Here is a 70,235-nt window from a genome sequence, read left to right as displayed (position 1 = left end):
CATTGAATGTTACAATTACAATTTTGGCTTGAAAATCTACAGTATGGCAAGACTTGGAAATGGCTGTCTGACAATGACCAACAACCATCTTGACAGATCTAGAATAATTTTAAGAATAATGTGCAAATTTCCAGGCGTGCAAAGCTCTGACTTACCCAGAAAGACTCAAACTGTAATCATTGCCAAAGGTGATTCTAACGTATTGACTCAGAGGTGTGAGTTCTTACGTAAATGAGATATTTCTGTATTTATTTATTTTTTGCAAAAATGCCTAAATACATGTTTTCACTTAGTCATTATGGGGTATTGTGTGTAGATGGGAGGGAAAAATGTATAAATGTAAACCCTTTTGAAATCTGGCTGTAACACAACAAAATGTGGCTTATGTCAAGGGGTATGAATACTTTCTGAAGGCACTGTACGTATAGCTCCCAACTAATTTCCTCCCTCCGGTGGATGGGCAAAGAGACACTTGAACCTACATTACTGATCTGATCCTGGGCTCGTCGTAGTCTCTGCAACTCAGGAGTGTCCAGCACAAATTTGAAGCCTCGTCCTTTGCTCTCCTCAAAGTCTTTCTTGTACTTCACCTGCAGATTAGGGAGAGCTTGAGCGGTTAGCTGTAAAATGTATGCAACCAAGCAGTATACAGTTACTATACTCTTGGATGGAAAGTCAATTATAAGGTATTCTATAAAACAATGACAGTGCAACACCCCTTGTCTCTAACTCCAGTATCCCAGTCCATAGGCACACTTGGTAACAAGTATTTTCCAAAATCTTTGGGTTAAACGCACTTCAGTAGATTGTAACAAGCCTAGGCAAAGGCCATTAATTATACTATTATTCAACCAAGCAGTCTCCAAAATCAATGCCGAGAGAGACTATGGCCGTAATTCAACCCGAACACGCTTTGTTGTCCTAAATCTAGAAAAGCACGAATACATGCTGTCCATTTACTGTAATTTACGTAGTCCTTTACACTCGTATACAGGTTGATAATGGCAGATTTGGGCACTGATAAGCACCTAAATTGGAACGCAGTGGCTGTCCTAAGTAACACCCTATAAATTACCTCAGAGCTCAGGCTCTGCCCTTCACAGCGCTGTATGGGTTTTGACTGACAGCTGTAAACAACAATAATGATCCTGTGATTGGCGGGGATGCAGGGTTGTTTTTCAAACTAAACAACTAGGCTAAAAGTTTGTTCCTGTAGTTCCTCAATGGCACAGCTAGGAGCTCCAAAAAGCACCTTATAAACTCAGCAAAAAAAGAAACGTCCCTTTTTCAGGACCCTGTCTTTCAAAGATAATTTGTAAAAATCCAAATAACTTAACAGATCTTCATTGTAAAGGGTTTAAACACTGTTTCCCATGCTTGTTCAATGAACCATAAACAATTAATGAACATGCACCTGTGGAATGGTTAAGACACTAACAGCTTACAGACGGTAGGCAATTAAGGTCACAGTTATGAAAACTTAGGACACTAAAGAGGCCTTTATACTGACTCTGAAAAACACCAAAAGAAAGATGCCCAGGGTCCCTGCTCATCTGCGTGAACGTGCCTTAGGCATGCTGCAAGGAGGCATGCAGATGTGGCCAGGGCAATAAATTGCAATGTCCGTAATGTGAGATGCCTAAGACAGCTCTACAGGGAGACAGGACGGACCAGTGATCGGAGGGCAATGAGAGGACGTTTCTTTTTTTAATGAGTTTAGTAGAAGACTCTTGTGCATTGAAATGGCTTAGGAACTGTGCACATTTTGGAGAGGTGTGTGGCCACTTTGAGATACCAGTTAGTCCTCTCACCCAAACCCTTGTCATTTTGTCTTATGCTGCACCCATATTCTTATCATGTTACAGAATGTAAACAGAGTATTTTCAGATTTTGTTATCAAAAACTACAGTAAATGTCAAATGCACATCAAATCAACATTGCCATTTTTGAATTCAGTCTTGTGTCAGGTGAACTGTTGTGTCCTCAACAATCTCCAAAGTGTTCCCTTTCAATTGCTAGCAAGCATTTCATATTTCTTCTGTAAACAAACATTTTAATTCAGCCCTAGGCCAATTCCCACAAGGGTAAAGGGTTGAATGGGAATTATATCAAAGTACATCTCCAGAGAAAGTGCTCCATCAGAGCATGCCTTCTCCCTACACAGCGCACCATGCCCCCCAGTACATGGAAACAAATGTCAAAACGGAAATGGGCATTTTTGGACTTTTAAATGAATTATATACTGAACAAAAATATAAAACGCAACATGTAGAGTGTTGGTCCCATGTTCCATGAGCTGAAATAAAACATCCCAGAAATGTTCCATGTCCACAGAAAGCTTATTTCTCAAAAAATGTTATGCACAAATTTGTTTACATCCATGTTAATGAGCGTTACACTCCTTTGCCAAGATAATCTATCCACTTGACAAGTGTGGCATAGCACGAAGCTGATAAATAGAATGATCATTATACAGATGCACCTTGTGCTGGAGACAATAAAAGCCTACTCTAAAATGTGCAGTTTTGTCACACAACATATTGCCACGTCTGAAGGTTTGAAGGAGTGTGCAATTGGCATGCTGACTGCAGGAATGTCCACCACTGCTGCTGCCAGTGAATTTAATGTTAAACTCTCTACCATAAGCAGCCCCCAAAGTCGTTTTATAAAATTTGGCAGTACGTTTAACTGGCCTCACAACCGCAGACCACCGTGTAACCACGCCAGCCCCGGACCTCCACATCCGGCTTCTTCGCCTGTGGGATGTCTGAGACCAGCCACCCAGACAGCTGATGAAATTTCTGTCTGTAATAAAGCCCCTTTGGGGGGAAAAAAAACTCATTGATTGGCTGGCTCCCCAGTGGATGGGCCTATGCCCATCGGCCCTGCCCAGCAATGTGAAATCCCTAGATTAGGGCCTAATGAATGTATTTCAATTGACTGATTTTCCTTATATGAACTGTAACTCAGTAAAATCGTTGACATTTTTGCGTTTATATTTTTGTTCAGTATACAGTGCATTCGGAAAGTATTCAGACCCCTAGACTTTTTCCACATTACAGCCGTACTCTAAAATTGATTAAATTGTTTTTTTCCTTATCAATCTACACACAATACCCCATAATGGCAAAGTAAAAACTTGTTTGTAAACAAATTTATAAAACTGAAACATCACATATACGTACGTATTCAAACCCTTTACTCAGTACTTTGTTGAAGCACCTTTGGCAGTGATTATGTTGACGCAACAAGCTTGGCACACCGGTATTTGGGGAGTTTCTCCCATTCTTCTCTACAGATCCTCTCAAACTCTGTCAGCCAGTAAAGTATGCTGAGAAGGATTATCACCACAGCAAGCAAGGTATTTGGAGTCAAACAGACAGGCTTGGATGGGATCTTTAAGGTCAGGGCCCTCAACAAGGCTCACAAAATTATTTTAGACCCAAGCCACCCCCTGTACCAGGACGTTGAACTACTCCCCTCTGGGTGCAGGTATAGGGCACCCCCGGCAGGAAAAACCGAACTAGACAATTTGTGTAAGGTGTGAAATCCCTCCTTAACAGCTCAGGCGAATGTTCCTATTGACCCAATAATAACAGCAGGCTCTTTCTATTGGTATGTAACTGTTATGAAATGTTGTATTGTCAATTTGTTTTCTGCTGTATTTAAACAGCACTTTAAATGTGTATATGATACTGCAACAAAATTTCCCCATCGGGACAATAAAGTAGGTAAGTAAGTAAGGTCGGATGGAGAGCGTCATGGCACAGCTATTTTCAGGTCTCTCCAGAGACGTTTGATTGGGTTCAAGTCCAGGCTCTGGCTGGGCCACTTAAGGACATTCGGAGACTTGTCCCGAAGCCACTCCTGCGTTGTCTTGGCTGTGCGCTTAGGGTCATTGTCCTGTTGAAAGGGGAACCTTTTCCCTAGTCTGAGGTCCTGAGCAGGTTTTCATCAAGGATCTCTCTGTAATTTGCTCCGTTCATCTTTCCCTCAATCCTGACTAGTCTCCCATTCCGTGCTGCTGAAAAACATCCCCACAGCATGATGTGCCATCACCTTGCTTCACCTTCGGGATGGTGCCAGGTTTTCTCTAGACGTGACGCTTGGCATTCAGGCCAAAGAGTTCAATTTTGGTTTCATCAGACCAGAGAATCTAGTTTCTCATGGTCTGAGAGTCTTTAGGTGCCTTTTGGTAAACTGTCATGTGTCTTTTACTGAGGAGTGGTTTCCGTCTGGCCACTCTACCATAAAGTCCTGATTGGTGGAGTGCTGCAGAGATGGTTGTCCTTCTGTAAGGTTCTCCCATGTCCACAGCGGAACTTTGGAGCTCTGGCAGAGTGACCATCGGGTTCTTGGTCACCTCCCCTGACCAAGACCCTTCTCCCCCGATTACTCAATTTGGCCAGGCGGCCAGCTCTAGGAGAGTCTTGGTGGTTCAAAATTTCTTCCATTTAATGATGGAGGTCACGGTGTTCTTGGAGACCTTCAATGCTCTGACCTCTACGACCTCATGGCCTGGTTTTTGCTCTGACATGCACTGTCAACTGTGGGACCTTACATAGACAGGTGTGTTCCTTTCCAAATTATATCCAGTCAATTAAATTTACCACAGGTGGACTCAAACTTGTAGAAACATCTTGAGCATGATCAATGGAAACAGGATGCACCTGAACTCAATTTCCAGTCTTATAGCAAGGGTCTGAATACTTATGCAAATACAGTATTACGTTTTTTTTCTTTTCTAAAAACCTGGTTTTCACATTGTCATTATGGGGTATTATGTGTAGTTTTAATCCATTTTAGAATAAGGCTGTAACATAACAAAATATGGAAAAATATAAGGGGTCTGAATACTTTCCCAATGCACTGTATATACCAATTTATTCTGGAAGAATATAACTTAAAAATGCCTCATGAGCTTAGTTGAATTATCATACCCCATCAAAACCCAAAAATATAAGCTTGTTTTAAGCCATTCTTTGAAAACAATGTATTTTTAAACAAATACTGTATAGCCTCAACACATTGTTAAAACTATAATGTTGATGTCATGGATGGTCAGTCTGAGCATCCATAGCTCTGTCTATACAAAAGAGTGGCAGATTGCGCCTTTAACCTGAGGGTATTTAAAGGGCATTGTCCCCTAGACAGATTCAATAGATACACAAGTCAACCTTATTGATTAAATGCTGTTAGTCAGAATCCAGCACCCAATGCTCTAAATATGTTTCTTGACACTGTTACATAAAGCGCTGTCTCCATAGAAGGGACGGGAAACCTTCCATGTAAAATATCTAGAGGTCAGCTTTTGTCAAGCATAGTGGAAGTGTGTCTTGAGTAGGGAATAGTGCCAGGAACCCTCAAGAGTGAGATGGCAGCACAAAGTGCATGGGCAGGTGGAGAAGCCAGGGGGATTCTTCAGCAGCCAGCAGAGTTGAGCGCTAGCTCATTCCCTCATCCTGGGCTGTTTTCAAATCGGAAGCAAACGGAACAGGACCTACCTGCATTTTTCCAGTAAGAAATGCTTGTTTACCTTTTCTTGCAACCCATTAAGCTACAGTGTGCACCAATGAATACACCCCCATAACGTCACACCTTGTTACATGTGCAGGCAAATTAAACTGCGTAGTTTCACTCCCCTCCATTCAATCCACTCCACGACTATATTGAATTAATATATTGATTGAAAAACAACTTTATGGTCATTGTTTTTGATCATATTTTTTGGCAAACAGATTTTAAATGTAAAAGGGAATAATGATGGTTCAAAAGGCAAAGGTGTGTATACTGCATACCTGACTCTGAAGCTCACTTTGCTGTCTCAATCGAAGGTTCTCAGGAGTATCTGCAACAATGGTGAATGACTGCTTTGGATAGTGCCTGCAAGGATGTTATAAATATGTTATGTTTACTATATCTTTAAATCTTATCCGAGTCGCCACAACTGAATTTACTTCAAAATTAAAGTGATTCTATTTTATTCTATAAGGACAGTGGGAATGAGTGAATCCGTGCACTGTTTTCGGCTCCCACACAAGTGATTTTTAGCCTAACAAAGCGACAGAGGAAGACCATGTTGGTTGAAACATCGTTTGCCATTTATCATTAAAAAGCTCTGTAAAGTTTCACTTGTGGGAGCAACAAACCGTTTGCAGACAACACTAGTTCCTTAATCTGGGTCTGGGAAACCGACTTTAGGGTAAACCAATTACACCTGTAATATTTACCAACAACATTATTCAAATGACCTGAATAGAACACACGTATTCAAACTACAATACAGCACAAAAGTACGTAGAGGGTTTCTCACAGACAGCAGTTGGTGAAAATTCAGTAGGGAAATACCATTTGGAGGCTAAGGGAACAACACGACTCACGAATTACAGTAGGGCTTCTTTTCATAGCCTTTGTAGTTCTTCATGTTGAGAGTCATCCTGCAGACCTCACAGTGGAAACATCCTTTGTGCCAATACTGCATAAGTGTGTCAATACAAAGACAAAACCATCAGATATCTCAAAACAATAAGACACCCATTAGTACGTTCATCAGAGGTAGTCCTAAAATGACAATCAACACAGACAGTTCAGTAGGTCTCACCTTATCCAGGCAGTTGACTTTCTCTGTGGCATAAACAATTTTCCCACAGCGCGCACAATGAGGATTCATATTCACCAAATTAGTCTGACTTCAAAACTCAAAAGATAAGGAGTACTAACACAGTAAACACAGGCTGTGTAGCAGTGTGGGTGTTGACTCTTGGAGGATTATCAAAGCACTGCCTCGGTAGGGAGGGAGGTGGACATAATAACATTTCCCCCCTGCCTAGACTACCTCTGAATCACACTTGAAACCTGCCCAATTTCATGATGTACAATGATTCAGGTCGGACTACATGCCTATTCATAAAAAATAAAAAAATATTAATAGTATACTGTAAAAATTTAAATACCCCAATAAAAATGGCCTATTCTGTACTTTCGCCTCCTTCATTAGGTACTTACTCAACCCCATATTCATATTTGCCTTCGAAAAATGTAAACATTTTCATATCTTACTTTTCGTTCAAACATAGTACATTGACGCATTGCACTAAAATGGGTCTCAAAGACATGTCATCCATGTAAATAAATAAAACAGTTTATTTCCTCATCTCAAAGAAGTTATATTCAGTACATGTGTGATTTCAAATGACAGCGCAAAGCAGAAGTCAAAACATATTGAAGTACAAAAAAAAGTAGACGTTTTTTGTTGGTGCTTTGAATCCTCACATAGCAGTTCAGAGGCTGGATGGCATGCTTTGGGTGGAGCTAAGGCACATGACAGACATGAGAGGATGGCCCTTCCCCCTGCTCCTCTCCCTGTCCTGTTCACAGATCTGAAGGAACTGGACAGGTAAAAGCAATATGGCCCAACAATATGCAATGTGGATTTTTTCACTATATTGCCTTCATCTATCCAGGCTTTTCAGATCACATTGAAGTGGATAGTAGCTAGGAAAAGGGACTAGGAGCCAGAAAGTGATTTCAAGATGGCCGTCCTTGGCGGAGTCAGCTCTTGGCCTGCTTCCTTTTCAGCACCAGCTCAGCCAAAAGTTTGTAACGTATCATACACTCCTCCTGAAAAATAAGTAGGGGAAAAGGTTATAGGTCCGTCACCATCCAAAATTATATCATGTTTACCATCTCAACTATTCATGACAATTTAAGTTTTGTTCTTTCCATGTTAATTCTACCTAACTACCGCTAACAAATTATCTCATCAAAATTCGTCTTGAAATTAGACATAACACCACAGACAATATAGATTATATAGATAGATAAACTGTACACACACGACAAAAACTGGGGTCGACCAAATGTTTTGACACACCCTGCAATATTGCATTGTGGGGGACCAGCTCTCACCTTGCTCTTCCCGGGCACCACCTTGGCAATCCTGTCCCAGCGTTCTGTGGTGCCTCGCGGGTACTGCTGCAGGGCCAGCTCCAGAAGCTTCTGCTGGTTCTGGGTCCAGACGTCGTCAGCCGCCGCGGCCTTCTCCTTGGAGGGTTGTGGGACCGAGGAGGTGGGCGGACTCTGCTCCTCCTCGCTGTCCTCGGTGGCAACTGTGGGGTCGAAGTCCCTCTGTCTGCGCCCCTTGGCTTTCTCCTCGCCCCCCACCCCTCCACCCCCAGTCTTTCTGCCTCTCCTCCTGACACCTCCTGCTTGGATGCCCTCTCCTTCATCCCCTCCTCCACTGGGCTCCATCCACTCTGCTGTGGCTGCTGCCAGAGGCTGGGGTTGCGGGTGTTCTCGCTGGGTCATGACGCTGTCGGGTACAGCTCCGGCCCCAGCTTTGGATCCCTTTCCTGAGAGTGCTGCGCTGCCCTGAGCCTTGAGCTCCGAGAGCTTCACCAGCCCTGCATCAGAGAGGTAGAAGTTAAAATGCTGCCCCTCTGGAGATAAAGTTGGTTACAGTATTTGGATAGTCCCATATACACTTGCTCTTTCCATGACAATCCGATCAGGTGAAAGCTATAATCCTTATTGATGTCAGTTGTTAAATCCACTTCAATCAGTGTAGATGAAGGGGAGGTGGTAGGGTAAAGAAGGATTTTAAGCCTGGAGACAATTGAGACATGGATTGTGTACCATTTAAACAGTAAATGGGCAAGACAAAAGATTTAAGTGCCTTTGAACAGGGTATGGTAGTAGGTGCCAGGCGCACCGGATTATGTTAAGAATTGCAGCGCTGCTGGGTTTTTCATGCTCAACAGTTTCCTGTGTATCAAGAATGGTCCATCACCCAAAGGCCATCCAGTCAACATGGCAAAACTGTAGAAAGCATTAGAGTCAACATCGGCCAGCATCCCTGTGGAACGCTTTCGATACCTTGTGGAGTCCACGCCCTGACGAATTAAGGCTGTTCAGAGGGCAAAAGGGGGGTGCAACTTAATATTAGGAAGTTGTTCTTAAAGTTTTATACATGTGTAGATGATCATACTAACAACAAACTATCTGTTGATAAGCAACTGCTTGGAATGATTAGGTTTAGAATTAAGGTTAGGATAATGCAAAGCGTCACATCTGGAGGAAATCTGGCACCATCTCTACGGTGAAGCATGGTTGTGACAGCATTGTGCTGTGGGGATGCATTTCAGCGGCATGGACCTGGAGACTTGTCAGGATCGAGGGAATGGACAGAGCAAATTACAGAGAGATCCTTGATGAAAATCTGCTCCAGAGCACTCAGGACCTCAGACTAGGGCAAAGGTTCAACTTCCAACAGGTCAACGACCCTAAGCACACAGTCAAGACAACGCAGTAGTGGCTTTCACTTTCACTCCAACAGAATCATGCGAGCAAATGGTATTTGGATAGTCCCATATACACCTGCTCTTTCCATGACAATCCGATCAGGTGATTAATTTGATGCATATTGAGAAGAATGTCCTTGAGTGGCCCAGGCAGGGCCCAGACTTGAATCCAATTGAACATCTCTAGAGAGACCTGAAAATGTTATTCAATTCAAAAGGGGTATTTGATTTGAAAATAGCTGTGCAGCGTCGCTCCCCATCCAACCTGACAGAGCTTGAGAGGATCTGCAGAGAAAAATGGGAGAAACTCCCCAAATACAGGTGTGCCAAGCTTATAGCATCATACTCAAGGCTGTAATCGCTGCCAAAAGGTTCTTCAACAAAGTACTGAGTAAAAGGTCTGAATACTTATGTAAATGTGATATTTCAGTTTAGAAAAATCTAAAAACCTGTTTTTGCTTTGTCATTATGGGGTATTTATTGTGTGTAGCTTGAGGGGAAAAAAACGATTTAATCCATTTTAGAATATGGCTGTAACATAACAAAATGTGGAAAAGGTCAAGGGGTATGAACACTTTCTGAATGCACTGTTTATACTGTGAAAAATCAAGTAAAAATAAGCTTATTTACCTGATGTGTTGGTTTGACCATCTTTAACTTGTTTGACTTTTGCAGTAACCTGCAAAGGATCACAATATTTAGCATATTTCATTGATACTCTATGATGAGCGCAAACTAGTAGTCTCCTAAATTTCCAAACACAAATGTTAATTTTGCCATATATTTGCCTAGGACTGACAAAACATTCACATCCATCTGAGTTCAGAGTTTTCCATGCACCACCCATTCCCAATGTAGACTGACATCTGTCACCGATCTTCCTAGTTCGTGTGCGATCTTCTCCCAGCGACCAGGTGTACCCCCAGGGAACTTGGCCATACTCCTTGTCAGAAGAGTGATGTCCTCTTCTGACCACTCAGGTGCCTGAGGAAACAACAAACAAGACTAGATCATATAAATTCCAAATAAGGCCATTGAGGCTTACGGTGGTCTAGGGCTGAAAAACTCCAGAAACTTTACCAAATTTCAGATTTTTCAGCGATCCCTGTTGGAGGAAACCCCATTTTTGTTGAACATTCTGCAACAATGACCATCTAAAATCTATTCCATTTGGCATGTTGCCTCATGCAATTTGCCTTACTTGATCATAGAACTAGAATCTATTTGACATATCAAACTATGGTAACTTCCCAGTTACACCTACAAATGGCAAATAAAACTTGAACTTTATAATCCATTTTGCCTGAATTAAAAGTGCAGAGCTTTAGTAATGTCGTGGAACAAATCCTTTCGCAGCAGGAAAATATTACGGACCCACCTTTTTCTTCTGAGACTTCTTATCCTCTAGCCAGTCATCCATCTGGTCTTCGATCTCCTCAATGGACGTTCCCTGGTCGTATACTGGTGAGTATGCACTGTCTGCGACCTTGAGCGAAGGCTCATAAACGGGGAACTCAAACTTCGGCTTCTTCACTTTGGGTCGTTTCTCTTCTGTGGGATGACAAGTGAGGAATGGGATAAGACGAGCACATCTACAAAACATGGCTAGGGGAAATGCAACTGATGTATTGTAGATCCTGAATGATTACAGGAAAATTATTTCGCTATAGAAATGAAATGTCATTATTTCCTATTTCATTTGATGCATCTAACCTTTATTTTACCAGGCAGGTTCATAAATGTAAAAAAACATTTTTTTCAATAAAGGCCAGGCAATAGTGAACAATTAAAGTCACAATTCAGCCAAAATGGTCTACTGGACGCAATAAAATACTACAAGTCCTTACTTATTGTTGTAGCTTCCTGTTCTTCCAGTGCCATGGCTTCCGCTTCCTCTTTCTCTCTGATTTTCATCTCCTTATAATCTTCGTAATACTGTTTGGCATCCTGTAACACAGACAAAATGGATGACAATTGTCACTGGGGATATGGATAAGATCTTATGAAATTGCATCATTTATTTTACATTAATAAAGTTATAGAAACTGTGCAAGGGAATACTTTCACTAGGCACTGTATATTTCAGGTCAAAATCAACATCCAGCTGGAGATTCCCATCTCCCACACAAGCTTTAAGAACCAGCTGTCAGAGCAGCTCACAGATCACCGCACCTGTTCATAGCCCATCTGTATACAGCCCGTCTATCTACCTCATTCCCATACTGTATTTATTTATTTTGCTCCTTTTGCACCACAGTATGTCTACTTGCACATCCATCTTTTGCACATCTACCATTCCAGTGTTTAATTGCCATATTGTAATTACTTCACCACCTTGGCCTATTTATTGCCTTAACTCCCTTATTTGACCTTATTTGCACTCACTGTATATAGACTTTTTTTCCTACTGTATTATTGACTATGTTTGGTTCATTCCATGTGTAACTGTGTTGTTGTATGTGTTGAACTGCTATGCTTTATCTTGGCCAAGTCGCAGTTGCAAATGAGAACTTGTTCAACTAGCTTACCTGGTTAAATAAAGGTGAAATTTAAAAAAAATTTAAAATCCAAAGGTTAAGTAGTTTGGGTGAATGAGTTGGAGGATTACCTGGATGACATGGGGCAGGGACTTGACAGAGAGATACAGCCAGATGCTCAGCTTGAGTGGCAGGATATCCTGCCAATGAGGTTTGTCATGTGACCTGACAGGAAATGGACATATTAGGAACTGTGACCATGTTTATTATTACATACAAACATATGAACAGGATAAATGACCAACATTCCAATGTGTTTTCCATGATATTTTCACATGTAAATAGCACTGGATTTCTACAATATTCAGTTCAGCCGTTTCAAAAGTCAGGCCTTCATTGGAACAGCAAATTATTCATCAATTTTCTATTTACTTGTGAAATTAGAAATGTGTAGTGACAAAAGCTCAACTCACTTCTCAATTTTATCCTGTCCAACAAACCGTGATTCTTCAGCACTCTTGCTACTCATCTTTTTTTTCTTCTCCTTTTTCTTCTTGCTCAGAAGTTCATCCTAGTAAGAGAAGCACCATATGGGATAAAGAGGTCAGGTTATTAGTAGCCTACTTTGCTCACTCAAACACTCAGTTTTGTTTTCAGTGTACTTGATTGAAGGAAACCATTTTACTGCAAATAACTTACATTTATTCTATGGCAGATAAAGAGAAATATGGAATAATTCACTAAGTTGCATTTTGGACTATTTAAATGAGCATTGTGAATAGGACAAATTAGTTCATGCAGTGGCCAAAGCTAAGAAACCCTGTCCTAAATTGCACCTGTACATTTCTACTTTCCTACACAGAAAAAGGCTTTTATTCCCAGCAATAACTGCCCCATGGGGGAAAAACAAGTTAAATGACTTGAATGAAAGCTGTGGAATGGATAACAACCACCTTTAATAACAGCTATTCAGTAAAGAACTAAGAGAAGGGTCAAGGGTCATGCACGGTCCCCTCACCAGCTGCTTCTCCAGGTAGATGGACCAGATGACTGCATAGTGGCACACAGTGAGGATGAGGAAGAGCAGGAAGCCCAGCTCCCCATTGCTCATCTTCCTCACCCGCCTGTAGTAAAACACTGGCTGCCTCCAGTCCGGTAGCCCGTTGACCAGGACATCATTATACCTGTGGTTGGGAGGACCCAAAGCAATAGGTGGTGATGAGTGGTTTGAGGATTTCCCTGATGGTACATTTTAGGGGTGGTGGACACTACCGTGCCGACCCAAACCATACATAGGAAATACATACAAAGTGGACTATGGGGAATAACATGGTGAGAATAATTAATGTTCTCAACAAAATTGTGTATGATAATATGAATTTGACAGACTCCTCCCACTTTCAGAAGAAATAAGTGCAAGGTCAACGGCAGGAACAACCCAAAGCAGGAAGAAGTTGTAAAACAGACCTCTCTCTCCTCTCTTCATCTTTCAGTACTTCATAGATGGCCACCAACTATGGGAGAAAATATGATCAGTAAGACAATAGACAAATTACAATCAACTAATCAATTAGTTTAAGATTGCAGTGTATGAAAAGGACTATACCTCACCAACTAATTTTACTGCCATGAAACACTGCATACAAGTGTTTCACTTAAATACCTTTTCTAATGGCAGAATCTCTCTGTAAGGTGTCCATAGCTTACTTGCAAGATGTAGATCAAACAAGTTAAAGTTGGGCTTAAACTCTAACGGATGAAACCGCACTCCATGGTTTAGGGTGTTTCTGATGACTACACCAGTGGAGTGGAGCACAGGCTTTGTGGAAACTAGCTCCGACTACATTGATTCTCCTGAGGTCAATACTTCAAAAGATGCAAATTATGAAACGCCTACCTTGTAACCATGTTATTCCTCTGTAGTTACGTGCCTTTGTTTGCTGTAATCCATACTTCAATAAACGTTAATCAAATACAACCACCAAGTGTGTCACTGTTGAGATTTAACTGGCACATGGCGCAGAGTTGCCATCTTAGAGCAAGAGCAATGAGTAAACAGTCGGTGGTAGTATTTGATTCAATTTAGTGAAGTATGGATTTCAACAAACAAAGGCATGCAACTACAGAGGACAAACATAGGTACACAATAGGCATTTCATAATTTCAATTTTTTGAAGTATTGACCTAGATTCCACAAAGCCTCGTCTCTGCTTCACTCCATTGGCGGAGTCTTCAGAAACTTCCTTCACCATGAAGTGGAGTTCAGTCCACCCCAAAAAACATGGGGGAGTAGGGAGTGTTAAAATGGTGAGTGAGTGGGCTGACCTGTCTGAATTGGGTTTCAGCATTCTCGTCTTTGTTCTTGTCGGGATGCAAAGTGAGCGACAGCCTGCGATAGGCCTTTCTGATGTCCACTGACGAGGCATCCTGGAGTCAGGAGAGATGAACAGTAAAACTACACGTTCATGACACCTTTCAGAGGGTATTGTGTGGTGAGATATCACACAATCACCGGTTTATGGCAATAAATCAGTATGTATGCTCTCATTCTGCCTCCAATGTGGTGACTGACAACCCCCACGGCACCAGGGTCTAAGCTTCCCAATCCTATCCAGTGGACAGTAACCACCCCCGGGGCTAACACTTCCCACAAGGACATGGCATTCTGATGGGTGGCCAACCCTCTGCCTCGAGAGATGCTGGGCATGCAGACTGTTGTTCCAGCCCTGCTACAACACACCTCTTTCAGCTAATCAAGGTGCTGATGCGCAGCTGAAACGGAGTAATTGAATCGGATATGTTAGAGTAGGGCTGGACCAAAAACATGTTCCAGTGCTGCACACTTTGGCTGGTGAAGCAACAGTGACCCTGTAAGTGTTCCTTGCAAGATGAAGAACTAACGATATTTACCCATTTTTAAATCAGTACCTCACTTGAGTGGAGGGAGGAATGGACAACTGAAAATGTGAAAAGAAACATGCAACCTGACACGTCATGGTTTGCTCCTCTCCCGGTACACGTAACTAGTAAACGTTAGCTAGTTAGCTATACAAATTTAAAAAACTACAGCAGGCCCCGATATCGAAACAGATCCCTGAATGTGGCACAATGGCAAGCCGGCAAGCTACCTACTTAGCCCTTCAGGTTAGACAAACATTTTCTAGCTAGCCAACGTTTATAGGTTACAAAATAACTAACTTAACGATGACTTAACGTTACCTGTTCAACAGACAGGAATTCGTAAAAGTTTTGTTGAATTTCCTCCACCAGGTCGAACAACTCAAGGTCTGAATCCCAGGCATGAGAGGGACTTGGGTTTGCAATAAAAATACTGACGGCAAGAATAAACGAGAGGCCCAATGAAGCTAGGGTCATTATGAGGCTTTGACAATGTTGTCGGTAATATTGCACCGCGAAATATATATAAATAAATTATTCTGTGATACAGCTAATGTGTCTAGCTACTACCCTTACAACTGGCTGCTGCATATGCTAACAATTTGCTACATTTCCCACAATTCTCTGTTCTTTACCTTTTCCGGTTTCCTTCTTCTATGGTATTATGGCGATCCGCAAACGTTCGTTAGAGGTCCACGCCGCTGTCTACTGTATGGGCTGTGTGCGCCTACGTTTCTGGGGTGTGAATTTCTCTTCACTAACCACGTTTCCATCCAAATTTATCATGCAGATGAATTACCTGACGCATGAAAAAAGTCACAACCGGGTTGATGGAAACATGAAATGACGTTACAACTTTATAAATGCCGACAGACAATTTGTTCTTTCAATATTGTGGGATTTTTTTGTGTCGGTAAATTTAATTGTGCGAGAAATTATTATGCAGCCCACTCACTCACCATGTTATGAGCAAATATTGATGTAATAACAATCATATCGAAGTAAACTTGGGAGTCACGCAAGTGGAGCAGGGTCTAACATGCTGACCAGACCGGACATGTCGCGTGCGTGAGCATAGCAAAATAAATTTAGAAATCCATGTTATTTAATTATTGCACTCACACTGCTGGTGCGCGTCTGCGATGCCAAGGGCTAAAATAGAAGTCGTTCCTATTTCTGACGCCGATCGCGTCCTGCCTCTCCCATCTCCTCATTGGTTTATAGAAGCAGGTACCCACTTGCCATCTCCTCATTGGTTATACCCACGTGGGTGATTGAAATACGAACTGTTTTGTCTGTCTTCATGGTAATACTATGAAAGTTTAGATGCCAATCACCATATAAGTTCAAAGATGAAAAGGTCTGGAAGAGAGATGACTAGAAACAATGGCGCACGCGCGCAGCCGGTTTGGGTTCCGGCTAAGGCACTGCATCACAGTGCTAGACGCATCACTACAGACCCTGGTTTGATCCCGGGCTGTATCACAACCGGCCGTGATCGGGAGTCCCATAGGGTGGTGCACAATTGGCCCAGCATCGGGTTAGGCCGGTGTAGGCATCATTGTAAATCTGAATTTGTTCTTAACTGACTTGCCTAGTTAAATAGAATATGTTGTGTGGTCCTCCCACTATGACTAGGGAAAGCATGCAGTTTATTAGGCTACAGATTAAATGTAATTATGAAATTTTTCTTGGGGGAGGGGGGTTTCTCAGATGGTTGAGGGGCAGCTCTTGGGGAACTGTGTGGGGGGTCTTAGAGGGCTGGTGGCCTGGCGGTTGGGGGCTGGTGGCTGATGGGTCGCTGGTTCGATTATCCGTTTTAGACCTTGTGGGAGATCTGTCAACGTGCCCTTGAGCGTTGCGATGACCCTGGTTGCTTCTGGGTGTTGCTCTGGATGGGAATCTGTTAGATGACTAATGTGATGTAGATGTTGAGCGGCTTCACTGCAAGTAGATTGTATGTTTTATATATTCAATAAAATAAAAAGCAATAGAAGAAGGATGTGGAAAGTGAAAGAAATTGCCCTATACCAACTAATTGGTATAGGGCAATTGGGGACCCCAATTGCGGAACGTTTTGTTTTTTTGCCTCACCACTACACAGCTGATTCAAAGAATGAACTTATCATCATGCTTTGATGATTTGAATTAGCGATGTAGTGCTAGGGAAAAAAACTAAACTTGCACCCTTTGGGGTCCCCAGGACCGAGTTTGGGAAACACTGCGCTACACCCATTAAAACCTCACCACTAGTCCACTACTTGGCCCTATCTGATCCTACACCAAGCCGGAAGCCAGGGAGGACGGGACATTATCATTCAACACAACTTGTAACTCTTCTGCCGTAAAATATCGTACACCCAAGTACTTCTCTGCAGCTGCCACCACAACATCTATTTTCTGTGATTTATGTTCCACTTCTGAACGAACCCTTACTGAAGCACATGTTATTCCTATCATTCTCTATTGGCCTTGGTCTACTCACAAGGGAACCTCTTAGGATCCCTTGCCCTGGACCCATCTTCCAGTACTCTGTCTTCACTGCCTCAGACAACACCATCTGTACTACTCTGACCCTGGCAACCTCGAACTGCCTTTCTCTCACTGGACACTTGTGATCTCCAACATCATGGGTACCCCTACAGTTAACACACACAGCTTTTTCCACAGATACTACACATACTCTCATGTCCTCCTGCACACTTCTCTCATCTAAGGAATCTCCCTCCTACACACTGCTGCAACATGACCATCAGCTTGGCACCTAAAACACCATAATGGATCCGGATAAAAGCTCTCATGGGATAACTGACACATCCTAACAGGACTTTGTCGGGTAAAGTCTGCATTAAAACTCAGCAGGACACACAGTGTCTTTTCTGTTTCAACATGTTCCCAGTTGTCACTCATTTCAATGGCGCCCTGCTCCGGAGGGCAAAGAAAATCACAATTCTTGTCCCGAGGCCTGTGGTGTGGAGCATCCTCTATTTCTGAATGGCTGAAACACAAAAACAAATCATCACTAGTCCACTTCGAGTTACTTTCACTGATTCAACAGTCCTCAACCTCTTCTCCACCCAGCCGGACACCACATATAGATCAGCCAGAAGGCAAGGATCCAGTCTCTCCAAAAATGTCACTCCCATTGGGTCAGAATCATCTTTGTCTTCATCGGGTGCCATCGTCCTTGCGTCCATCCACCTTCCATAGGCGTCCATTCTGGAAACCCCCTCATCGTCCACTCTACACGTTCCAATTATGTTGCCTGTCAATGTGCGTCAACTTAGTTCGCACACCCATCCTGTGTTTGCACTTTTGATTCCACAACTTTGTTTTGACAGAGTTACTGCTTAATCGACAAGCGCCTCCTCCCCTTGCAATAAACATCACACCGGTTTTTAGAGGTTTGTTGCCTTCAAAATAAAAGCGCCAAATACAGCTTGTCCCCGATTTGAACATAGCTACATTTTCTTGATTAGGTGTTTATTTTTTACATTAATAGGCTATTTTCTCCTGAACCATATGGTCTATCCAATAGAAACTCATGGACAACATTTGACACAGATATAAATAATCTGACAAATAACTAAGTAAGTATAAATTCCCAAAGTTTCCATATGTTTCCAAAAGTGGATGTTAAATACCAGTTTCTGAAAATCCTTGCAACTTTGCTAAATTACAGGGAATTTTGCAACCCTAGAGAAAAGCATATGACACTTCAACAATCAAATTTTTGGAATTTGAACTTCTGTGATTCTGATCTTCATGGCTTTTGGAAAACAGAGGGACATTTACTAGCAAGTTTAATGGAATCATTTTTATTTGTATCTCCTCAAGATATCCACTTTGGAGTAAACCATGAGTAGGATGTTAAGAACGGACCATGTTGAAACATTTGGGCAGGTCACTATTGCTACAAAGAAACACAAATTAATAAATGAAGTACCCCAATAGTAATATCATCTTTGGATTTTAGATTCTATGTCCTAAGCCCCACCAAACAAAAGGCCTGTAGAGCGTGATGGTTTACGATAGCCATCTTCTGGGACTAACGCATTTTACTCAAAAGGAATTTTTATGTGTAGGCCTACTTCTTACTATTGTGAACATTCCTTACAGTGACTGGGAAATGTGTGCAATTTTAGGACCTGTGCAGTGTTATAGCATTTTAGACATACTGGGTACGTGTATGATTCCACCCCTGTGTGAACCCTCATATGTGAGGTTAGGTTTTCCTTCCAGCTGAAGCATTTCTCACATTCTTTGCACTGGTACGATTTCTCACCTGTGTGAATCATCATATGTGTATTCAGGTGTCCCTTATGAATGAAGCATTTCCCAAATTCTTTTCATTGATATCGTTTCTCCCCTGTGTGAGTCGTATGTATTTTCAAATTAGAATATTTCTGAATCGCTATATGTCTGTCCAGGTTATGCTTACTGGGGAAACATTTCTCGCATTCTTTGCACTGATACAATTTCTCCCTTGTGTGAATCTTCATATGTGTATTCAGGTGTCCCATATGGATGAAGCATTTGCCTCATTTTTTGCATTGATATCACTTCTGTTGTTTTAGATGAGACTCAAAGGAGAAGTGTTTACTACAAACATTACAAGAATATATTTCTGTAGTGTGACTTTGCAGGTGATTGATCATGTGTTCTGTGGACTCAAAGTCTTCTCCACACTTCTTGCACATGATGGATGAAACAAAATGCCCCATAAAAACAAGTCTTTCCACACACCTGGTATGGGATTTTTTTTTTTTTCCCCCATGACTTTGATTTAAGTAGTGTAGATCCTGGAAATAGTACTCCACTTTCCACCCTATTGAGCTGCAGAACAGCACAGATTTACTGCAGATAGGGGAATAGAGTCATTAGTTTGTTCTGTTACTCTATAGCCCTGTCCATCATGTTCTGTTTTGACCTCTTCAGTTGTGTTTGTGGGTAGACAGTCCCACTCTCTGTTCTCCACAGTATGTGTGTGGTAAGGATGTGAGAGATGAGGTGGGTCCTGATCATTGCAGTCACTTTGAGTAAATGTGGAGTCTCAAGTATCAGGCTCCAGCCCTTGAAGCTGCTCTTTCCCCTTACTGGTCCTGAACTCCTCATATTCCTCTTTAATCTGTGTGCTCTCTGGGTCCTCCTGCCTCAGACTAAGACTACATTCCTGCTCACCATGCTGCTCAGAGGGAACATCCTTTTTAGACACAGGAAGAGTGAGTTGCTGGGGGTCTGAAAGGAAAACAAACAGGAAATATTGCAATATATCTCCAGAAATATTTGACATATTTGAATGTTTAAAAAAAAGTATAGCATACAGTTCCCTATGCCCTGCAGAGATAGTTCAACCAGAACATGCCTACTGCTAGCACACTGTCTGCAGCTAGCTGTAAGATTCAATAGAACTAGCTAGCTAATGAACTAGTAGCCCATTAATTGACGCTAACTATTTGGTATTGTATTAGCATCCCTATTAGCTGTTGCGAAAGCAGCAGTTACTCTTCCTGGGGTCGAAACATAACATGAAACATGAAACATAACATTACACAGAACATTAATAGACAAGAACATCTCAAGGACAGAACAACTCTACATAAATTTTAAAAAGGCACACGTAGCTTACGTATTAATACACACACATCTCAATCAAATAGGGGAGAGGTGTTGCTTTATATGTTTTTTTTAAACCAGATTTGCTGTTCATTTGAGAAATATGAGAGGGAAGGGAGTTCCATGCAATAATGGCTCTATATAATACTGCACGCTTTCTTGAATTTGTTCTGGATTTGGGGGCTGTGAAAAGACCCCTGGTGGCATGTCTGGTGGGGTAAATGTGTGCGTCAGAGCTGTGTGTAAGTTGACTATACAAAAATTCTGAATTTTCAACACGTTTCTTCTAAAAAGTGATGCACTCAGTCTCTCCTCAACTCTTAGCCAAGGGAGACTGGCATGCATAGTATTTGTATTAGCCCTCTTGCTTGCTTTTCATTGTAATCAGTGTCGCTCTGTTCTGGGCCAGCAGCAGCTTAACTAGGCATGACTGGACAAATAATCAAGATAAAACAAAACTAGAACCTGCAGGACTTGCTTTTTGTAGTGTGGTGTCAAAAAAGCAGAGCATCTCTTTATTACGGACAGATCTCTCCCCATATTTACAACCATTGAATCTATGTGTTTTGACCATGACAGGTTACAATCTAAGGTAACACCAAGTCATTTTGTCTCCTCAACTTGTTCAACAGCCACACCATTCATTACCAGATTCTTAGGGAATGATTTTTACCAAATACAATGCTCTTAGTTTTAGAGATGTTCAGGACCAGTTTATTACAAGATTCTCTGGTCTGATGAAACCAATATTGAATTATTTGACCTGAATGCCAAAACAGACTGCAACTCTTTGTTAAGGGTTTAAATGACTCCATTAGCTGTGGTTGCTAATGCATATATGGTTGAATCATCAGCATACATGGACACACGTGCTTTGTTTAATGCCAGTGGCAGGCAGGTCATTGGTAAAAATAGAAAAGAGTAAGGGGTAGCTCTGCGGTACACCCCACTTTCCATGTTTGACATTAGAGAAGCTTCCATTAAAGAAAGTTCTGTTAGATAGATAGCTCTGAAAGGCCATAACACTTTTGTTTTCTAAACAACAGGTTATGGTCAATATTGTAAAATGCTGCACTGAAATCTAATCTTCTTCTTATCATTTTCTTTCAACAAATCATCAGTCATTTGTGTCAGTACAGTACATGTTGAGTGCCCTTCTCAACAAGCATGCTCAAAGTCGGCTGTTAATTTGTTTACAAAGAAATAGTATTGTATTTGGTCAAACACAATTTTTTCCCAACAGTTTGCTGAGAGCTGGCAGTAGGTCTGCTGTTAGAACCAATAAAGGCTGCTTTACCACTCTTGGGCAGCGGGATGACTTTGGCTTCCTTCCAGGCCGAAGGACGAAGACTTTCCTCTAGGCTCAGATTAAAGATATGACAGATACGAGTTGCTATTGAGTAAGCTATCGTCCTCAGTGTCTTTCCATCTCAGGGGTCAATGCCAGGTTTGTCATTATTGATCAATAACAATACATTTTCCACCTCTCCCGCACTAACTTGCAATGCTCTTCTTTCATTATTCGTTTTTTTGTGCATGAGTTGTTGGCATTTCCTGCGTAAGTTTGCCCATTTTGCCAATAAAGTAATCATTCAAATATTTGGCAACATCAAATGGCTTTGTGAGTTTAATTTGTCTTTCTGCCCATAATTTAATTTAAAGTAATCCAAAGTTGTTTTTCCATCATTCTTTATATCATCGATCTTGCCTTCATAATACAGGTTCTTCTTCTTTTTGTTGTTTTTGTTTAGTCACATAATTTCTCAATTTGCAGTAAGTCAGACAGTCAGATGTGCAGCCGGACTTATTAGCCACTCCTTTTGCCCCATCTCTTTAAACCATACAGTTTTTCAATTCCACATCAATCCATGGAGCCTTAACAGTTCCAACAGTCAGTTTCTTAACAGGTGCAAGTTTATCAAAAATGTGAAGAATTCATTTTATAAATTCATCAGTGCAGCGTCTGGATGCTCCTTTTTAATCACATCAGACCAACAAATATTTTTAACATCATCCAAATAAGTGTCACAGCACACCTATACACTATTTTAGGCCCAGCTTTTGGAACTTTTGATATAACCACTTCATTGTGATCACTCCATCTAATGGGTACGAATACAGCTTTAGAACAAAGATCTACAGTATTAGTACAAATGTAATCAATACATGTGGGTGATCTTGTTCCTTTACAGTGCATTTGGAAACTATTCAGACCCCTAGACTTTTTCCACATTTTGTTACGTTACAGCCTTATTCTAAAATTGATTAAATTGTTGCTTTTTCATCAATCTACACACAATATCCCTATAAAGACAAGTAAAATCAGGTTGTTAGGCATTTTGTAAAAAACAGAAATATTACATTTACATAAGTGTTCAGACCCACTGATTGCTGAAGCGCGTAGCGTGTAAAAAATCGCCTGTCCTTGGTTGCAACACCGAGTTCCAAACTGCCTCTGGAAGCAATGTCAGCACAAGAACTGTTCGTCGGGAGCTTCATGAAATGGGTTTCCATGGCTGAGCAGCCATACAAGTCTAAGATCACCATGCACAATGCCAAGGATTAGCTAGAGTGGTGTAAAGCAAGCCGCTATTGGATTCTGGAGCAGTGGAAATGCGTTCTCTGGTGATGAATCATGCTTCACCATCTGGCAGTCCGATGGACAAATCTGGGTTTGGTGGATGGCAGGAGAACGCTACCTGCCTGAATGCTGGTGCCAACTGTAAAGTTTGGTGGAAGAGGAATAATGGTCTGGAGCTGTTTTTCATGGTTCCAGTGACGGGAAATTGTAATGCTACGTTGTTCAATGACATTCTAGACGATTCTGTGTTTCCAACTTTGTGGCAACAGTTTGGGGAAGGCAGTTTCCTGTTTCAGCATGACAATGCCCCTGTGCACAAAGCGAGTTCCATGCATAAAGCAGGTGTCCACATACTTTTGGTCAGGTAGTGTCTCTTTTTTTTCAAGCCCTTTTGGCTACCTGGTCTACTACTCATCTTGGACCAAGCAGAATATCCCTACTACAGCCAGTCTCTCTAGTCTCCATAATAACATAACACTTGGGTGGCTGGAGTCTTTGACTTGGGTGGCTGGAGTCTTTATTTCTTATTTATTGCATAAACCAAATTAATTTTAACCATTCATCATCCAGGCAATACCATAGCTACAATGTCAATTGCACCAATTGGCTCTGAATCCTGATTGGCTGGTAAATTGAATGGCTTTTTGAACAAAGGTTTGGTCCCTCTGACCTAATTATTGAAAGAACTGCTTTTAACAGCAGGTGTCAGTAGTTATGTTTCCATTAACTTGTCCAATGATTTTTTTTTTCGACATTTAGAAAGTTTGCATAGAAAATAGATGTGACAATTGCTTGCTTGCTTGCTAGGGCGCATTTCCATGTAACTATTTTTTGTCAAAAACAGCTGGCTGAAATGACATAACACTTTCCCAAACACCGGCAAGTAGCGTGGACGAAATGGAGAAAATGGAGACAAAGTTGGTGAAGCAACCAACTGCTGTGCTGGAATGAGAACAATATGTGTGTCAGTTGTAATGGTATGGAGCGGGAGGATGAGGGTCAAGGACTGGAATGGTCGGTAGTGGAAAGATAAGGATAAAGTAAAGAAAGCATAAAGAGGGCCATGGTAGGAAGCAAGAGTAATGATGTGTTGGAGTGGAAAGTGGTGATGGTGTTTGATGAGACCACAGGGCCTCACTTTACACCCTATCCGACTAACTAAGGCTGTAGATAAAGAGGTAGGTGAAGTGATATTAGCTTGGTTCATTGGAAATGGTAGGTTGTTAATATTGTGTGGTAGCCAGGCTCAGCAAAAGAAGATTCTGAAAATGGGAAGAAGATTAAAAGGCAGGTCCCTGGTGCTTATGCTAGATTGAGAGGAGTCATCACTGGGGTCCCAATATCTATGTCCACTAGATATTAAAGAAAATGTGAAGGGAGGCAGAGTGATTGAGGCCAAAAGGTTTCATCAGTAGGAATGAAGGACAAAGAAGTGAAAGCTTATCAGTGATGCTGAGGTTTGAGAATGTCTTTCCGGGAAAAGTACAGATAGAATTCCTTAGTTTCAATGTTAAGAGAATTTGTCCCATATGCTCTGCAGTGTTTTAAAAGGGACATGTAGCTGCTCAGTGTAAAGGAAAGAAAAGATGTGCCAAGTGTGGAGGGGCACATGATTACGGTGAATGTGGAGGCAATGTGAAGGTTAAGTGTTGTAATTGTGGGGGAGAACACAGTGCAGCATTTGGTGGATGCCAGGTACAGAGAGTGGCTAAGAGATATAGGATCAGTCATGATGTATCGTATGCAGAGGCCGTAAAATAGATTGGTAGAACTACAGCATGGACTGAGAAATATGGTTGTGAGGGGAGGTCGAGACGTGGGTAGTGGGAGAGGATGGAATTCGGCGAAACTAGACCGACATTCTGCAACAACAAAAAATATTGACAAAACACCTGATCTCAAATGTTTGTTCCAAAAACTAAAATCTGTTACACAGTGCACTACGTTTTATAGGCTTGGCCAAAGTTTCCCAAAATTGCGTTGTTTAGAAAGAGTGCAAGGTCGACTTCAGTTTGTGCACATGCGCACTTCACAGAGGAGGCGTTCCCTAATGAAAATATGCAAATATATGATACAATTGGATCTCGCGCTTGGCTTTGCCCACCTTTTTTGTACTGCCCACTATGCTTCATTTTCTCCAACTGTAAACAACCCAGATGAACTATCTTGGTTTAGTTATAAAAATCTTTGGTTGCTATTTCAAAATTAGGTGGAATTTCCTAATTTAGACAAGGCAACCCAGGGACATTCAACATCTTTTTGGTAAGCCATTCCAATGTAGCTTTGGTCTTGCATTTTAGGCCATTTGTCTTGCTGAAATGTGAAACTCTATCCCAGTGTTAGGGTCTTGGCTGGGACTCTTCTGTCCTAGCTTGAAGGCAAAGCTGGTTCTACCATTGGGGTGCCAGGACAGAGAATAGATTGGACTGGGATGAGTGGTAGCTGCCAAGAGACCAGAGGTGGCAGAACAGATTGCTCTGGTTGGGGTGTAGGGATTGAGCATAGTCTGAAGGTAGGGAGAGGCAGATCCTCTTGCTGCTCTATAGGCAAGTACCATGGTCTTGTAGTGGATGCAAGCTTTGACTGGAAGCCAGTGGAGTGTGCGGAGGAGTTGACATGGGAGAACTTGGAAAAGCTGAACACCAGGCGGGCTGCAATGTTCTGGACAAATTGCAGGTGTTTGATGACACAGGCAGGGACCCAAGCCAACAGCGAGTTGCAGTAGTCAAGACAGGAGATGATAAGTGCCTGGATTAGGACCTGTGGCGCTTCCTGTGTAAGGTAGAGTTGTACTCTACAGATGTTGTAGAGCAGGGGTGGGCAATTCAAGTCCTCAAGGGCCTGATTGATGTCACAGTTTCGACCCAGCCCCAGCTAACACACCTGACTCCAATAATCACCTAATCATGATCTTCAATTTAGAATGCAATTCACAGTGTCAAAAGCAGGGGAGGATTTGGATGAGAACAGAGGAGAGAGTCAGCTTTGGCAGTGCGGAGAGCCTACATGACACAGAGAAGAGCAATCTTCAAGCCTGACTGGTTAGGGTCAAGATCATTCTGAGAGAGATAGTGAGAGAGTTCGTCAGAAAGCACACTCAAGTGTTTTGGAAAGGGATACCGGTCTGTTGTGTTTGACGTCAGAGGAGTGGAGTGTTGGTTTCTTGAGGAGGGAAGCAACTCGGTCCATTTTGGAGTTAGAGGGGTCAGGGATGAGTTGATGAGGGAAGTGAGAAGGACTCCAGAGTTGGTCTGGAGAAGGGAGGAGGGGATGGGTTTGAGCGGGCAGATTGTCAGGCGGCCAGACCTTACTAGTTGCATGATTTCATCTAGAGAGAGAGGTCAAGGCGTAGGGTAGTTCTGTGTGAGTGGGACAAGTGGACTCAACAGGCTGAGTGAATGAGGAGCGGATGTTTTCAACCTTATTTTCAAAGTGGTTGACGAAGTCATCCGCAGAAAGGGAGGAGGGACAAGGAAGGGGGTGGGGGTGGAGGATTAAGAAAGGAGGAGAAGGTGGGAAAGAGTTTCCTGGGGTTAGAGGCAGAAAAGCTTGAAATGTAGTGATAGAAAGTAGTTTGGCAGCAGATACAGAGAAAGGGAAGGTTATAGCGGAGGGAGTGGAAGGATGATAGGTCCTCCGGAAGTTTAGTTTTCCTTCATTTTCGCTCAGCTGCCCACGGCCCTGTTCTGTGCAAGTCATAGGATGTGGAAAGGGAGGAGAGTAGGGTTGAAGAGGCATAATCAGGGGACAGGAGGAACAAGGATTTAGCAGAAGGGATAGATGATAGGATGAGAGAGTAGTAGGAAAGAGAGTGCAAAGATTGCGACGGCAGTTGACAATCTGGGTAGGAACTGCGTGGCTAGGGTTGGAGGACGGGGAAACAGAAAAGGAACAGCCTCCAGTAAAGATAAGGTCAAGCGTGAGCCTTCCTTGTGAGTGGGAGGGGACTGGGAAAGGATGAGGTCAAAGGAGGCAAGGAGGAGAAAGAGAGAGTTGGAAAGAAATTAATCGAAGGCAGATGTCAGAAGGTTGAAGTCGCCAAGTACAAAGATCGGTGAGCCATTGACAGGAAATTAGCTTATCAGTGTGTCAAGCTCATTGAGGAACTCTCTAAGGCAGCGTTTCCAAAATTTGGTTTATGCCCTAACACTACACCGCTGATTCAAATGACCAATGCTTGATGATTAGTTGATTATTTGAATCCGCTGTGTAGTACTAGGGCATAAACCAAAACGTAAACCCTGCTCTAAAAGGCACCTGGTGGGCGATAGATGACAACAGTGTTAAGCTTGAGTGGACAAATGAAGGTGACAGCATGGAATTCAAATGAGATGGACAGGTGAGAGGGAGAAAAGAGAAAATCTCCATTTAGGAGAAATGAGTTGCCCTTTACCACCACCGAGGCGACCAGATGCTAACAAACTATGAGAGAAAACATTCTCAGATTAAGCGAGCAGCTGGAGTAGCAGTATTCTCTGGGGTGACCCATGTCTCCGTCACGGCTAAAAAGTCAAGAGACTGAAGGGCAGCATAGTTTGAGATGAACTCAGCTTTCTTGACCGCAGATTGGCAGTTCCAAAGGCTGACAGAACAGGAATACCACATGGGTTGTACATGCAGGGCCCACTAAATTGGAAGGGTTGCAGCCAAGGGGTGAGGAGCGTCTGTAAAGCCTAAAGGGAGAGGAGCGAACTAGGATAGAAAACACAGTTGCCAAAGTGGCAAAAGAGCCAAATGAGATCATCTGAAAATAACTAGGTAAAATGTGAGTGAGAGAGTGGTGTGTAGCCTTCCTCTCTTCATAACAGTAACACCTTATTCATGAGACTGAGTGTTGCAGTACCATTCATTAACCTCTTATTCAAAAAATATATTCAACATCAGTGAAGAATAGTTTTCAAATGAAAATGTGTATATAATGTGCAAATACACTATCCAGAGTTTTAATGGTGCTCTAATCTGGAATGTAGCCTACCTGTTTACAAATGTATCCCTGGGATATTTGAGATGTTTTAAAAGCTCCTTGTCGGCTTTGAGGTATATTTTTAGCTTGAAATGCACTAAGGCCTAACTGGAAAAAAACCCAGGGTTGAGCGTTGGGTTGAAATCTTGATTCACATCGGCTTGTTAATGAATGAAATAAATAAGATGCCACACTATGGGACACATATCAAAGTATACAGGCTATTAGATGCATTGTTGCCTACTATGATCTATTCTATAGCCTAGTTTAACAGTCAATTTTGGGTAATTCACTTTGAAACAATGACTGCATGAATAGGCATCATAGCCTATTCAATCAATCCCTATACCAGTCTGCTGTTCCCACATGCTTCAAGAGGGCCACCATTGTTCCTGTTCCCAAGAAAGCTAAGGTAACTGAGCTAAACGACTACCGCCCCGTAGCACTCACATCCGTCATCATGAAGTGCTTTGAGAGACTAGTCAAGGACCATATCACCTCCACCCTACCTGACACCCTTGACCGACTCCAATTTGCTTACCGCCCAAATAGGTCCACAGACGATGCAATCTCAACCACACTGCACACTGCCCTAACCCATCTGGACAAGAAGAATACCTATGTGAGAATGCTGTTCATCGACTACAGCTCGGCATTCAACACCATAGTACCCTCCAAGCTCGTCATCAAGCTCGAGACCCTGGGTCTCGACCCCGCCCTGTGCAACTGGGTACTGGACTTCCTGACGGGCTGCCCCCAGGTGGTGAGGGTAGGCAACAACATCTCCTCCCCGCTGATCCTCAACACTGGGGCCCCACAAGGGTGCGTTCTGAGCCCTCTCCTGTACTCCCTGTTCACCCACGACTGCGTGGCCATGCACGCCTCCAACTCAATCATCAAGTTTGCGGACGACACAACAGTGGTAGGCTTGATTACCAACAACGACGAGACGGCCTACAGGGAGGAGGTGAGGGCCCTCGGAGTGTGGTGTCAGGAAAATAACCTCACACTCAACGTCAACAAAACTAAGGAGATGATTGTGGACTTCAGGAAACAGCAGAGGGAACACCCCCATCCACATCGATGGAACAGTAGTGGAGAGGGTAGCAAGTTTTAAGTTCCTCGGCATACACATCACAGACAAACTGAATTGGTCCACTCACACAGACAGCATCGTGAGGAAGGCGCAGCAGCGCCTCTTCAACCTCAGGAGGCTGAAGAAATTCGGCTTGTCACCAAAAGCACTCACAAACTTCTACAGATGCACAATCGAGAGCATCCTGGCGGGCTGTATCACCGCCTGGTATGGCAACTGCACCGCCCTCAACCGTAAGGCTCTCCAGAGGGTAGTGAGGTCTGCACAACGCATCACCGGGGGCAAACTACCTGCCCTCCAGGACACCTACACCACCCGATGCTACAGGAAGGCCATAAAGATCATCAAGGACATCAACCACCCGAGCCACTGCCTGTTCACCCCGCTGCCATCCAGAAGGCGAGGTCAGTACAGGTGCATCAAAGCTGGGACCGAGAGACTGAAAAACAGCTTCTATCTCAAGGCCATCAGACTGTTAAACAGCCACCACTAACATTGAGTGGCTACTGCCAACACACTGTCAATGACACTGACTCTACTCCAGCCACTTTAATCATGGGAATTGATGGGAAATGATGTAAATATATCACTAGCCACTTTAAACAATGCTACCTTATATAATGTTACTTACCCTACATTGTTCATCTCATATGCATACGTTGATACTGTACTCTATATCATCGACTGCATCCTTATGTAATACATGTATCACTAGCCACTTTAACTATGCCACTTGGTTTACATACTTATCTCATATGTATATACTGTACTCGATATCATCTACTGTATCTTGCCTATGCTGCTCTGTACCATCACTCATTCATATATCCTTATGTACATATTCTTTATCCCCTTACACTGTGTATGACAGTAGTTTTTTTTGGAATTGTTAGTTAGATTACTTGCTCGTTATTACTGCATTGTCGGAACTAGAAGCACAAGCATTTCGCTACACTCGCATTAACATCTGCTAACCATGTGTATGTGACAAATAAAATTTGATTTGATTTGATTTAGCCAATGTGAACTATGCCAATCATAGCCGCATGAAGTAGTGTGTGTGTGTGGGGGGCACCCCTACTTCCTACAGCAATGATGCCTATTCATGCAGCCATTATTTCAAAGTGAAATTATGTGTAATTGCAGGAATTAATGTGCAAAAGCTCTCAAAGCAGTCTAGTCTGGCCTTCTGTTTTTGCATTTGACAATTCATGTCACTAAGCTAGTTAGAGCTTTCAAAATCCTAATCCAAATCATGATCATTATGAAGTAATTTTTCTCCCATAATTAATTAATTAGCCTAATTCATTAATGCACAATAAATGTAGGCTAATCTTTGACCATTCTAATTCATTAGTCTAAAATGTTATAAGGACTTGCAGTTGCATTCATGTTCGAAGGTGTTTTTTTGCAACAGTGAATTGTGAAACAGGCATGTTTTTCCCGAACACGTGGAGATGTCTGCAGAAAATTAAGCCTATTTTAATCCATTATCTTAATTTAGCTTAACTTCATTTGGTTTTAGAGAACTTTTTGTAGGCATTTCTAAACCATGTCAATTGAATTGATGTCCTATCAATAGCCTACGTCTCTCTCCACTGATATTGTAGGCCTTTCAACTTTTAAATTTGCAGCAATGCCTTGTGCTAAAATAAGAATATTTTCTAATAATACTGTATGTAGGCCTACGAGTGCACATTTCATGTATGTTTTTTTATACTGAAGCAATGCTATAATAAGCCAAACTCCATCCCTTTTTTGCTATTACACTGAGGGATTGGGTTGGGGAGGAATACGTAACCACTCTCGAATTCATAGATGGAGCTCCAAAAGTACTGACAGTGAATGAGCTCAACATGATCATTTTTAGACATAGGCCTGTATAAGACACAACCTTTTGGGTTATGATGGAGCAGTTGTAGGCCTACTAAGATTAAAGGAATAGCAATTAAGCCCTTTTTCTACTATTCATGGATACCATTTTTATGTCTCTGCGTACAGTTTGAAGGAAGTTGCTAACTAGCGTTAGACTTCCAGTTATTGCACTAAGGCTAGTTAGGCTCGCAAACTAGCTTCAACTTCCTTCAAACTGCACGCAGAAACATAAAAATGGTATCCATGAATTCATCTGACTCTGGATAAGTAGAAAAGGGCAAAATTGCCAAAATCTCACACTATCCCGTTAAATATTCAAGAATAGGGTATTGGGTAGCCTATATACACTACATGACCAAAAGTATGTAGACACCTGGTCGTTGGACATCTCATTCCAAAATCATGGGCATTAATACGGAGTTGGTCCCCTTTTGCTGCTATGTCAGCCTCCAGTCTTCTGGGAAGGCATTCCACTAGATGTTGGAACATTGCTGCAGGGACTTGCTTCCATTCAGCCACAAGAGCATTAGTTGGTTGGGCACTGATGTTGGGTGATTAGGCCTGGCTCGCAGTCAGCATTCCAATTCATCCCAAAGGTGTTCGATGGGATTGAGGTCAGGGCTCTGTGCAGGCCAGTCAAGTTCTTCCACACCGATCTCGACAAACAATTTCTGTATGGACCTCGCTTTGTGCACGGGGGCATTGCCATGCTGAAACAGTAGGGCCATGCTAAAACAAAGTCGGAAGCACAGAATCGTCTAGACTGTCATTGTATGCTGTAGCATTAAGATTTACCTTCAGAGGAACTAAGGAGCCTAGCCCGAACCATGAAAAACAGCCCCAGACCATTATTCTTCCTCCACCAAACTTTACAGATGGCACTATGCAATGGGGCAGGTAGAGTTCTCCTGGCATCTGCCAAACCCAGATTCATCTGTCGGACTGCCAGATGGTGAAGATTCACTAATCACTCCTGAGAACACGTTTCCATTGCTTCAGAGTCCAATGGCGGCGAGTTTTACACCACTCCAGCCGACGCTTGGGATTGAGCATGGTGATCTTAGGCTTGTGTGCGACTGCTTGGCCATTAAAACCCATTTCATGAAGCTCCCAACAAACAGTTATTGTGCTGACGTTGCTTTCAGAGGCCGTTTGGAACTCGGGAGTGAGTATTGCAACCGAGGACATTAGATTTTTTACACGCTATGTGCTTCAGTGGTCCCATTCGATGACCTTGTGTGGCCTACCACTTCACAGCTGAGCCGTTGTTGCTCCTAGACATTTCCACTTCATAATAACAGCACTTACAGTTGACAGGGAAAGCACTAGCAGGGAAGAAATTTGATGAACTGACTTGTTGGAAAGGTGGCATCCTCTGACGGTGCCACATTGAATGTCACTGAGCTCTTCAGTAAGGCCATTCTACGGCCAATGTTTGTCTATGGAGATTGCATGGCTGTGTAGTCGATTTTATACAATGGGTGTGGCTGAAATAGCCGAATCCACTCATTTGAACGGGTGTCAACATACTTTTGTATAGTGTATTTCGTTAATTGAAGTGACCATTTAACTAAAAGCAGTACCTACTGCAGATTGCACACTTAAAGCCAAAACAATCAGGTTGTGTTTATTCAATTCCCCATTACATGTATGCAGAGGGCAATAGTCAACTATTTTTGTCAACTATTGTTGTGTGTTGACAAATGAAGTTGACAAAGCCAAAACCACATTTCCATTTCAATCAACTACAGTATTTGGCAATTCAGTTATAGGAATCATTGGAATGTCCAGGTTTGAAGTAAACGTGATATTTTTTCACATTCCAAACCACATGGCACATTACTGGGCTAGCCATTTCAAATTCGATCTGCAGATGCCATTGAGCAAATTCAATAAGTCTTTCCACAGTCTTTCTTAGACAAATGAACAAATATATTGTCCACATAGGATTATATAAAAACGGCAAATGTTTGAAACAATAATAAAAGTATCTACAGTCTATGTTGGCGTGAATGTCCGGGAAAGTTGATTTGGACCCGCTTTTGTTAAGATACCGTTTGTTGAGGTGCCAATGCTGGAGAGGTGGGGGAAGTGGGTAAGTGATGATGATGATGAGTGGACAATTCTGTGGCTCGGACTGGGCAGAGAGGAGGATGAGGTGGAGGGAGCTTCGGGGTCATTGTTCAGATGCTTGTTACCCCCAGTCCCAGAGTCATAGCATACTCCTCCAGCATGTTGTGTGGTTTTTGCCCCGTTTCTTGGGCTGCTCATCTTCATCTTCTTGCAGCCTGTTCGTACCCGGTATTTCAATGGCAAGGGACCATTCTAAAACAAGTGAAGATTTTCTTAAGTGTATGTGTACAGGGGACTTTTCTGTGACTTATAACCATATTCTCCGATGAGCCTCCTCTGAGCATGTATTTTAAGAATGACATGAGCTTTAAACAAGCAATAGAGAGATTTTTTTTTAAAAATGTGTAAGCTCTCCAAAATACATGTGAACATATTGCTTGGTAGAGAATCGAATTCATGAATGGATGCACCACTTCACAACCTTATACTTTCCACTTATAAATAAGGAAAACAACACAGCTTATAATTTCAAGGTCTTATTAGAAAAAATGACATTTCATGTGTTAAAGTGCAAGGGTAAATGCTTACCCTTCTCCAAGTGTAGATGTGTGCAATGTCCATTAATGTGTAGTAATCCGTCAATGGTTCATCTTCATACATAACTTCTATCTGTGAACAACACATTTTGAGAGAAAAGATTAGGTGTGATTAATCGTTTATATAAACAGTGTGAAACTAGTAAAAATCTAACCATAATCAATCAGTTGTACACTGTATTTTTTTTAAAGAAACAAAGTCGATTCTAAGTTTAACAAATCTACACAATGTCTATACAAACGCACAACATTTCAGATAGGTTCATTGTTCACTGAATTTCAAATAATTACATTAATAATCATTGATTAAATATCCGTAGTCACCTGATAGGTGCATGGAATATCCATTTTACTTCGAAGGAATTTCCTCAGATGCATTATGGTCATGGCTGCTGGACATTGCAAGTATCGCTTGTCAATCATCTTCAGACAAAAAAAAAAGGTAAGTTGAGTTGAGACATGATAAACACTGCGTTACTTTACAGCCATCTGGATTGACCCTGTATTTAAAAGACACCAATATGATTTTCTTAGGGTTAAAACAATCACCTCTGTCTTCATATCCTTGACTTCACCATCCTCCTTTCCCAGCCTAAGAGAAAAGCAAAATTTACAATTGGAAAAAAGAGCAAAGAAATAATTGACAAGCATGGGGGTTGGCTGCATTTTTTAAGCATACTTTTTGCCGGTTTGAAAGCAGCCTTACTTGCTCTGATGAAAAAATTCGATGGACAGGCTTATAATCTCATCGTTGGCTATTATTCTCTTTTCTTCATCTGCCACCTCCCCTCGCTCTTCATTTGATCCATTTCCAGCTACAAAATAAGAAAACAACCTAGTATTCAAGTGTGCCAATCATCCTCTTTCTAATGATAAAGCAACATGAACATTGAAGTTGCAATGATATGCGTGAGGTGCTTCGCCATTGATTCAACTTGTTTACCATCAAAAGAAGGATGTGCAACATAGAAATCCCTCCTTCGTTTCATTTCATCTGCAAGCGAAATAATAAATAGTTGTTCATGTATTATGATGCACTTGACATTTTTACAAACCAACTTGACAGGATGAATGGGAAAATGTACTGACCTTTGAAAAGCCCAGGTACCAACCTATAAACAATGTCTTGAAGGGTCTTGTCAGACCTGAAATATAATATTTTTTAAATTATTTCAGCAAATTGTATGATTCATTTCTGAGCCAGGGTTTACTTGGAAAAGAGATGTCAATATTGTAATGTGGTTTCGATTTATTTACACTCATATTCGAGTTAAAAAATATTATAGAACTTTAATTTATTGCCTTACAAAATGACATATATAGGCTACTCACCTAATATTCAAAAGGGGTTTCGTTTTGTGAATCTGGACATCACAAATTGGACAGAATTTGCTGGTCTCCAGATAACAAACAATGCACATTTTACAGACTGAAAAGACAAAATAATCAAAACAATTTGACAACACTGCATACTTAAGCCAAACGAATCAGTCAAAACTGTGGGCATAGACAGCAACTTGCATTGTGTGGTATTTTGAATGAAATCCAACTGACGACAACTTACATGAGTGTAAACACTCCACAATGGTGGTTGCGTCGATAAAATATCCACCGCACAAGACACACATCAAATGTGGATTCAGCTCAGTAATCTTGATTTTTGTTGTTCTGTGCATTGTTCTAAAATTGTAAAATCCTATAAGAAAGGATAAACAAATTAATTAATGGATACAGCGTAGTTTCGCAATCTGTTCAGAACACAAACGGGCGGCGATGTGCCTTGAGAATGTAAAGCATTAAAGTTAGTGTTTTAATGTCTACCCTGCGAAAAACGAACCTGGAGATTCTTTTGGTGAATTTAAATAGGTTAAACCAATTTTTATCTCGTAGGCCTATTTATTATAGAATTTTATGTAGCCCAATAACGATTTACCCTTTTGTAATTTCTACCATGAATTTTGTTTCCAGCTTCCATTTCGATTTTTAGAAGTCTTCACTTCAGGCCAAGCGTTTGATTATTCTAGAATAGCCTAACAATTCCAGAAGCACGTCACAGAAATGTTGATTTCGATGCGAGGTTTAAAAAAATTGCAAACTGACAGCACATTCATAAGGCTACTTTTTCAAGTCCGGAATGTGTGCGAGTTTATTTGTTATAGGGCGATTTGGCCGATGAATGATGATCAACTTTTTCCAAAGCTCAATTCATTAAAAACATTGCTAGGTCTATAACGCAAAGTGGCAATATATTTAATTGACTTAAACACAGTAAACAACCATTATTTGCCCAATTATTGGCATACATTATGCAGCCTAAATTCGGAGTATAACCTACAGTCATAGAAAAATAGGTTCTGGATAGAACCCCAATTACCCACATTTTTTTAGTGTAGACTAAGCGTGCAATCCCGCGCCCGGTTTCTTGACGGATTTAGAGGAACGTTTCCAACTAAATGTTAATATCTTGTGCTCATTTTATAATGGATATTATAAAGTTTATTATCAATATCTTCGTAGGTAGCCTATGTAGGATACATTTCAAAGTCTGGGCCTATAGTTTACATTGCATTGATAATTACCTAATTGCCCGAGAGAAGGATTTTGGATTATTTTCAGTATTATGCGATCATGCGACGTCAATGTGGCGCATTGTCATTATGGACTGTATAAGATTGTAAGTAAAGTGTGTCCTGCGACTGCATGCAGACGCAAACAGTGAAGTGTGAAGTACCGGCTATGCCTACAAACCGCAAGCTTGACCTGATACAAGACGCAATAAGCTCTTTCATCCCTCTTATGCATGGCCATTCTAAAAGAAGCACACCATAGCGTATCTGACGAGCGCACAACTTGTGTTGGAAAATTGAGTTAAATGTATACATTCCTACACCTGTCGAGAAACTGGGAGTGCGCATTATGCATCTCCATATGTGCACATCATGCGTTCCAAGACAATAACTCACTGTAGGCTATTTGTCAAATTAAATGTTGGACTAACCAATCATAATTGTTAAATCATAGGCTTACATACGTATGTACGAAATGTAGGCTATTGTAATGACCTCCTTGGCTGTAGCATCTACCATGGGCAGCTGATAATCAATAATGTTGATTTATTTAAAAAACCTAGCCTATTCATCACAAATGTCAATGGATCAATGCGGTGGATACAGCGATGTCGAATGGTTGTGCAACAGAGTAGACTCGACAGAATATGCAGCACACTCGAAAATTGTGATTATTTTAACTATTTGACCAAGCAAGAATTAAGACGCGTGTGTCACACTATGTTGGCGCATGTTCACGCAAACATGGCAGTGTGAACTCCAGACCTACAAAAATCGCACGTTTCATTCTACTCAGATATGTGTGTTAACTAATGGCTCAGCCCTCTTATCATCAACTCTAAAAGAAGTTAATTCCTAAAATATTTGAACATTTAGTTGGACAAATCTCTGACCCGTCATACCTGTCAATAAACGGGGAGCTCACATTAGGCACGTAATCTCCGAATGTACCCACTATCACGCGCCTCAAGACAATAGCTAGTTAGTTCGCTGTGATGTGAAAACGTTTAAAGCAATGCTTGTCCTTTGCTGTTGAACTACGCATCCCATTGTCTGATGAGAGCTTATCATTGCAACAACGAAATTGTAGCCATAAACGAAAGAAATAATCCATCAAGCCCCAAATTACGCAAAAGTTAACTTTCTTTCTCGAATGTATCGATTTTCAAATATTATTATGGGTCTATCCCATTGTTAGGCCTATAGACATGACTGATCTAGTGCAGAACATTTCACATAGTAGAAAATTATAGTCTGTTTTTAACGCATTTATGAAAGTTGACCAACAAGAAACGCGACTGACCTTATTGTGGGTGGGGAGAAATAGGTCAAATTTAAAGATGTAATAAAATGTGAAACATTTTGTTATTTATATGTTTTTGGCCTACGTGTGAGTTTTTGCCTCAGCCTATTATGTCAAACTATAATGTCATCACAAGAATAGGCCTACATTATTGATTGTGTTTACATAGTTTATATGGGCAGGCCTAATAATAGTAGCCTCGAGCCGGCCTATATTCCAATGTCCACAGCCGAATGAGCATAAAAACATGATCAGGTCCTAATCCAAACAAATATAATTAGCTGACTATTATTTCAGAGCTAGACGATGAGCAACACCCCAGTAGGCTAAGGTATTTATCTTGATTTCAAATGAGATTCGAGTGGTGCTCTGAAATTTGAGACAACATTTGGCCAATTGGTGATCGAGACAATCTCTTGATCTTGTGTAGGCCAGGCTAAATTGCATTAAACCATACTGCGACGAAGATACATTTGAAAATTATATTGACATCGCCTAGTGAACGTCGAGGACCACACATCAATTGCGCAAAAGGTCGAGAATGGATCTCTAGTAGCCTACTCATTATTGATCAGAGAAAGACAAACATTGCATTGATCTGAACAATCTTGAATGGTACCCATCGCATTGGTAATTATGTTAACAGCATTGTAAATTATCCCATGAGGTCATTTCATCAAATCTATTTATCATCAAACGATCCACGGCAATAAACCATCCATTTTTAAACTTTTCAACACTTTTCAAGTGACTGAATAACATAACAAAACATAGTCTAGGTCTATTCTTGCGATAAGACATAAAATCAGTGTGTGAGAAAGCCATCTCTGTTCAACATAACGGAATTAAATACATTTAATAGGCTATAGCCAGCCTATTAACTATTTACTGCCTAAACAAAGTAAGATATACGCAATAGCCTAAAACTTCACAACATGCGAAATCCTGTCAACATAATTACTTATCTACAACGAAGCCCATTTATTTTAAATTAAAGACAGATAAACGTATCTATATTGGAAACAAACGTGGCAATTTTGCTACAACGACAAATCATATTTGATACCACTTTCATGAAAACGACAGCCTAATGAGCCTGTTGATGACAACTGTTTGAAATCAGCTTGGTAGAATACATACGAATGTGGATGCTTCTCTGCAGATCTGTTAACATTGGCTGCTATGAACAGATCTGCGACCATGTTTCAATTTTGTAAGTTACGCGCTCCAGAAAGAACACAAACATAACCATTGAAATAATATAACATTCTACAATCGTGTGTGCTTTGAGGGTCCATATGACGGTGTGGTCCACTGCCGATGTTCACTATTAATCCGATAGCCTGCAGTGGTCTTGCATTTGCAATGCTATAACATTTAATATAAACTTGTATTTTTGCAAGTTAAAACTAAAAGTTCTGTAAATACATACCTAACGGGTTTTATCCCGTATGTGATGGACAATGAAAGTTACAAGTCGATCAGAAAAAATATGAATGCAACCCAAGCGGCCATCTTGGAACGAGCTACAAATGCTGTTCAATGGCAGTGGCGAAATTCTCAACGAATAGAAAAAGATCCAGAAACTTTACACAGATTCTGAACAGTGCCGGTCCAAATAGGTTATCGGTTTGCTCCGTGCTCGACCCCTATGAAGCAGTAGGCTATGCATAGAGCGGCACTTGATAGCAGTAGAAACTGACACTGTTCCCAAAATGGCTTGCACGCTAGTTCGACCGCCCCGCTATATCACGTGGTCTCATTCCTCAAGCGTTGTATCGATGGTACAAGTGACAAAAGTAAGCTAACTTTGATATATTGATATGTGGTCACACACATTTCATGCACTGGCTGGGTCTTTAGTCCACAACTCGTGGTCTACATGGTTTAGATTGTTTCTCTCTCACTCAAACATATTTAGGTGATGGTTTAAGATTTGTAATAAAATCAAATCAAATATGATTTACGCTACAAAGTTATTTAGAATTAAGTTATTAATATTGCCATTATGATCGTATTTTAACCGGCTTAGGCCCACTTCATTTGAATTCTAACACAACTCGTTGGGCCTTTTCCCTACATCTCTAATTATAGAGCCATTTAACACCATAAGAGTGTAGGCTAAGGAAAAACGTTTCTCCCCATGGCTACTGCTCTGATTTTGGGAGTCTTTCCATGATGATACAGGCGATTACACTGAAGGGCACCGGTTAACATTGTTACCATGTTAAATGTGTATGCCGTTAAACATTCGTGAGGACCATTTAGGCATAGGAGGGCCCAAATACTTTTGCTTAATACATTGAATACGCCGATTCCTGATTCTACTGAATCATTTTGGCCCACTCATGATTAGTGTTTGATGAACTTCGCCTATAGTGGAAAAGCTACAGCATAATGTTGCATCGCCAATACATTCTAGTACTCACTTGTTTAATGATGGTAGCCTATATAGCCTATAGACCTATTTATGAGAACAGCCTGGGAAGCGCTCCTTTTTCTGCATCCCCCATTATGGAATTAAACACAACATTCTTTCAGACTCATTGTTCATTTTCATAATGCATGTGATTGTTGAGGGATTATCGGTCCACTAGGCCAACCATTTAAATGGTTCTACAACTGAGTTGCATAGCCTTTGGATGACGATGAGACTTCCGATGGTGCATGTATACTATGAATAATTACAAATGTCATAGTGCTTATTAACATAGCCCACAACGTTTATAACCACTCAAGACGTTGCAGTGTGTTTGTAAACGTTTTACAACATATTTAAATCAATGTATTAATTGTAGCCTACGGCATTATATGCATTCTTAAAAACCTACAAAAAAATCTATTAAATGGGTAACGAGGAAGTCCCCTGAGCTCGTGGGTAAAAAAAAAAACGGTTTCAACATTCTGTCCTTTTGATGTGGAAATGGGACACTCTGATTGAATCAATACTGCTTTCATGCCATCTCAACAAAAAACAGAAACAATCATTACAGCCAATCAATCATAAATCATATTTAAATTGTTTAAATTGTATCCTATGTGCTAATTCATTTACCAGTAGGCTATGATTAGCGCATACAAATAGGTGCATCTTTGCCAGCTGGTACAGGCTACACACAACAAAAAGGGGGTTCTTTGCAGTGTGATAGTAATCTACCAAGATCCGTTTTCATTCGAAGAACCCCTTTTGGAAGACAAGGGTTCTTTGTATGGCAAAGAGTTCTTCATAGAACCTTTTTCATCCTATGAACCGTTTTTGGAATGAAGGGTTCTTTGATGATTGTTTGGAAAGAAAGAAGAATTATTTGGAAGGTAAGAAGGGTTTTACATATAACCTTTATGAATCTAAATAACATTTTTTTTAAATAGTGCCTTAGCATTAGTTTTTTCCCTCAGTGTTTAAACTTTAACATTAGAAGTATGAGTAATCTGATAAACATTTATAAAGATAGGTGTGTACCTATATCGGAATATTTATGCATGTATCGGGTATAACCTTAATCATTTTACATATACAATACTGACATCGTTGATTTCTTTGCCCTGATTTCTGTTTTTCAAATTAGTATTTTCTGTGATTTTATTGAGCAAAGTAGGAAAATAGAAGGGAGTATGAGTGAACCAGAAGTGTATTGTATGGTACACAGCAAATTGGCCAGTTTGACCTAATATAGATTTAACATTTCTAGTGTTCATTCAGGAGTTTAACTAACATAACACTAAGTGGTGTAAAATATCCCCAGTGTTAATAACCAGAGTTGAGGGTATGATTGTGTAATATTTACTCTGTGTTTAGTAAAACACTCAGAACCACACCCATCATTATCATATTTCCCAACATGCTCTATTGCAAGTTGATTTTCTGAATTGTTTGTTTCAATATATGTGTTTTTGCATGTACATTGATTGATTAATATTACACTACACAAAGATAAATAACATACTTTTTTATTTTTTATTAATCCAATCTGTTAGTAGTTGGATTTATTGCACTCGTTACCGAGATGGTTGTTCCAGTTTAGATTATTTAGGTAGTCCCATTACTCAATCTTCTCTACCCAGGCAGTCATTCCGAATGCAGGTTGTGTGTGATTAAACATTCCAATTGTTGGATTTCCTCACTCTGGCTGGATTCCAATAGGAATTACACATCACTTTGCAAGCCAGCATAATGTGACTTGCAGGCTTGATGTGGCCTGTAAACCAGGAGTTTTCTAACACCACTGTGTTAGGTTATAACTAGGCCCTCAAAGAAAGGCCTTATGATATATGTATTTTCATAAAGAGTTTAATTCGAAAGACTAATATGGCTGGTGGAACCATTCATGGACGGTTCTAGGAAGAACCCTTCAAAGATAAAAGGGTTCTTGGTAGAACTGTTACTTGGGGTTCTAGGAAGAACCCTTCAAAGATAAAAAGGTTCTCGGTAGATTACAGCATCTCTGCTCTAAAGCAAAACTAGAGGGTTCCAGGAAGAACCTTGAGAGGATAATGAGGTTCTGCAATGGTTCTCCCTTTACAGGAGGTTCTATGAAGAACCCTAAATAGAGGGTTGAAAGTTTAATACTGTAATTGTGTTTTACAGCAGAGATGCTGTAATATCGCTGAGTGTACAACCATTAGGAAAACATTCCTAATATTGAGTTTCACACCCTTTTGCCCTCAGAACAGCCTCAATTTGTCTGGGCATGGACTACAATGTGTCGACAGCGTTCCACAGGGTTGCTGGCCCATGTTGACTCCAATGCTTCCCACAGTTGTGTTAAGTTGGATGGATGTCCTTTGGATGGTGGACCATTCTTTATACACATGGGAAACTGTTGACACACTCAAACCGGTGTGCTTGGCACCTACTACCATAGCCTGTTCAAAGGCACTTAAACCTTTGGTCTATCCTTCTGATTGGCCCACATACAGTTGAAGTTGGAAGTTTACATAGACCTTAGCCAAATACATTTAAACTCAGTTTTTTCACAATTCCGGACCTTTAATCCTAGTAAAAATTCCCTGTCTTAGGTCAGTTAGGATCCCCACATCATTTTAAGAATGTGAAATGTCGGAATAATAGTTGAGATAATGATTTATTTCAGCTTTTATTTCATTCATCACATTCCCAGTGGGTCAGAAGTTTACATACTACACTCCATTACTATTTGGTAACATTGCCTTTAAATTGTTTAACTTGGGTCAAACAGTTTGGGTAGCCTTCCACAAGCTTCCCACAATAAGTTGGGTGAATTTTGGCCCATTGCTCTTGACAGAGCTGGTGTAACTGAGTCAGGTTTGTAGGCCTCCTTGCTCGCGCACGCTTTTTCAGTTCAGTTTCAGTTCAGTTTCAGTTCTGCCCACACATTTTCTATTGGATTGAGGTAAGGGCTTTGTGATGGCAACTCCTTTCACGTCCTGACCTTAGATATCTCTGTTTTCTATATATTTTGGTTAGGTCAGGGTGTGACTAGGGTGGGTATTCTAGGTTTTGTATGTCTAGGGTTTTTGTATGTCTAGGGGTTTTGTATGTCTATGTTGGCCTGATATGGTTCCCAATCAGAGACAGCTGTTTATCGTTGTCTCTGATTGGGGATCATATTTAGGCAGCCCTTTTCCCACTTTCCAGTGTGGGATTTTGTCTACAGTTAGGTGCCTATGTGCACACTAGTAGCTTCACGTTTCGTTTGGTTGTTTGTTGTTTGAGTTTCAGTTCATTAAAAATATGTGGAACTCTATTCACGCTGCGCCTTGGTCTCACTCATACGACGAATGTGACAACTCCAATAACTTGACTTCATTGTCCTTAAGCCATTTTGCCACAACTTTGGAAGTATCATTGTCCATTTGGAAGATCCATTTGCGACCAAGCTTTAACTTCCTGACTGATGTCTTGAGATGTTGTTTCAATATATCCACATAATTTTCCTGCCCCAATATGCCATCTATTTTGTGAGCTGCACCAGTCCCTCCTGCAGCAAAGCACCCCCACAACATGATGCTGCCACCACCGTACTTCACGGTTGGGATGGTGTTCTTGGGCTTGCAAGGCTCAACCTTTTTCCTCCAAGCATAACGATGGTCATTATGGCCAAACAGTTATATTTTTGTTTCATCAGACCAGAGGAGCATTTCTCCAAAAAGTACGATCTTTGTCCCCATGTGCAGTTGCAAACCGTAGTCTGTTTTTTTTATGCCGATTTTGGAGCAGTGGCTTCTTCCTTGCTGAGTGGCTTTTCAGGTTATGTCGATATAGGACTCGTTTTACTGTGGATATAGATACTTTTGTACCTGTTTCCTTAGCACCTTTTGCACCAAAGTACGTTCAACTCTAGGAGACAGAACGCGTTTCTCTCCTGAGCGGTATGACGGCTGCGTGGTCCCATGGTTTTTATACTTGCGTACTTTTGTTTGTACAGATGAACGTGGTACCTTCAGGCGTTTGGAAATTGTTCCCAAAATGAACCTGTGACGCACTCAGGCGTAGTCGGTGCGGAGTCAGAAGGTACAGAATAGTGCTTTTATTTCGGCACACAGGGAAAATCGTGCACACAAATACCGGGCGCACATCCACGATAGCCCATAAACAGGACCTAACTAGTCCGGAGAAAAACCCCAAACGAAACACACCACCACACATAAACACAGGGGGAAAATAAGCCCGCACAAAGAGCAGGCGGACCTTACCGGCTTAAATAGCCCAACTAAAAACCTAAACAAGAAACAGGTGAAACCAATAAGACAAAACCAACAGAAAAGGAAAAAGGGATCGGCGGCAGCTAGTAGACCGGTGACGATGACCGCCGAGCTCCGCCCGAACAGGAAGAGGAGCCACCTTCGGTAGGAGTCGTGACAGAACCAGATTTGTGGAGGTCTACAATTATTTTTCTGAGGTCTTGGCTGATTTTTTGGGGGATTTTCCTATGATGTTAAGCAAAGAGGCACTGAGTTTGAAGGTATGCCTTGAAATACACCCACAAGTACACCTCCAATTGACTCAAATGATGTCAATTTGCCTATCAGAAGCTTCTAAAGCCATGACATACTTTTCCGGAATATTCAATCTGTTTAAAGGCACAGTCAACTTAGTGTATGTAAACTTCTGACCCACTGTAATTGTGCTACAGTGAATTATAAGTGAAATTGTCTGTCAACAATTGTTGGAAAAATTACTTGTGTCATACACAAAGTTGATGTCCTAACCGACTTGCCAAAACTATAGTTTGTTAAAACAAGAAAATTGTGGAGTGGTTGAAAAACAAGTTTTATTGACTCCGACCTAAGTGTATGTAAACCTCTGACTTCAGCTGTACACAATCCATGCAACACTTGTCTGACGGCTTAAAAATCCTTCTTTATCCTCTCTCTTCCCCTAATGTTTTGTACACTCAGTGTATATTAGTAGGCTATATGTAAAGACCAGATTCAATTACGAATAGTCTGATAGATGAGAATATTATCAAGCGATTGTCACACCCTGACCATAGTTTGCTTTGTATGTTTATATATTTTGTTTGGTCAGGGTGTGATCTGAGTGGGCATTCTATGTTGTGTGTCTAGCTTGTCTGTTTCTGTGTTTGGCCTGATATGGTTCTCAATCAGAGGCAGGTGTTAGTCATTGTCTCTGATTGGGAACCATATTTAGGTAGCCTGTTTGGTGTTGGGTTTTGTGGGTGATTGTTCCTGTCTCTGTGTTTGCACCAGATAGGGCTGTTTAGGTTTTCACGGTTCTTGTTTTGTAGATTGTTCATGTGTAGTTGCTTTATTAAAGTACCATGAATAGAAACCACGCTGCGTTTTGGTCCGCCTCTCCTTCACCACAAGAAAACCGTTGCAGCGATTGTCAAATTGGGAATGAGAGTACAGTTTGCACAAGAAGCAGAGCAGAGTTCATGCCTTTCATGTAACTTTTTTCAGTCGCATCAAGTCGCATCATGCAGCCTTAGAATGTATTAGAAATCAAAACATATTGCCTAAAGTTTATCAAAACTAAAGTTGCATAAATAACTCTAAATTAAAGTGTAGGTAGCATAAACGTAACGAAATGTAACATATGGATTTGCATTAGTATACACATCAAAAGTCCCAATGCAAAGTTACACCTCACTTTTCTATTATTCAGAATTCCGAAGTCTACTGGTTTCATTTACATTTTCAGCCAACTTACAATTTATTGTTACAAATCAGATTGCAAGGTTACTAGCTAATTCAGTGATGTGTACTCATGACCAATAAATTATTTAAAAAATATATTGTAATCTTTCGTCTCTGCATTTCATATTTTTCCTTCAATTCGCACGAGGCTGAATATACTTCAACGGAGAAAGATTCCGAGCGAGCGAAACAGCGCCCCTCTGTCTCAGTATGTGTAGCCCATCTGTCAGATTTTGTCTGGTCAAAAACAGTATGACATTGTTGACACCAGTAGCATTGACTGCAAGGGAAGCCAGCAAGCATTTGGGCTCCCTTGATGAAAAAATTAAAATATATATAGCCAATCAGCGTTGAGCTAAACGGAGTGAGCTCAACTATGAATGGTCCTGGCACACCAAAAAAAAACATGTCAAGGGGTGCCAGTTTGGATTTGGCTTCACACCAATTCAAACAAAAGCAAAACATAAGTTACTAAAAATGTGTTGCACCTTGTGTCGTTTTCCTCCGGTGGCTAGCTAGCTAACTAAAATCGTCCCTTTCCTAAATTAGACATGGATGGAGATAGAGATTTGGACTTGTGGTTTTAACTTCAGTCTCTGTACTGGCCAATGATTATAACGGTGATTCTGATCCAACCATAAATTCATACATTGTGCCCCTGGTCTGAAAGGCTAATGTTAACTAGTTTTCCATGAAAGGAAGTTAGGCTAGCGAGCAAGCATTTTTGCCAGGATGCCAAAGACAACAAAAACTAAAAACATATAATCTATGAGAGTCATTGACTGTTTCGGCAAGATGAGAGGATGCCATGTTTTTTGTACCTGCATGTGCACACACACGCACGCACGTGCACACACCCACACCCACAAATGTGATATTTAGCTTACGTTGATTGGACTAAATAGTTTTTAGTATCTTTAGTTGTCACTGGAATAGACTAAGCATAGGTGATTTGATTTGATGTTGAAATGTTGAAGTTGAAATGGTGCTGGAATAATGGAGGCATCTCCTGTTTTCTTTTCGAATTGCAGTAACTCCCCGCTCGTGGATCTAAATCAATGGTTGTTTAGTAGACCAGAAATGTCAGAAACATTAACTTGCTTGACCATGCTGTAGGTCATGTAACTGTTTGTTACATGCAATATGCTTTGTAAACTTCAACAGACATATGTTGCTCTCAGGTTTTGTGATGAAACAAAGTGTTCAATTTATTCTACCACTGTCTTCTTACTGTCTCGACCTTAGGCCTATATATCACTGTGGCAATGCATATAAAAGAACAGGTTATACAGCAAACAACCCAATTCTCATAACCAATAGGTTGGAATATGCTTTTTATCCCCAGGCTTGGCTATCCCCAGTGATTTTATCCATGCACCGCTGCTGAGCTAACTAGCCTGCTAATGTTAGCCCTACTAGCCTGCTAACATTAGCCCTACCAACCTGTTAATGTTACCTTAGCACTGCGTGAGTCAGCCAGTTGATATCAACACCTAGCTTACAGCTACATTAAAGTAAACCAACGTTTTGGAAATACGTATCGACTTCTAACCAGTTATCAAATAATGTTACCGGTATATGTTGTTATCTTAGCCAGCAAGCAAGCCAACCAGCTAATGTTAGCTATTTTAGCCTGCTAGCTAGCCTAGCCAGCTAACTAGCCTAGCTAGCCACCCACCACGGTCGACATAGCTAAGTAGTAAGCCAGAGAACAACTAGTCTAGCACAGGCAGGAACCTACAGAACACAACAACAAAGCTGCCAGCAAACAGCGCTGCCAGGTCTAGCTAATAATTCTATCCCAATGACAACTCAAACCCATCCAAAAGACCTGAAAACGACATGTATTTTTTGCAGCAAGATATTTGCCACATTTATCCAATAAACCCTTTTTCATAATGTTATATCGAGTCAATTCAGAAAGAATAGCGACGTAACTTGTAACGTAAATGAGTTTTTCAACAAAATAATAATTATTGCGAGGTATGATGTGATGTAATAAAGACATTTGAATATGTTGCAAGAATGCCTGGAGTTAGTCGTTAGCTGGGGTATATTGGCCATATACCACAACCCCCGAGGTGCCTTATTGCTATTATAAAACTGGTTACCAATGTAATAAAATAGTAAAACTTTTTTGTCATACTCGTGTTACACAGTCTGATATACCACGGCTTTCAGCCAATCAGCATCAAGGGCTCGAACACAATTTCTAATAGTAAATAAATACATTTTGCGCATGTGCATAACTATAGAGAGTACCACAGTATAAGTAAAAAAACTCATAAAACCTAGTGGTCAAACAGGAAAATGGTTCCAATCGTTTTTCCACCATTCATTTTTTCTCATCGGGTATATTAGAAACAATTAAAATAAGGGTTGTATTTCGTGTAGGCTTACCTTGGCGTAACGTTTTTACAACCGTGTAAATCTCTCTCAGACAAGGTGACTTTTATCAATATAGTCGCCTGTATTTACCCCCAACAAAATGACATAATTAGCTGCTGATGTGGCTATCATAAAGACCTACAAATACCATGATGATCTGGACGAGACTGCCGAATCGAGGCAAATGTAGGAATCTTTGGATGAACCTTTTTACAAGTGAGTTCCAAATATCTCTAATGGTCGCCCCAGTGTGAGTTTTTTTATGCACCTGATGTCAGAATGCACTCACTGTTCCAAAATGTGATTGTTACGGAACAGGACAATTAATTGGAGCTACCCTCAAACCAAGGCATGCTGTCTGCTAATTATCTATAGGCTATAGACTTGTCAATTTCAAATTATTTTCTAGCAAGTTGTATTGTCTATAAGAGTTTGAATCGAGGTGTGTGACACGTCTTCATTAATTCACATAGAAGTAGCCCATTTCAATGTTGTGGACAATTTACGTTTGAAGCTTTACTGAGCTGGGCAAACTTCTCTCTTAGATGAGAGCCCAAACACTTACCCAGTGTTTCCCCAGATCAAGCACGCAGACATTTGCACACGTTTTCCTTCTGGAACATTTTACGGCTGGTGCCTCCATTGCCTTCATTGTTGTTTTTTCCTTACTAATAATAACTTTGGACATGTGTGCGTTCCTATCAAAGTAGTTGCCTTTTTACGTTATCATTATAGTGTCTGTATATCGTGTTGTCGTTCTACTGTAGCACACCGTATGTACAGTATGTATTTACTGTTTGATTCACATTTTCAAGTACTGGTGACAGTAGTTTAACATATTTATTGTATCAAATGGTAGGCTACAATGGCAGATAAATTAATAGGCTACTTGATGGCCAACATATGCAAATGTATCAATTCTCCACATTTACTGGCAGTTTCATTGAGGACTTTTCCCCATAACAGAAGCACTAGAGGGAGTTCCATAACTTCCATTTAAAAATGTCCACTCGCACATCCTTCGATACCCAAAAACTGAGCATGCGTAAAACACTCAGCTTGATACAGTTTTCCAAAATGCAAAGTCGACATTAAAATGGAGTTTAAACCACCTCCAGTCAAATGTATCTAATGTGCTCTAGTGCGCCCAAAGCCATTTTTCCGTTTTCACCAGTAAGTTTTTATGCGCATCAGTTCCAGCTTGTTAATATGTGTCATGGAAAAAGGTTTGGAAAGAAAAAAAGGTGTCTCCATAATGACAATCTAAATAGCCTATCTACAATTGGTACAAGTTTTCACAACATGCGTGCCTGCTGCTCTGTCTCCTCTGTCTCCTTTCACTCACATGACTAATAGTGGACTCAACTGCCTGATGCAGCGCTTTCTCAACAAACACTCCTCCGACCCCACCCACTCACCCACTCACCCACTCACTCACTCACTCACCCACTCACTCACTCACTCACTCACTCACCACTCACTCACTCACTCACTCACTCACTCACTCACTCACTCACTCACTCACTCACTCACTCACTCACTCACTCACTCACTCACTCACTCACTCACTCACTCAGCAACAGCCTGCCTCACTACCTGATAGTCAGCAGGTCACAGGTCACAGTGGAGTAGCCCAAAAACCTGCTGCCAGCGACCAATACATTGAAAATGATGTCGCCGGTGACAAAGTAGCCCAATTTGACAGGAAAACCGCCGACATGGCAACCCTACCAGCAGATATAAAGTAGGTAGAGCAGAGACTTACCGATAGACATCTAAGTTAGCTACCAAAGTTAAAGAAGAGCCAAGGATTGGCCTTCAGAGGGAGAGGCAGTTTCACCAGCCGAAGGAGAGTCAGCTAATCCAATATCAGCTAATCCAATATCGATATAGTGATGTAAATCCACATTGAATTTACCCGGTTCATCTCCATCACGGCTGAAACTCATGATGTACCGGTAGGTCGGTAGGAAATAGAGGTTGCAGGCTTCACATTCACGCTCGGCACAGCACCTGGTTTCAGAATCTTGCCTTCCACTGGTTATAACTATCGAAGTCCTCCAGAGTGAAAGGAGCACCACATACAGTAGACATGCCCATGGTTTCCTTAACGTTACACAAATCCGCTTCAACTGGACAAACCGGTCCCACTTCAAAGATAGTTTCTTGTTTTTGGGCCACAAATGAGTCATACCCTGTCTTTGTGGTTATTACTGCACCCAGCCACTACCAAACACACAGGAGAAGATAAGATACATTTTTTTTGCATGAATTTAGCCATATAGTCTCTTCCATATGGGGCTCCAGAGTGGTGCAGCAGTCTAAGGCACAGCATCTCAGTGCTAGAGGCATCACTACAGACCCTGGTTCAATTCCAGGCTGTGTCACCACCGGCTGTGATTGGGAGTCCCATAGTGTTGTCCGGATTAGGGTTTGGCCGGGGTAGGCTATCATTGTAAATATGAATGTGTTCTTAATAACTGACTTGCCTATTTAAATAACAGTTAAATTAATTAAACATGTAATTATACATGGATGTACATACAGTGCATTCCTCTACACACAATACCCAATAATGGCAAAGCGAAAACAGGTTTTTAGAAATGTTTGCAAATGTGTAAAAAAATTTAAACACATTATTTAGTATTCAGACCCTATGCTATGAGACTCGAAATTGAGGTCTGGTGCATCCTGTTTCCGTTGATCATCCCTGAGATGTTTCTACAACTTGATTGGAGTCCACCTGTGGTAAATTAAAATGATTGGACATGATTTGGAAAGGCACACACCTGTCTATATAAATTCCCACAGTTGACAGTTCAAAAACCAAGCCATATCAAAGGAATTGTCCGTAGACCCCCAAGCATTGAAGGTCCCCAAGAACACAGTGACCTCCATCATTCTTAAATGGGAGAAGTTTGGAACCACCAAGACTCTTCCTAGAGCTGGCCACTCGACCAAACTGAGCAACCGAGGGAGAAGGTTCTTGGTCAGGGAGGTGACCAAGAACCCGATGGTCACTCTGACAGAGCTCCAGAGTTCCTCTGTGGACATGGGAGAACCTTACAGAAGGACAACAATCTCTGCAGCACTCCACCAATCAGGACTTTATGGTAGTGGCCAGACGGAAGCTACTCCTCAGTAAAAGGCACATGGCAGCCCGCTTGGAGTTTTCCAAAAAGCACCTAAAACTCTCAGATCATGAGAAACAAGATTCTCTGGTCTGATGAAACCAAGATTGAACTATTTTGGCCTGAATCCCAAGCACCCCTTCTGGAGGAAACTTGGCACATCCCTGGGGTGGCATTATCATGTTGTGTGGATGTTTTTCAGTGGCAGGGACTGGGAGACTAGTCAAGATACAAGGAAAGATGAATGGCGCAAAGCACAGAGATAATTGATGGAAACCTGCTCCAGAGCGCTCATGACCTCAGACCTGGGCGAAGGTTCACCTTCCAACAGGATAAGACCCTAAACACACAGCCAAGACAACACAGGGGTGACTTCAGGATAAGTCTCTGAATGTCCTTGAGTGGCCCAGCCAGAGCCCGGACTTGAACTCAATCGAACATCTCTGCAGAGACCTGAAAATAGCTATGCAGCGATGCACCCCATCCAACCTGACAAAGCTTGAGAGGATCTTCAGAAAATAATGGGAAAATCTCCCCACATACAGGTGTGCCAAGCTTGTAGCGTCATACCCAAGAAGACTCAAGGATGTAATCACTGCCAAAGGTGCTTCAACAAATACTTATGCAGTGGTGGAAAAAGTACTCAAATGTCATACTTGAATAAAAGTAAAGATAACATAAAGTAAAAATGAAAGTCACCCAATAAAATACTACTTGAGTAAAAGTCTAAAAGTATTTGGTTTCAAAGTTACTTACAGTAAGTATCACAAGTAATTGGAATTGCTAAAATGTACTTAAGTATCAAAAGTAAAAGTAACAGTATAAATCCTTTCAAATTCTTTGTTAAGCAAACCAGACGGCACCATTTTTTTTTATAGCCAGGGGCATACTCCAACACTCAGACATAATTTATAAATGAGGCATTTGTGTTTAGTGAGTCTGCCACAGGGATGTTCTCTTGATAAGTGTGTGAATTGGACCATTTTCCTGTCAAAATGTAAGTACTTTTGGGTGTCAGGGAAAATGTATGGAGTAAAAAGTACATTATTTTCTTTAGGAAAGCAGTGAAGTAAAAGCAAAAAAATAAATAGTGAAGTAAAGTACAGATACCTAAAAAAACTACTTAAGTAGTACTTTAAAGTATGTTTACTTAAGTACTTTACACCATTGTACTTATGTAAATGTGATATTTCAGTTTTGTATTTTTAATACATTTGCACTATTTCTAGAAACCTGCTTTTGTTTTGTCATCATAGGGTATTTTGTGTAGATTGATGAGGGTAAAAACAATTGAATCCATTTTAGAATAAGGCTTGTAACTTAACAAAATGTGGAAAAAGTCAAGGGCTCTGAATACTTTCTGAGAGCTCTGTAAATGGCATAATCAGATCAGGGCCTAACAGACTACTATAGACCACAGTTTGTCTTAATCAGTTATTTGGTGACGTGAATATATTTAATATAGTTTTATCTAAAAAGGATAACTTTGTAATGTTTCATTATTTTGTACTTCTCTGAAATTCACTGATTAGGAGGGTCATACCCGTCCTCCTCTGAGAAGCCACCACTGGCAACATATCACCTGCCAGATTCGGGCCAACACAACTCAAACCCTGTGCGGACAAATTGCACCTTTTTTTGTGGAAGGCCAGAAATGTAGCTAGCTAAACTTTGGCTAGCAGCTACAATTGCTAACATCAAATATCCAACTCTAGGTTAACTCACATTTGAAGGACTGTCAACCTGCATGCATTTTGGGTACCATGCATTGCAATTTGAGGTCAAAGTACGCTGATATGAAAAACTACTTTGAAATATGCAAAAAGAGGCTTCTAGTTGTCACATTGTGGTTTTTGACTCAAACATTTGAAGTTGGAGCTTAGCCAATCAGAGGTATAGCTGGGGGAAGTAGGGGTGCTGTGGGTGCGGCATTACCCCCTGTGGTGAAATGGGCCATATGGCAGCACCCCTTGCATAAGGTGTAAGAATGTAAAACAATATTTAAAACAATTTGTTGCATTATGTATATAAATACTAATGGAATCTCGGTAGGGGAGAGACAAAAAACAAGGGATATATATCAAAAATTATCTTCAGGGGACAAAATGGCGCCGTAGAGAGGACACTGTATTTCAGCGAGCTCCCGTGGCATTCGTAAATTTATATTTTTACATGAATCTGCTAGCTTGAAAAAGTGGTAGAATTGGCTAAATAAGTTATCCTACAATGAGTCTTGACGGCTATTTCGCAAAAATCTCCGACAACATGCCCAACAGAACTACTAAGAACTCGACCAAAACCACCACCCCTGTAGATGTGAATGAGGAGCTAGCTAACGTTAGCGAAGGTAACACCATTGCGGATCCAGGCACAATGGACCTGGTGATTCAAAAGATGACTGATAACATTACTAAAGTGATCGATGTTAAGATAAGAACGGTCTTGGAAGTAATAGCAGGGCATTCAGCTGAACTACAGAGGGTTGTGAAATGTGTTGTTGAGGCGGAAGGAAGAATTGCTGCAGTGGAAACTTCAACTACATCTATGGACGCTAAGATAAAAGCACTTGAGAAACAGGTGCGCGAAATGGTGGAGCACATTGACGACTTGGATAATCGAGGACGCAGATGCAATATTCGTGTTGTGGGACTCCCGGAAAATTCTGAAGGGACACGTTCAGTAAAATTCTTTGAGGAATGGATCCCTGGCTACCTACAAATGGACACTAAGGCTGGTCGTGTGAAGCTGGACAGAGCCCATCGCTCTCAAGCACCGATACCCGGTCCCAACCAACGCCCACGGCCGGTGGTTATAAAGTTCCACAACTTCACCGACAAGCAGCGCGTCATGGACGCGGCTAGAAACATCGGCTCTGATGGTAGTCAACGTAAAAGTCCCAAGGTCTCATTCTTCAATGATTATTCCACTGCGGTTGTATGAAGACGCAAAGCGTTTGATGAGGCGAAGGCTCGACTCAGGAGAATGAAGATGGACTACGCACTGTTGTACCCGGCCACATTGAAGATTATGGTCAACGGATCGCCTAAAAAGCTCTACACACCTGAAGAGGCTGCTGCGTTTATTGACTCTCTCGGGTAAATAACTTTAAGCTGCACCTCCGCAGCATTGGATAACTTTGTTTATTTTTGGTTGAATCTGATCATGAAACAGTGGTGTGAGTCCTCACGTACTCCGGCTCAGTAATATTCGTATCTTTATTATTTTTCTTGCTAAAGTAATAGCCACTATAGCTCAGGCTGAGATATGTGTGAATCCATATTGGTGCCCAGGCTTGGTTTTAGGTGGAAGTGCCTCAATCTTCTTCTATTGATTTTCTTTTCCATACATATAAAGGATGAGGCTATTGAGCGGCAATGCGGACTTAAGAGTCTACATTGGAGAGTTGAAATCCCCTGCATGTTAGCTAGTGGGAAAACCCCCTTTTGGATCTTTACATGTTTAATTTTGGGCTTTAGTATAGTTCGAGTTCAGGGTTCATATCGTTTGTTTATGCTCGGTGAGATAGAGGAGAGTTCAACACATGGAAAAAGGTACCACCCCACTTTTACAGTAGGATCCAGTCTGGATATTGAATGGTCAAGACACAATGGCAGGTAACAGACTGCGTGTATGTACATGGAACATTAGAGGGAGCCATAACCCCATTAAAAGGAAGAAGGTACTGTCTTTTTTGAAAAAATTAAATATTGATATTGCCCTGTTGCAAGAAACTCATTTGGATGATAAGGAGCACCTGAAATTACAACAAGGGGGGTATGGTCAAGTGTTTTTCTCATCATTTACATCCAGAAGTAGAGGTGTAGCAATTCTGGTGAAAAATAACTTACCACTTAAGGTCTTGAATTGTGTGAAAGATACATTTGGTTGCTTTGTTATAATTAATGGTACTTTACAAGGGCAGAACATTTCCATAATGAATATTTACTACCACCCTGCTCACCCCCCTGAAGCTATATGAACATGGCGATAAGCCAGGAAAGTACTTGGCATACCTAGCTAAAAAGAGAGCTGACTCTCAGTCAATTGCTACTGTTACTGATTCTGATGGTAATCATTTATATGAAAATAAATTTAAGTGACTAATTTAAGAAATTTTATATCAACCTTTATGCCTCAGAACTGCCAAAGGATGCACCCAAATTAATGGAGAACTTCTTTTGTAAGATTGAGCTCCCTACTATCTCCGAAGAACAGAGGTCTCTCCTTAATGCCCCTATTACCAAGGAAGAGATAATGTTCGCAATTAAGAATCTGCAAAATGGTAAGGCCCCAGGACCAGACTGGTTTTGTAGTGAGTTCTATACAGAGTTCCATGGCCTGATCCTTGAGCCATTGTGTGATATGTTTAACCACTCATTTTCAAATGACCAGCTCCCTCAAACGCTGAGAGAAGCCAATATTTAACTTATTCTCAAAAAGGGAAAATGTCCAGAGTCTTGTTCCTCGTACAGACCAATTTCCCTTCTGAATGTGGATAGAAAATTGCTTTCTAAAATTCTAGCCACAAGATTAGAGGACTCACTGCCACTAATTGTGAAAGGAGACCAAACTGGCTTCATTAAGGGCCGTAAGTCATGCAACAATGTCAGGCGGCTTCTTAATGTAATTCAAGCCTACCAACAAAGTGCTATGGATGGTCTTGTGCTCACCCTGGATGCTGAGAAAGCATTTGATCGTGTGGAGTGGTCTTACCTATTATTTGCTCTAAATAAATTTGGTCTAGGGGACAACTTTATAAAATGGGTGAAAGTTTTATATGATGATCCTCAGGCTGCTGTCCTTACTAATGGGTCAAATAGCTTCTCTATACACAGAGGTACCAGACAGAGCTGTCCTTTATCCCCTCTCCTCTTTGCACTCATTATGGAACAATACAATAAGACAGGATCTGGAGCGTTGGAACACTCTCCCGATTTCTTGGTTGGGTAGAATATCTCTCTTGAAAATGAACATTTTACCTAGACTACTTTACCCAATCCAAATGATCCCAGTATTACTCTCCAATAAGGTAATAAAGGATGTAAATGGATGGCTAAGTTCCTTTATATGGAGTAAACGCAAGCCAAGACTTAAGATGGCAATATTGCAGCTGCCAAGTTCTATGGGCGGCTTGGACCTGCCCAATATCAAGTTCTATCAATGGTGTGCCCACCTTTGTTATATTTCTGACTGGATCACAAATGATGACTCCTCTATTTGGTTAGACATTGAGATTTCTCTTTCAAAATACCCCTTACAGGATCTTTTATTTTTCAGAAGTTTCAAGTCTGTAGAAGATCACTGCAATAATCCTGTTACACTTAACACACTCAAAGTATGGAGGTCAGTTCAACGCTTCCTGGGAAGGTCCAAACTAACCTCTGCTCTTACCCCAATTCTTAACAACCCAGATTTCAGTCCAGGATTGCTGGATGCTGGCTTTAACTTTTGGCTTAATAAGGGCATACGCAGGCTAAATGACTTATTTGCTGATAAGATTTTATTGTCATTTGAGCAGATGGTCGAGAAATATCGACTCCCAAAGCAGGACTTTTTCCGCTTCCTACAAGTAAGACATTATATTCTGAAGAGCACCACCTTAATTGGTAACCCTGATGTGTCTGTCATCGAAAGAATGCTTTAATAGCTGATAGCTGATACCTCAGGTTTTAGGTAATTTAGATAAGGTTCCCACAACATGCAAGGAGGAATGGGAAAAAATTTCAGTCTCTCGATGTGCAAAACTGATAGACATACCCCAAGCGACTTACAGCTGTAATCGCAGCAAAAGGTGGCGCTACAAAGTATTAACTTAAGGGGGCTGAATAATTTTGCACGCCCAATTTTTCAGTTTTTGATTTGTTAAAAAAGTTTGAGATATCCAATAAATGTCGTTCCACTTCATGATTGTGTCCCACTTGTTGTTGATTCTTCACAAAAAAATACAGTTTTATATCTTTATGTTTGAAGCCTGAAATGTGGCAAAAGGTCGCAAAGTTCAAGGGGGCCGAATACTTTCGCAAGGCACTGTATATACAGTGGCATCAGACCACAGTGCCAGTAGGCACTTGGTTTCTAATTAAGACCATGATCTTCATTCTGGAGGAATTGTAGAGGTATCCTTGTGCATTAGTACTACCTCAACGAGCCAGTGTGATTTTTTTTTGAGAGGGTGGGACAACTGTGTTGTTGGCCTTATGTATACATTTTCGTTGTCAGGATTCGTTTACACTTCAAGGATATCCATACATGTTGCATCTTCGACTACCTCCAGAGGTGGTCAGAAACATCTAATCACAATCCGATTGCAATGCGTCTTTTGATTGTCCACCACTTTCGACAAATATGGGCACAATCAAAATACCTAGTAGTCGTCGGAGCATGTCTTTAATAAGGTGTTGGTCCACCAGGATCCAGAACAGCTTCAATGCACCTTGGCTTAGCTTCTACAAGTGTCTGGAACTCTATTGGAGGGATGTGACACCATTCTTCCACAATAAATTCCATGACCACTAGTGCCCTGTGGAAGGGGGCAATGTCATCCTTTGTGGGAATAGCCATGGTAGCCAAAATAATAGCCAAAATAATGTCCTGCCCAGCATTTCTTTGTTTATAAATGACCCTAAGCATGATGGGATGTTCATTGCTTAATTAACTCAGGAACCACACCTGTGGGAATCACCTGCTTTCAATATACTTTCTATCCCTCAATTAATCAAGTGTTTCCATTATTTTGGCAGTTACATGTAACATCAATAAAACGATAAAGATAATAAAATAAGTAACAATGAAAAATGACTTAATTAAAATATTAATTAACAATGATTCCAGTTATGACCAAGGTGACAGCATGTGCTACCCAAATCGACCTCAAGATGCCCACAGACAACGCGCCTCAGCGTGAGCAGAACCCCAGTGCGCTCTCTTGCCTGGCTACCCAAACTCCTTGCTCTGGCCAAACACCCACAGACATTAGTTTCTACGCAATGAGTCTGGATCTGAGTACCTCCCAGGTGATTTCTAGAACGCAAATACATTCTAACCATTCTGATTGGTCCCAGAAACCAATGGGTTGAGTCAGAGACAGAACACCCACAAACGAGAGGTCTCTTCGGAGAAGTAGAAACCCTAATCAAACTGTGCCTCTGTCATGTCCTCAGAGAGGACGTTCTACACCTTTCACCATCTAAAGACTTGGAGCCAGAAAAGGCTGACAGACCTGACCCTTCACTGTGAAATTCGGAACACATTAGATTTACATGTCCCAATGAGGGCCTTAATCAGCATCACCCCAGAGCGCAAACCCACTTTTGGTGTTTTATGACTGCCGGTGCACCTGGCCCTGCAGTACGAGGCACCAATTGTTAATAAGCTGCCGCCATGGAGTTAATATTCTTTATTCAATGCATTTTGGGTTTGTATTCATTGGATGTTAGCTGTGTTACAAAATGTAATATTATTGCAAAGTTAAATAAATAATCCGGAACTTTGGCGACTAGTCAGTATTTTTTAAACCTTTGGGTTTGATGTGTCAATGTGTGGTTCATACATGCATAATCTATGAGCAGAATTGCTGATTTACCTCAATTAGCCACGAAATCCCTAGTTTGAAAGCGACTGTTTCCCAAAATGTTCCCCCACATGGGCCAGCCCCCTAGCAATTTGAGTTTCAACCAATGAGCTTCAACCCCTCGTCATTTGAGTGACAGCTAGCAAGATTCACACAAACCAGAGCAAGAGAGAGAGAGTGCAATGACGTGGTACACATATCTGCACATACGTGACATAGTGACTACTTTCAGAACTACTGGCAAAAAAATATACAGAAGTACTATGTCACAAAAGTGTTGTGGTCTGTTGAGCAATTTTTCTAATGATTGTGTGGTTTGATGGGAGTTTCTGGTGATAAGAGAGTCCACTTTGCTGGATTTAGTTGGGTGGCACCTGCCCGATTCTGCATGGAGAGGTCTCAGCTCTTTTTTGTAAGCAGCGCGCTCACGATTAATGCTCCTATCCCAGGAGTTTGATGTCACCTTAATTGGGGAGAACAGGCTTGTGGTAATGGCTGGAGCGAAAGGGGTGGAATGGTATTCCATTTGCTCCGTTCCAGCCATTATTATGAGCCGTCCTCCCCTCAGCAGCCTCCACGGGCTCTTGTCCTATTCAGTAGTGGGGGTTTGGAGTCAGACCAATGACTATACAGTATGTATGAATGGACAAAGTCATTGATCACGTGACACCATTCATTCCTATATGAAGACTCAACAGCGTATTAAAGCCAAATTAAGTCGGTTAAGATGGCGTCTCATGGAGACATAACATGTGCAGTTTCAGCTACTCCAGGACGTGGTTAAGGAAGAATACTGTTTCGAATACTGATGTTAACCTTTCTGGCTATAACCTTTTTAGGCAAGACAGATCTTCCAAAGGTGGGGGAGTGGCAATCTTTCCCAAGGATCACCTTCAGTGATCGGTTGTCTCCACCAAGTATGTCCCCAAACAATTTGATTTGCTGGTTTTAAGCATTAAACTTTCAAATAGCTCTTTGTTGACTGTTGCTGGGTGTTATCGTCCTCCATCAGCACCGACCTGTACCCTACCTGCCCTAAGCTCTCTCCTGGCCCCTTACACTAAGTCTGAATTTGTCCTGCTAGGTGACCTAAACTGGGACATTGTCACGCCCTGGTCTTAGTATTCTGTGTTCTCTTTATTATTTTGGTTAGGCCAGAGTGTGACATGGGTGATTTATGTGGTTTGTTTTGTCTCGGGATTTTGTAATTTATGGGATTGTGTTTAGTTAAGTAGTCTAGGAAAGTCTTTGGTTGCCTAGAGTGGTTCTCAATCAGAGGCAGGTGTTTATCGTTGTCTCTGATTGGGAACCATGTTTAGGCAGCCATATTCTTTGGGTATTTCGTGGGTGATTGTTCCTGTCTCTGTGTTTTGCACCAGTTAGGACTGTTTTCGGTTTTCCACGTTTTCTAGTTTTGTATAAGTATATTGTTCACGTTATCATCTTTATTAAAGATGTTTATAAATAACCACGCTGCATTTAGGTCTGTCTCTCCTTCACCAGAAAACTGTAACAGACTTGCTTAAACCACCTAACGAAGTCCTAAAGCAATTGGACTCCCTAAATCTTTCTCAGATTATTACCAATCCCACAAGGTATGACTCCAAACACCCAGAAAAGGCTACTCTCTTGTGTTATCCTCACAAATAATCCTGATAGGTATCAGTCTGGTGTTTTCTGTAACGACCTTAGTGATCACTGTTTTACAGCCTGTGTTCATAATGACTGCTCAGTGAAACCACCTGTTCTGATTTGTCACAGACGCTTGCTAAAAAACTTTAATGAGCAAGTGTTCCTTCATGACCTGGCCTCGGTAAATTGGTATAGAATCAGCTTGATCCCCTCTGTTGAAGACGCTTGGACCTTTTTTATTGTTAAAACACTCCTCCATAAAGAAAATGAGAATTAAAAACAGGTTCAGCCCCTGGTTCGACTGTGATCTTGCAGAGTTACTACACCTCAAGAATTGCATTTTGCAAAAGGCTTGGCGCACGCATACTCAGGCTGACTGGCTCTTGTTCAGGCAAATGAGAAATAAGTGCACTCAGGCTATCCGGAAGGCTAAAGTTAGTTACTTTAGGGAGCAGTCCTCTCTCTCTAACCCCAAGAAGTTCTGGAAAACGGTTAAAGACCTGGAGAATAAACCCTCCTCCTCACAGCTGCCCATGTCACTTAATGTTGATGATGTGGTTGTTACTGACAAGAAGCACATGACTGAGCTCTTTAATCACCACTTCATTAAGTCAGGATTCCTATTTGACTCAGCCATGCCTCCTTGCCCGTCCAACATTTGCTCATCTCCCACACCTTCTAATGTGACAAGTCCTGATGCTCCTCCCTCTTTTTCCCCTGCCCCGCTACAAAGTTTATCCCTGCAGACGGTCACTGAGTCCGAGGTGCTACAGGAGCTCCTTAAACTTTCCCCGTAAAAAACATCTGGGTCAGATGGTTTAGACCCTTTCTTCTTTAAGGTTGCTGCCCCTATCATCACTAATGTGATGGAGTTCAGGTGGGTCCAATGAGGCGCAGGTGCGCGTAATGAAGGGGACAGGTGTGTGTAATGATAGGCAGTCTGGTGCCCTCAAGCGCCAGAGAGGGAGAGTGGGAGCAGGCTTGACAGTACCCGGCATCCCACCTGGGTGAGCCAGACAAGCTAGCTGAGGCACCCCCGGTTTCATCGGCAACGGCACCAGGACCTGAAGTCACCAACAAAAAACCAGGCCTCCCCGATGCTTCAAATTGGTGTCAGGATTCTGTGAGGATCAACGCTGGAGACAGGAAGCATGTACAGGGAGCACATTTGCTGTTTTCAATCAAGATCTCAGCGATCACTGTCTCATTGCCTGCATCCGTAATGGGTCTGCGGTCAAACGACCACCCCTCATCACTGTCAAACGCTCCCTTAAACACTTCTGCGAGCAGGCCTTTCTAATCGACCTGGCCGGGGTATCCTGGAATGACATTGACCTCATCCCGTCAGTAGATGATTCCTGGCTATTCTTTAAAAGTGCCTTCCTCACCATCTTAAATAAGCATGCCCTCTCAAAAAATGTAGAACTAGGAATAGATATAGTCCTTGGTTCACTCCAGACCTGTCGTCCCTTGACCAGCACAAAAACATCTGCATTAGCATCGAATAGCCCCCGTGATATGCAACTTTCAGGGAAGTTAGGAACAAATATACACAGGCAGTTAAAAAAAGCTAAGGCAAGCTTTTTCAAACAAAAATTTGCATCCCGTAGTACTAACTCAAAAAAGTTCTGGGACACTGTAAAGTCCATGGAGAATAGGAGCACCTCATCCCAGCTGCCTACTGCTCTGAGGCTAGGAAACACTGTCACCACCGATAAATCCACTATAATTGAGAATTTCAATAAGCATTTCTCTACGGCTGGCCATGCTTTCCACTTGGCTACCCATACCCCGGTCAACTGCCTGGCACCCTCCACAGCAACCCGCCAAAGCCCCCACCATTTTTCCTTTACCCAAATCCTGATAGCTGATGTTCTGAAAGAGCTGCAAAATCTGGACCCCTACAAATCAGCCGGGCTAGACAATCTGGACCCTCTCTTTCTAAAAAATATCTGCCGAAATTGTTGCAACCCCTATTACTAGCCTGTTCAACCTCTCTTTCGTATCGTCTGAGATTCCCAAAGATTGGAAAGCTGCCGCGGTCATCCCCCTCTTCAAAGGGGGTGACACTCTAGACCCAAACTGCTACAGAACTAAATCTATCCTACCCTGTCTTTCTAAGGTCTTCGAAAGCCAAGTTAACAAACAGATTAGTGACCATTTCGAACCCCACCATACCTTCTCCGCTATGCAATCTGGTTTCAGAGCTGGTCATGGGTGCACCTCAGCCACGCTCAAGGTTCTAAACGACATCATAACCGCCATCGATAAGAGACATTACTGTGCAGCCGTATTCATCGACCTGGCCAAAGCTTTCAACTCTGTCAATCAAAACATTCTTATTGGCAGACTCGACAGGCTTGGTTTCTCAAATGATTGCCTCGCCTGGTTTACCAACTACTTATCTGGTAGAGTTCAGTGTGTCTAATCGGAGGGACTGTTGTCCGGTCCTCTGAAAGTCTCTATGGGTGTGCTACAGGGTTCAATTCTCGGGCCGACTCTCATTTCTATATACATCAATGATGTTGCACTTGCTGCTGGTGATTCTCTGATCTACGCAGACGACACCATTCTGTATACTTCTGGCCCCTCCTTGGACACTGTGTTAACTAACCTCCAGACGAGCTTCAATGCCATACAACTCTCCTTCCGTGGCCTCCAACTGCTCTTAAACGCAAATAAAACTAAATGCATGCTATTCAATCGATCACTGCCCGCACCTGCCCGCCCGTCCAGCATCACTACTCTGGACGGCTCTGACTTAAAATACATGGACAACTACAAATACCCGGGTGTGTGGTTAGACTGTAAACTCTCCTTCCAGACTCACATTAAGCATCTCCAATCCAAAATTAAATCTAGAATCGGCTTCCTATATCGCAACAAAGCATCCTTCACTCATGCTGCCAAACATACCCTCGTAAAACTGACCATCCTACCGATCCTCGACTTCGGTGATGTCATCTATAAAATAGCCTCCAACACTCTACTCAACAAACTGGATGCAGTCTATCACAGTGCCATCCGTTTTGTCACCAAAGCCCCATACACTACCCACCATTGCGACCTGTACGCTCTCGTTGGTTAGCCGTCGCTTCATACTCGTCGCCAAATCCACTGGCTACAGGTTATCTACAAGTCTCTGCTAGGTAAAGCCCCGCCTTATCTCAGCTCACTGGTTACCATAGCAGCACCCACTCGTAGTACGCGCTCCAGCAGATATATCTCACTGGTCACCCCCAAAGCCAATTCCTCCTTTGGTCGTCTTTCCTTCCATTTCTCTGCGGCCCATGACTGGAACGAATTGCAAAAATCTCTGAAGCTGGGGACTCACATCTCCCTCACTAGCTTTAAGCACCAGCTGTCAGAGCAGCTTACAGATCACTGCACCTGTACATAGCCCATCTGTAAACAGCCCATCTATCTACCTACCTCATCCCCATACTGGTATGTATTTATTTTGTTCCTTTGCCACCCAGTATCTCTACCTGCACATTCATCTTCTGCCAATCTACCATTCCAGTGTTTAATTGCTATATTGTAATTACTTCGCCACCATGGCCTATTTATTTCCTTAACTTACCTCATTTGCACTCACTGTATATAGACTTTTGGTTTTCTTTTGTTCTACTGTATTATTGACTGTATGTTTTGTTTATTCCATGTGTAACTCTGTGTTGTTGTATGTGTCGAATTGCTACGCTTTATCTTGGCCAGGTCGCAGTTGCAAATGAGAACTTGTTCTCAACTAGCCTACCTGGTTAAATAAAAGTGAAATTTAAAAAATATATATAAAAAATAATAGACAACGGACATGAAACAGGACAGGAACAGCATCTGGACAGGGGACAAAATAACGATTTTTTGTTTGTTTGTGTTAAACGGATTTTGTGTTAAACGCTCTACAACAAAGCTTTCTTACTGTCCAACAAGCTTTCTCTTTCCTTAACCTTGTTCTGAACACCTCTAAAACAAAGGTAATGTGGTTTGGTAAGAAGAATGCCCCACTCCCCACAGGTGTGATTACTACCTCCGAGGGTTTAGAGCTGGAGGTAGTCACCTCATACAAGTACTTGGGAGTATGGCTAGACGGTACACTGTCCTTCTCTCAGCACATATCAAAGCTGTAGGCTAAAGTTAAATCTAGACTTGGTGTCCTCTATCGTAATCACTCCTTTTTCAACCCAGCTGCCAAACTAACCCTGATTCTGTGAATAGTCCCTTCACCCCTACCTACATGTCGAAATTCCGAATAACCTGTACCCCCGCCACATTGACTCGGTACCGGTACCCCCTGTATATAGCCTCGTTATTGTTATTTTATTGTGATACTTTTTAAAAAACATTTTTGACTTTGACTAGTTTATTTGGTAAACTCTTCTTGAACTTCACTGTTAGTTAAGGGCTTGTAAGTAAGCATTTCATGGTAAGGTCTATACTTGTATTCGGTGCATGTGACAAATAACTGTTTGATTTGATTCAGATGACCATCCTACCCATGCTAGATTATGGAGATGTAATTTATAAATCGGAAGGTAAGGGTGCTCTCGAGCGGCTAGATGTTCTTTACCATTCAGCCATCAGATTTGCCACCAATGCTCCTTATAGGACACATCACTGCACTCTATACTACTCTGTAAACTAGCCATCTCTGTATACCCATCGCAAGACACACTGGTTGTTGCTTATTTATAAAACCCTCTTAGGCCTCACTCCCCCCTATCTGAGATATTTACTGCAGCCCTCATCCTCCACACACAACACCCGCTCTGCCATTCACATTCTGTTAAAAGGTCCCCAAAGCACACACATCCCTGGGTCGCTCGTCTTTTCAGTTCGCTACAGCTAGCAACTGGACCGAGCTGCAACAATCACTCAAACAATCACTCAAACTTATCTCAATCTCTTCATTCAAAGACTCAAACATGGACATTCTTATTGACAGTTGTGGCTGCTTGCGTGATGTATTGTTGTCTTTACCTTCTTTCCCTTTGTTTTGTGCTGCTACCATGTTGTGCTGCTGCCATGTTGTGTTGCTACCATGTTGTTGTCATGTTGTGTTGCTACCATACTGTGTTGTCATGTGTTGCTGCCATACTATGTTATTGTCTTAGGTCTCTCTTTATGTAGTGTTGTCTCTCTTGGAGTGATGTGTGTTCTTTCCTATTTTTTTTGTTTCATTTTTTTTTTAAATCCCAGCCCCCGTCCCTGCAGGAAGCCTTTTGGTAGGCCGTCATTGTAAGTAAGAATTTATTCTTAACTGACTTGCCTAGTTAAATAAAGGTTAAATAAAAAATAAAAACAACTTTAAAAAGGGCAGACCGGGGCACTGCAGGCTGCCATTAGCAACTAAATTATCCTCATAACTTCTTCTGTGTGCGATTTTTGATTCAAGGATGTATTACTAATACATCTGGTGTATTTGAAGCAATTATTGGTACCATGATTGCTAAAAATATATATTTACAGGAAGATTGCCATTTTTCCATTCACTATAATGGGAGATCCTGTTTTCTGGTACCGCGGTTGGCCTTGAACTTCCACAAGGAGTGTTGTCAGTCGTTCTCCCCGGAGTCATACAGACAGTTTAGTTTGAGTTGAGGTGGATCCCTCTCCCCCTTGTGGTGGATATCAAGTTATCTAGAGCAGTGCTCGCAACAGTCTCCCACTTCAATTTTTATGTTAGTTTACAATAATCTTGGAGAAAAGGGAATGGGAGCCATATCAAATAAGGAACATGGCATTCTCTCACCCTTGGCTCGCAGGACTGCTCTGGCCCATTTCAAACACAAAGACTTACTAGCCCACTTAGCAAGCAACACAGGGCCGGTGTCAGTGCTGGATCGAGGTGAGTGCTTTTCGTCGTGTTGGCTCGCATAAGCTTTTCGTGATCCTGAAACCTTTTATTTTTGTGCTCAGTTGTATTAGGCACAATCTTGTTTACTAATTTAGTTACAACACCCTTGTTTTCTCCCTCACACACACCCGTTGTAATTATGCAGTACAAAGAAATGTGTGCGCTGTTCATAACGAGGTTTTCTGCAAACAGCCATGAGTTAAATTAATTTAGGCTGCAGTGATACTGTTACCAAATCTTGTCCTATGCTTAGGCTACTCATGAAATTATGATTGTATTTTGTTATTCTGCATAGATGCATGCAATACTTTATTATAGTAGATCTGTGTCAGAACAGAGGGATAGGCCAATATGTTTCAGTAAGGTTGGCTTCTCTTCTGTACAGCACTTTGATATATCAGCTGATGTAAGAAGGGCTATATAAATACATTTTATTTGATTCATAGTGTTCATAGCAATGGTTATTAGCTGTACAGCAGATATATAACGTAAGTCACAGAAAATAGATGTCGTGGTGGAAGCTACAGAGAAGTACATGGGGGTACGAGATTTGACTTCAGAAGAGTTACAGGGTGTGTTGAGTGGTAGTGTCCCATCCTCTCAGGTCGTTGACCTAGGGTAGGGTCAGAGAGTAGTGGAATGAGGTGATGGGTTTTAATGAGTGAAGGGTTAGTTGGTAGGGTAATTTTCCCCATTTTGTATTACAAAGTGTAATGGATTTATACTATACTTCAGTTGGGGGCGGTAAACGCCATTAAACCTCACCGAAGAAGAATTGATCCACCCTCCATGGTTCACTGTGCATTGCTGGGTGGATGGAAACTGACATGGCGGAGAGCTGTTCCGCTAATACTGTCCTTAACAGAAGGTTATGTTAGACTGTTAAAGATTGGTAGGCCTATCTATGTTAGTAAGTTCTTGATCTGTGCTCTTGAATCAGCATATGTCAACAGTAGGCTGCTAATGATGTGATAATAGCCTATAGTCAGTTCATCAATGATAATATGAATGGTAGACCTAATTTGATGGATTAGGTCAGGGATGGAGGTCTGAAACAAACTCACATACATGGGCGGAAATCCCAGGGGGGACGGGGGGGGACACGACCCCCCCATCCTGGGGAAAATATGATTTTTCCCCCTCATTATATCACTGTAAACATAACTATGTAATTTAAATCATATTAACAATACGCAATGAAAGCACTTGTGCTGATTATAGACACTTAATAGCTCGTTTTTAAGTTTCAAAAGATTGCGACCCCCCGCCCTTTGCCTCACAATGGTTTGATCCACTGCCAGTTCCTTATCTGGTAGGTAACAGAGGGTTCGTGTCTACTGTCTGAAAGGCACTCAATGCACGTAACTGACGTGAGGTTAATCCAGTCAATTGCGCCATAGCAATGTTTTTTTTTTATGTTGGCAGGGTTCACACACACACTAGCTGAATTTGCAGAGCTAGCGGGCAAACACGAACTATTAAGCTAGCTAGTACCTATTCCATTTATGTGGCGTCGTCAAAGATGAAGATGGAATCTTTGCTATTGTCAGTTCATTCCAAGATCAGCATGCAGCTGTAGTGCTTCAAAGTCCCTGTGATAAGGTTAGCAATAAATTGAACAGAACTACGCTCTCTTCTACCATTGTCTTAAATATCTTTAATGGTCTCGTTGCAAAGGCTAAATTGTCGCTATGGGACTTTGAAGCACATGTGTGACGATCTTGGAGTAAACTGATGACAGCAAAGATTATAGCAAACACCACAGAAACGGAATTGGTGCTCGCTAGCTTTGCAAATTCAGCTATTGTTGGAAGCCAGCCAATATGAAACAAACTATTAAAATGACAAAAGGTTGCAGCATATGTTGTGTAAATGGTGAACTCATACAGCTGTCAACTCTTGTCACTGCAATCCGTTTCACATTTGCTAGCTACCGTTTAGATCGAAGCCCATATAGAATGATAGAAGATAAGATGATAGAAGCCCATCTCCTACTGTAAATAACCGACACTCTGTGTGTGTGTGTGTGTGCAGCTAGCCAGCCTGCCAGGTAGAAAAATGTAAAAAGACAGACATCAGAGTATTTTTCAGTACACCAAAACACAAAGCAAGAATCCTAGTAGCCTAAGACTAGTTGATAAAATGTTCATTAGAAAGATATGAAATGCTAATGGAAATGTTTCACAATGATGTCATTAGGCAGATCAGCCAACAGAGGGCACACAGACAGCAGAGCTGGGGATAGGTGGGCAGGGACAGACTGGCAGAGAGGGAGTCTCAGGTAAGTTTGTTGAGTCTTTGTTTGGCAACATTATGAAAGGTTCTACATTTTTTAGACTTGTAAAATAGGGACATAATTGGAAAATGCCATGGACACCCCCACTCTCAACTTAAACTGGTGACTGAACTAAGATTTGTTTAAGGCAATGGTATTGCGGTTGTGATTAATTGTGTAGTTTTGGGTACCGGTAGTTAGGAGTACGGCAAACACCTTATTTCTTTTCTAGGAGACAGACTGTGAGGCAGTGAGGGTGGTGAAAGGGAGAGACTTCAGAGGACAGTGGCACAGCCACGGCAGGACCAGGTGTCAACCTTGTTGCCAGCAGCACCAGTATAGGGGACAGTGGCACAGCCACGGCAGGACCAGGTGTCAACCTTGTTGCCAGCAGCACCTGTATAGGGGACAGTGGCACAGCCACGGCAGGACCAGGTGTCAACCTTGTTGCCAGCGGCACCAGTATAGGGGACAGTGGCACAGCCACGGCAGGACCAGGTGTCAACCTTGTTGCCAGCTGCCCCGGTATAGGGGACAGTGGCACAGCATTGTCCAGTTACCTCAGTTCAGTGATGGCACAAAACCATATCAGCCACATCCACAATTTATAGAACCGCAATCTCTTGCCAACAGAGTGTTGACATTTCAAGAGAGATGGTTTTGCGATTTCCCCTGGCTACATTATAATCCATCAATAAAATATGTGTTTTCACTGTAGCCAACCAAGGGTTTTCAAGCCAGCCATCTTTTGGCCAAAGAGCAGATGCTGCCTTCATTAGCGCAGGATTTAGGAACTGGAGAAAAGCCATTGTAAAGTTCACAGCACATCATAACTGCCAAACCCACCGCCACTGTGTAACTGTAACTGTAACAGCACACCAGCTAAATCCAATCCGTGTCCAGTTATCCAGCGCGTGGGGTAAACAGCAGAAATGATGAAAGCTACCTTGCACTGTATGAGAAAGCTACAACATTGATTGAATCCATTGAGGCACACTCAAGACGATTTGCTGGCAAAGCAGTGGATCACTATAGGGCAGAATTTTTTTAAGTGTTGGATGGTGTGGAGGTTCAGTTTGGCGACCGTGTTGACCAGGACATTCTAAAAGCATTCTGCAAAAGTTGGAAAGAGTGCTTTTCACGGGGGAGTTGGATGAGTCTCTAGATCAGTACTCTGAGCTGAACATAGATTCTCTTTCAGTGCAGTTGCCTCTCTTTCACAACAAATACCCCTGTAGCAGCAGTTGAGAGGCAGCAGAGGTCCTCAGGAGGCTTCCAGTGGAGGTGCGGTTGTTGGTTGACCAAGTTGAGGTGCTGATCAGAATTTAGTCTAATGCACATAAAGACAGGCTGGACAGTCTTGAGGGAAAATATCTGCCAGCAATTTGTTGGATCCATTGAAACCCTCAAACATAGGTTTGGTTCTTTTGTTCAATAGTGTGTATAACAGTGGTTCTCAACCTTTTTTGAGTACTGGAACCCCTGCATATTTTGAGGAAAGGCAGGCAAGGTTTTGAGTGGTCCTCAGGGACCTCCACCCCCTATATATTAAATGTAACGTTAGTGGAATCCTTGTGCTGCTGAATACATTCATTAAACTTTTTTATTTAATGGAACCCTTGCCATTACACCAGGGACCCCTAGGGGTCCACCTACCCTGTTTGAGAACCCCTGGTGTATAGTATAATATTTGTTATTTTGTTTAGTAGTTTTTAGTACATGACAGGACACTTACTAATTATTTATTTGATTTACAATTGCATACTTTGTGTGACATACTTGTCCATAGCTGTTGTTTGAAGAGCTGAGACACTGACTGAACAATAACTAAGTATTTCTGAAGGATATTTTGGTTGATTTGTTTGGGTTTTTCATTGAAGTAGTTATTTTGCTTTTAGA

At 41.6% G+C, this 70,235-nt stretch overlaps 3 protein-coding genes across 5 annotated transcripts in view; all 3 read right to left on the bottom strand.

Moving 5' to 3' along the window:
- The window catches only part of nebl (nebulette), a 10,422-nt gene extending 3,428 nt beyond the window's left edge, over positions 1-6,994 (bottom strand). Inside the window, exons 1-4 of the mRNA XM_024435039.2 lie at positions 6,602-6,994; positions 6,381-6,475; positions 5,799-5,883; positions 483-590 (exon numbers count right to left, since the gene is read on the bottom strand). Coding sequence (XP_024290807.1) covers positions 483-590; positions 5,799-5,883; positions 6,381-6,475; positions 6,602-6,670 — 357 coding nt within the window. The 5' untranslated portion in view covers positions 6,671-6,994. The remainder of the gene's footprint in view (positions 1-482; positions 591-5,798; positions 5,884-6,380; positions 6,476-6,601) is intronic.
- A 125-nt stretch (positions 6,995-7,119) lies between these two features.
- LOC112260150 (dnaJ homolog subfamily C member 1) lies at positions 7,120-15,306 on the bottom strand. The gene is made up of 12 exons (XM_024435037.1): positions 14,996-15,306; positions 14,102-14,203; positions 13,244-13,290; positions 12,795-12,960; positions 12,250-12,347; positions 11,908-12,001; positions 11,147-11,246; positions 10,678-10,850; positions 10,164-10,283; positions 9,930-9,978; positions 7,909-8,402; positions 7,120-7,620 (listed from the first exon to the last, which is right to left on the bottom strand). Exons 1-12 carry the CDS (start codon positions 15,149-15,151, stop codon positions 7,552-7,554), a joined length of 1,668 nt encoding a protein of 555 aa, XP_024290805.1. The 5' UTR covers positions 15,152-15,306; the 3' UTR covers positions 7,120-7,551.
- Positions 15,307-19,396: 4,090 nt separating this feature from the next.
- Positions 19,397-49,966, bottom strand: LOC112260152 (polycomb complex protein BMI-1-B). Of its 3 annotated transcripts, none has more exons than XM_024435042.2 (10): positions 49,637-49,966; positions 35,039-35,170; positions 34,807-34,903; positions 34,564-34,619; positions 34,418-34,468; positions 34,181-34,289; positions 34,024-34,066; positions 33,799-33,897; positions 33,467-33,547; positions 19,397-19,912 (listed from the first exon to the last, which is right to left on the bottom strand). In XM_024435042.2, exons 1-10 carry the CDS (start codon positions 49,644-49,646, stop codon positions 19,829-19,831), a joined length of 762 nt encoding a protein of 253 aa, XP_024290810.1. In that variant the 5' UTR covers positions 49,647-49,966; the 3' UTR covers positions 19,397-19,828. The 3 variants fall into 3 exon arrangements, with proteins under 3 accessions (XP_024290810.1, XP_024290808.1, XP_024290809.1); XM_024435040.1 differs by lacking the exon at positions 19,397-19,912 and adding an exon at positions 32,417-33,130 and having other exon boundaries at positions 49,637-49,961; XM_024435041.2 differs by lacking the exons at positions 19,397-19,912; positions 49,637-49,966 and adding exons at positions 32,417-33,130; positions 38,777-39,110.
- Positions 49,967-70,235: the final 20,269 nt, after the last annotated feature.

This window comes from Oncorhynchus tshawytscha, linkage group LG10, assembly GCF_018296145.1.
Source record: "Oncorhynchus tshawytscha isolate Ot180627B linkage group LG10, Otsh_v2.0, whole genome shotgun sequence".
In the NCBI taxonomy this organism is placed as follows: Eukaryota; Metazoa; Chordata; class Actinopteri; order Salmoniformes; family Salmonidae; genus Oncorhynchus; species Oncorhynchus tshawytscha.
Note: the sequence above shows the minus strand (reverse complement) of the source record. Positions and strands in the feature narration are given on the sequence as shown.

Coding starts and splice junctions, on each gene's coding strand:
- LOC112260150 (XM_024435037.1), bottom strand. CDS start 15,151: ATGACCCTAGCTTCATTGGGCCTCTCGTTTATTCTTGCCGTCAGTATT. Junction 12,961..13,243: donor GATGAAGAGAGGAGAGAGAG/GTCTGTTTTACA, acceptor TCCCAACCACAG/GTATAATGATGTCCTGGTCA. Junction 12,348..12,794: donor TCTACCTGGAGAAGCAGCTG/GTGAGGGGACCG, acceptor TTCTCTTACTAG/GATGAACTTCTGAGCAAGAA.
- LOC112260152 (XM_024435040.1), bottom strand. Junction 34,904..35,038: donor TGTGGAGTGTTTACACTCAT/GTAAGTTGTCGT, acceptor TTGTCTTTTCAG/TCTGTAAAATGTGCATTGTT. Junction 34,067..34,180: donor GAATTTTTTCATCAGAGCAA/GTAAGGCTGCTT, acceptor CTTTTCTCTTAG/GCTGGGAAAGGAGGATGGTG.